The following is a 65,852-nucleotide window of genomic DNA, read 5'->3' on the forward strand; positions in this document are numbered from 1 at the left end:
CAGTGTTGCCAGTTGAGATGTATTTCTGCTAGTTAGTGATTGCATTCGTGCACCTGCCTTCCTGGGCCTGGTTCCCCACCTGGGAAGTCTGGTAAGCTGACAGATAATAAGCTTGGGTGACAATAACTGTACCATTGGCTCCAGTACATTCTTATGAAGGGAAATCCTAAGGTGAAAAGAATCTGTTAGCTAACATGGGGACTAGAAAGCCTCCTGCTACAAATGTGGGCTGTGGTTCCCACTACGCAGATGGTTTTCAGCTCCAAGAATCCAGAATGGATTCTCCTCAGGTTTCCAGTTTCTAGAGAAGGCAGATTTTTTTTTTTTCTGCCAACAACTAAATGTGTTTATTTTCTGATAGGTATTTTGTGACTCTTGAAACTAATAATGATTATCTCTTTGATTTGATCACTAGGGAATCACATTTGTGACTTATCTCAACAAATATTATAATATCCCTAAAGACATGAGCTTTTATGCAGTTATTTTTCTGGAGAACAGAGATGCATCTCTATCTCTTCATTTTCCCTTCATTGTGATTTCCTCATCTATCATTTATTCCCTAGTATATATACTTTTCTGTGAGGCATTTCAAGGCCTTTTTAAATCAAGTTAAATCAGTTCCACACCTAATAGTTTCCAAGTCAGTCCAAGAAGAAATACAGAGGGAGCCTAACTTTCCCTTTCATTGTTTTGGTCAGTAATTAATTAAATCTTTGCTTAGTAGACAGGATGAAGTTGCTGGGAGTGTATATGGTCTGTTCCACTTATTGTCTTTTGAGAAAAACTTTCTTGGTCACTTAATTGTTATAATCAGTAATTACATCTTTATTAAATAATTTGTAAAATCCTATTCCTGCAACCTCTGCCTCCCAGGTTCAAGCAATCCTCCTGCCTCAGCCTCCCAAGTAGCTGGGACTACAGGCACGCGCCACCATGCCCAGCTAAGTGTTTTTGTATTTTTAGTAGAGATGGGGTTTCACCATGTTGGTCAGGCTGGTCTCAATTTCTTGACCTCGTGAGCTGCCCGCCTCAGCCTCCCAAAGTGCTGGAATTACAGGCATGAGCCTCCGTGCCCAGCTCATGTTGGTATTTTCTATTTCTGTTATTTTCAAATAATTTAAGAGATTAAAAATACAATGTAATCTATACAAAGTACAAAATTGTAATATATGTTTATCGAAAATGTAAATTAAAGTGGGTATAAAAAGATTAAAGATTCTTTTTATCTATGCTTGCAACAAGTTATTTTCTTTCCAGTCAAGAGAATCTATTACAATTAAAAGGTAAAATACAAATTATAGTAAATGAATATAGTAAATGAATTTTAAGTGTTATAGAAATCACATTTATATAACTGACATTTTAATTTTAAAAATATCGAGTTAAATGTTATGAAATATTTTTACAAAAAGAACTGTTCGAAATTCTAGAGTTCAATATGCATCAGGTTGCCAGCATAAAGAAACGATAACATGCTTCATGTATGTTATGTCTAGCCCAGTGGTTTTGAACCAGTGGGGGCAGTGGCAGTTTTGCCCCTTAGGAGAGATTTGGCAATACCTAGAAATATTTTTGGTTGTCACAAACATTGGGAAAGAATGGTGAGTGGGGAGACATTACTGGCATCTAGTGGATAGAGCCAGGGATACTGGTAAATATCTTACAAAGCACAGAATAGCCCCCACAACAAATAAAATAAATAACTTACAAATGTAAATAGGTTAGAGGTTGAGGAACACACACACGCACAAAGGTAAGAGCAACATGAAGATCGTAAGATGCTCCTCAGTCACCATGTGTGATAGTTTCTTATATTGTACTAATTTGTGAGTAGCTCTGGAACCATGAATTGGAACGCAAAGAAAATCAAGAAAAACATTTAGCATTCCGGGGAAACAATACTTCATTATGCAATAATCTATTGTGTTCATGCTACCTCAGAGGAAAGATCTGACAAGTTAATTAATTTGTCTTGTCTCTTAAGTACCTCTGCCACTGAAATCTTCCTCATACTCTAAAGCAGTGCTCATTCATTAGGAGTGCCACAACCCACAAACTTTTACAGCAACTGAATGAAGTTATGCTTTTTGTGGGAGATATGGGGCAAGAGATGAAGAACATTTCTGGGAATATAAGTGTTGTGCCAACATTAGTTCCTGAGGGACAGAGGCATGAATGCGGTGTGCAATGCCTGTGTGTGTTTGCCTGTGTATGTGTACACGTGCGCATGTGTTATGCAGACCCCCTAAAGCACCGGCCCAGCACAGTGTTCAGATTTAAGGACAGTTCTGTCATAAATATTTTTTAAATGTGTGAAATTTGAGACCTTGGATTTTCAGCTTGAAACCAGAAGGTGTTTAGCTGGGAATCAAGTCAGGAAATCAGTGGAGCCTACTGTAATACTAGATTTCTCTTTACATTTATACTTGAATATTGTAATAAAGGACAAGCGTTTCTGTATGTCTGAAGGACTCTTGATGAAAGGACAGTGGGTGCATAGACGAGTCCCAGGTAGTTGTTTGTGCCTAGAGCAAGATTAGAAGTGAAAGAGTGGTTGTGGGTGAGTCCTGGGGGCACAGGAGCCCTTGATCCTGAAGCTGCCTTTGCTTGATTCTACCCAGGGGATTGTAAGGGAAAGAAAACTTCGGTTTAAACACTTTCACTCTGCAGGATCTTATTTCCCTCCCCCACTCCAATTTCCCTGGTTCATTTTCTCTTAATTGGTCCTGATTGGAAGTCATCATAAATCAGAATAATTTCTCTTTCATGCTCTTCAAATTTTAACTTACGAAAAAAAGTCTTTAGCTGGAAATGTCCATAAAAAATGAATGTCAGTGGTTTCATCTCTAACAGGGAGAAAATGAAACTCAGACATTTTGGAGTCACAGTCAAACTACCTCAGTATGATTGTGAATTGATTTATACAGGGCCTTAAGAAACTTCATGTCCTTTTTGGAACGTACTAAGCAGGAATCACTCTTTCACAAATCCAGAAATTATAGCCACCCGTGAAGTTAAATGCTATATCTGTCTTAGCCTGGGTCTGTAGTAGGCTGATAATTTACTTCAAGACTCAAAAAGGCAATTTGACTCTGCTATCTAGTTCTCAAAATGACTTATTCAATACTGAGTATTTAGATAAAGGCTTTATTTAGTATTTAGATAAATATTTCTTTCCTCCCTCCCTTTCTGTTTTCCTCCGTTTCCCTTCTTTCCTCCTTTCCTCTGTTTCTTCTTCTCTTCCTTCCTTTCCTTTCCCCTCCCTTCTCTCCTTCCTTCTTTCCATTTTTTAACCCACATGCTGTGGGTGACAGTCTGGTGACAGCCTGCTATTATCAGCAGGAGCAGTGTGGGAAATATCAATTTATATATGGATAGAGGTTATACATGTTCCCTTAGCTCCAAGGTTGCAAATGAGAACAATCTGCTTTCTAGTAATTTCTAGTCATTATTTGCATAATTTAAAATCTGACATATTAAAGACATTTATGCATCAGTATTTATGAGTTGGCTAGATATCAACTACCAAATCTAGAATGTAGAGATTGAGAAGGGTATGTGTAAGTTACTTCATTTTGAAAAAGCCACGGAATTTATCTCTCCCATTTGCTTCCTCAACTAGTAGAGTCTGGGCATGAGACTCAGAGAAAGACATTTTAGTGATACAAGTCCAGGAACCCAACTTAAATCATAGGCTAGTCTATTTTTTGGAGCAATTTTTTAATTTTAGAAACTCGCACTGTTGGTGCTGTATAGGTCAGCCAGGAAAACTCAGGTGAAGGGAGTAGAGCATTTATCTTGGAATTACATCTCACTCCCTTATAGTTCAATGGAGACCCTTTCGAATAGAACTCCTAGCATGCCATCATCTCAGTAAGGCCGACAGGAGGGCTGCCTTACATCGTTTTTCACTTTATGGCCGTGTGACCTTGTACAAGTCCTGAGCATCACTTTATCTATTCATTAAATAGAGAGAACTGCTGTTCTTGCTTTGCAGAGTTGGGAAGCCTAAAAGTGGTCAATACCAGCTGTAGTCCCGATGAAATACCCAAAGCTTTATATGTGATGTCAGGCAGTGGCATGATAACAAACATCAGTGATTGTGAAGAACAATGAAGAAAGGATGGTTGTCTTTTTCTGGAGAGCTGAGTATGCAGGACAGACTCCTAAGGATTAGGCAAGTGGAGCGGGGACGGGGCACTATAAAAGGAGGCCTAAAAAGGTGAAATAAAAGTTTCTTGCACTTCAGAGGTTGCTGGGGCTTTGTCTAGCATTTAATCATTCCTCTAACCTGACAAGGCTAGTTACACTTCATTTACTGAAGGAAAAACAGATTTTAGAGTGTTGAGATTTGAGGAGTGGCACCTACATGAGATACAGAAATATTTTCTCTTACAGGGTGAATAAAAGGCTACTCGGCCAGAAAACCAGTTCTTTCATTCATGTCTTTTTTTTTTTTTTTTTTTTTTGACGGAGTCTCCCTCTGTCGCCCAGGCTGGAGTGAGTGCAGTGACGCGATCTCGGCTCACTGCAAGCTCTGCCTCCTGGGTTCATGCCATTCTCTTGCCTCAGCCTCCCGAGTAGCTGGGACTACAGGCGCCCACCACCGTGCCCAGTCTTTTGCATTTTTAGTAGAGATGGGGTTTCACCATGTTAGCCAGGATGGTCTTGATCTCCTGACCTCGTGATCTGCCCACCTCGGCCTCCCAAAGTACTGGGATTACAGGTGTGAGCCACCGTGCCCGGCCCCATTCATGTCTCGAATAGGATTTCCCATTTTACTTACTGAGCTAAAGTAATTGTGCCCATAGGATACTTTTCTGCCTATTTTCTATGCCTTTTGGTCATGTAGGTGAGGTGGTCGTAGACACAGATGGACAGAAGGAAAGAGAGGGGGCAGAGAAAGAAGGGGAGGAAAGGAGTGAAAGGACAGGAGCACATATTGAGCACCTGCTGTGTGTCAAACACTGCACCAGGCATTTTACATTTTAGGAAGTTAAACCATGCAGTGTGGCACATTCTTTGCCTATTCCAATGATTACTGGACATTTGAGATTAACTGATTGTTTTCAGATGAAATGACAATAACTAAAAAATTACTTTCTATCTCTTTGAATGGGGAAAAAGAATTCCTCCTTGCCTTGCTAAATAGACAAGGTATACTCCTGTACTCTTAAGCCAGAGTTTTGTACTCTACAGGTTAGCCCAGCAGCCAAGTATTCTATGGTCCTTCAGAATGCTAAAGTCCTGATGAAGCTACTCACCAAGGTTTGAGAGTTTTTCTGTGTTTCCTGAGGAGCAGTTAAGTTTAGTGATAAGAGATAGATGAATAACGCCTAGAGACCAATTAACAGTTAGATGCACCTTATCTAACCAGACTGTGACATTCACACAAAAGCTTTCCTTGAGTGCCTGCCTAGAAGGTGTTTCTTGGAGAACACAGATGCTTAAAATGGGCACCTGCTTGGTAAGATGAACACACTGGGGTTCCAGATCTGGATTTTTGCTGGGTTGATAAAATATTTGCTTTTTTCTTTTTTTTCCTTTTTTTTGGTTTTGCTTTTGAGAGTCCCATCTTTGGGCTAAAGGGAGTCGAAGTCTTCAGCGAAATCTTACTTTGATTCACATTTTAGATAGGCTTTCACTTGACTCTATTAGCCTGCTGGAATTCATAGACTAAGGAGAAAAATGAAAGAGAAAAAGAGAGATCAAGCCGAATTTGACAGTCCACAGGATATTTCCATAAGCATGGTGGGGTGCTTTTGTGGGGTGATTCCCATGGTCTGTTACTGATAAAACCAACTCTCTGGATAGAAAGTCCTAAATCTTCCCTTCTTGTATGAGGGTGAAGTGCATCTGTCAAAGCAATAGAATTCTGGGACAGTGGTTATTCTGACTTTCCATCTCTCTCTTAATTTAAAGGATTCCCCTGACCCTACCATTAACTAAGATAAAAAAAATACAAGAGATGTAACAGTCTGGGGAGGTACATGAAAAATGAATTTTATTTGGAAATATTGAAATGGAAGTGCTTCACATGGAGATAACTAATAGATGGGTTCAGAAATAGTTCTGAAACTCAGAAAAGCGATATGGGCTGAACATGGCTCATTCAGGCCTAGATGGTGGTTGACATTTAAATGAGATTTCCTAGGGACAATGGTTCATAAGGTGAGTGTGGAGAGAACATCAAGGTCTTGTGGCAATGATGACAGAAGAAAATCAGTACATAAAAATTACCACCAGGACACATGATACCCAACCGAAATGGAAATAGAAACTGTCTGTTGATCTAAACCATGATGATAAAATTGTAGTCATCTTCATAAATTATACTCTGAGATAGATGGTGGTGGTTGGTGGTAAAACAGGGTATCTTTCAGAGTGCAAGATTTTTGTAGAAGTTTGCATGCGAAGGCATCAGGGGACCAGAGCATGGGAGAATGAGAGAGGTAGAGACAAATATGTTTAAAGGGAGGGGAAAATATATGTGTGGGTATGTATATGGGTATGTGTAGGCAAAACTGAGCTGTAGACTATTCAGTGAATATCCCTTTGCATTTAGCAGCCATTTATAAAACTATATTATGTATAGAAATGTACTCCAAAGGTAACTGATGTGTATACTTGAGTCTTTGGCCACAAGCATCATCCACCTAGTAAAAATTTACTATTAAGTTTAAAATTATACTTCCAATATTCATGTCTGTCAACAATGTACACTTACAATTTCAAAAATTCAGAATAAAAGGGTGCTTATCCTTCTTTGGATTAATTTATTTTAAAACCGGTTCATCAAACATTTATCGACTTCATTTCTTGCCATGTCTGAAACATGTACAGGGTCAGGGAAAATTACTTCATCCTCTTGCTGGGCAACAGGGTCACAGAGCAAAGCAGTGCCTGGACATGGAGGTGAGAAGTGCAGTGCTGCCTCTTGTAGGTCCAGCATGTCTCTTATCAGGTAGATCTCAGGAATGCCAGCTCTAGGGGCAAAAGGGCACTGATATGGTTTGGCTATGTCCCTACCCAAATCGCACCTTGAATTGTAGCTCCTATAATTCCCATGTGTCATGGGAGGGACCTGGTGGAAGGTAATTGAATCATGGTGGTAGATCTTTCCTGTGCTGTTCTCATGATAGTCAATAAGTCTCATGAGATCTGATAGTTCTATATATGGGCGTTCCCCTGCACACGCTCTCTTGCCTGCTGCCATGTAAAACATGACTTTGCTCCTCATTCACATTCTGCCATGACTGCGAGGCCTCCTACAGCCATATGGAAATGTGAGTTGATTCAACCTCTTTATAAATTACCCAGTTTGTCTTGGGTATGTCTGTATTAGCAATGGGAAAACTGCAGGCACCTTGATCTTAACTTTATAGTCTGAACAAAAGCAGCCTATACAAGCTTTACTCCCAGCATATCAAAAATAACAAGTCTAAAACTTAATCCTTCATCTATCCTCCTTCCAAGCAACTTCTCCTCCTGCATTTGATTCTCTTGTGACAGCATCATCATCCCCTCAGTAAGTATTTTTCTATGTAGTTTCTAAATTGTGACCCATGAATGGGTTGTAAAATCAATGCAGGGAGTCGTGATGAGCGTTAAAAAACAACAATGGAATAGAAAATATCAGAGTGCACTATACATGGTAAGACTAAATTTATAAGGCCCTGCATGGTGCTGAGGCTTGGGCAGTGGGAAGGGTTTGGAGCAGTTGGGGTTGCTGGGGGGCAACATTTGATCCTTGATGTTGTCTCTCAAAGGCAACATCTGTTAAACATCCATCACACCATGTTCTAGATTGAATTGTGTCCCCCAAAAAGATATGTTTAACGTATGATTAAATCTTAATTCCTGGTACCTGTGAATGTGACCTGATCTGGAGATAGGGTCTTTGCAGTCGTAGTCAAGTTAAGATGAAGTCATACTGGATTAGGATGTGCCCAAAACGAATGACTCGTGTCCTTATGAGAAAGAGATTTGAAGACAAAGGAGAAACAAGGAAGAAGGCCATGTGAAAATGGATGCATCTACAAGTCCAATGGTGCCGAGGTTTGCCAGCAAGCACTGGGAGCTAGAGAGAGAGGCTTGGAGCAGATCCTTTCCTACAGGCTTTCAAGGGTGAATGGCCTGCCCACACCTTGATTTTGGACTTCTGGCATGAGAGAATAAGTTTCTGTTGTTTTAAGCCACCTAGTTCATGGTATTTTCTTATGGCATCCCTCAGAAAGTAGTCTACCCACAATCCATATGGCCGCTTCAGGCCTCTGCTGGTTCCATGCCTTGCTAGGGAGGGTGTCTTTCTGGTTCCCTGTGGCTCCATGTACATTCACTATACAGGGACTCACTGTGTCTCTTCTCCCCTTTGTGTTTTACTTCATTTTGGGGAAGTTATTTAAAAAATAATATTCTGCCACATAATTAACACACTTTTCTATCGTCTATGATTTACCTATTTCCTGAGGAGAGAGATTTTGTCTTTTTGAGTTCTTATCTGTAATGCCCAACCCTCATGTGTATTTAATGCCTGAGTCTGGTTGACAATGTGTCTGAAGGAGGGAATAATGAACAAAGGTTCTCAAACATCTGTGTCAACACCCTGTGCAATACCAGCATTTCTGGCAACACACTTAAAGGAATTAAAACATAAAAAGTTGTTTAAATAAACACATTGGAAAAACTGAGAAAAATAACGTTTATTGTTGTAACACTAATCATTTGCTGCCATTCAGGAATGTAACTAGGGCTGTTTACTGCCCTGGCCATGTTTTTAAAATTTATTTATGAGGTAAATTTCTGACAATTTTAATGATCACATACCATGAGATCACAAACACACTCAAACTACAGCCAGATGTGCAAAGAGAATGTAGATTCTTTATTTTTCAATAGTTATCTGATCTTCTTCACAAGCTTTCCCCCATTAGATACTGGAAGAAAAAAATAGCTATATTTTAATCTTGTGTTTAAATAGTCTCTTTACGTAAATTGGCCTCTGTTTAGAGGACTCAAATAAAATGCTCAGTTTTTTGAAATTTCTTCTCTATGACAATTGTATTAGCTTTCAAGAAGGTTGTGGTAACCACATGCTCCAAACTGGGTAGCTTCAAACAGACATTTATTGTCTCACAGTTCTGAAGGCTAGAAGTCTAAAATTAAGGTGTTGGAAGGTCTTGTTCCCTCTGAAACTTGTAGTGAATGCTTCCTTGCTTCTTCCTAGGATCTCGTGGTTTGCTAGCAATCTTCATTGGTCCTCAGCTTGCAGCTGCATAACTGTCATCTCTGCCTTTGTCATGGCATTGGCATGAATGACATTCTCTCAGTGTGTCTCTGACATCACGTGATCACATGCTTGTTTTTTTTTTTTTTTTTTTTTTTTTGAGATGGAGTCTCACTCTGTCCCCAGGCTAGAGTGCAGTGGCATGATCTCGGCTCACTGCAACCTCCGCCTCCCATGTTCAAGTGATTCTCCTGCCTCAGCCTCCTGAGTAGCTGGGACTATAGGCATGCACCACCACACCCAGCTAATTTTTGTATTTTTGGTAGAGACGGGGTTTCACCATGTTGGCCAGGATGGTCTTGATCTCTTGACCTCGTGATTCGCCTGCCTTGGCTTCCCAAAGTGCTGGATTATAGGCATAAGCCACTGCGCCTGGCCAACCACATGCTTTTAAAGACACCAGTCACATTAGAAATAGGTGCCCAGTGTACTCCAGTATGACCTCATCTTAATTAATCATGTCTACAACAAACTTGTTTCCAAATAACATCATATTCCAAGGTTCTAGGGGCTAGGACTACAACATTAAGTTTTTTGGGAGACAAAATTCAAACTAGGACCACCTATCTTTTCTTTAAGATGGCTTTGAGGTACGTGAAGGAGAGTAATGACTTACCTGACCATGGGTCTCTGTTTTTTGCTGGTCTCTGCTGAGGGATGGGTATTCTGAGTTGCTTTTAGGAGTGATAGCTGAAGTATACAATTCATTCTATTCTTGTTCTAGTCATGTCCACTGCCAAAATGTGATACTGGCATATGCGTAATCCATTCTCTCTCTGCTTGGTCAATTCTCAACTGACTACTTAGTTTTCCTTTCGAAGCATGTGGGAAATTTGCAGTCCAATTTCTCAATCCCATCCCCACCATCAGAGACTGAGGTCTCTCAGGAGAGCTGAATTCTGGCTTTCCCTCTGTCTAAACATGACGAGCCATGAAGATTTCTTTACTGTAGCCACTCCTACATAAGGGGTGGCATTCTCTCACTGTATCTCTGTTTTCACATGACCAGGTACTTATAAGGATACTAGTCACATTGGATTAATGTAATCCCATAAGCAGCCTCTTCCCAGAGGCATAAATAGGAAGCAGAGTAAAAACCTTTCTGCTTTTGAGCTCTTCCATACCTAACTGTGGGTTTCTGCTTCCCACACCATCTACTTCCACAAGATTGGCCTGAGATGAGGTAAGAGGAAGAAAGTAGTAATAAAGGACTGTGACATCTGCCTTCCTTTTCTATCTCTGTCTTCCATCTTCTTTCCACAATCTCTTGCGCTAAAAGGAGTAGGCTTTTTTTTTTTTTTTCCCTCTCTCTGTGTCAAACTGACCTTATATATCAGGGCAATAAACCTTCTTGCCAGATCATGGTGGAAGAAAAGGTATGCCCTTTTCAATTTGAAATATACTATGATGTGAGTCTTCTAGAAATGGGTTTTCATATGAGAACCTGAAGATGTCTTTGAATTAGGAATAACCAAAGACAACCAAATATACTGGTTTAATATCACAGAAAATATTGTCTTACTCACATGCTAAAAGCTTGGATTATCATGTATTAAGAGAATAGGCTTTGGAGTGAGACTACCTGGGTTTAAGTCCCAGTTCATCACTCACTGTTTGAAACTGGCAAAGTTACTTAGTCTTTATGAGTCACTGTTTCCTGGTCTTGAAAATAGGAATAATAACAATCACTCATTTGAGACTTATTGTGAAGATTCAAAGAAGTAACAAAATTTTCCAAGAGCACCTGACACATAATGACTGCTCAGTAAATGTTGGCCAGTGTTTCTAGTAGTATTTATTTTGTATTACCTACTTTGATATTATGCTATGCCTTTTTCTTTTTTACTCCCAGAAAATTGTAGCCCTCTTTCTGTGGCATTTTTTTTTTTGACAAGCCATTGCCTGTCACACAACAGCATGTATCCTCATTTTTTTTTTTTTTTTTTGCGACGGAGTCTCTCTCTGTCGCCCAGGCTGGAGTGCAGTGGTGCAATCTCAACTCACTGCAAGCTCCGCCTCCCGGGTTCACGCCATTCTCCTGCGTCAGCCTCCCAAGTACCTGGGACTACAGGTGCTTGCCACCATGCCTGGCTGATTGTATCCTCAGTTTTAATACCAATACATTTCATACTTCAACCGCAAATTGCTAATATATCCCTGGGAAGGTTTGCCGCCCATCAGCATGTGGTGGAGATCTGATTCAAATCCACTGATCCAGGGCTGAATGACTCCATGTCCAAAGATAGTCATCAACTTTGTAAACTAAAGGGGACAAGTGAGTCACCTCTTAGATGCTAGTACAGGCATCATTTACTTATTTTTGTTGTTGCTTTATTAAGTAGTGCTTTTCTTTGTATTCTGAGTATATAGAAAAGATGACATTGTAGGGCAGTTTTCATCCGTCTATGTGATATATGTATCAATTTAAAATAAATATGATAGAAAACCTTATGAAATAAATCTTATCCTTCCTGGTGGAAAGAGGATACTTTGCTGTCTGATTTTTAATTCACACTGCTATATGGAAACCACCCTGATGATTTATTGATTTGGAGAGTAAGAGCTCAACGGAAAGGGAAATCTACAAAGACAAAAGACTGCCATACCAACTTTGTATTAGCTTATTACTTTTGACAAACGACTCCTACTTTATGAGTAATATTCCATGGGACTCTACCTAGCAAACATCCTTGTAGAATGATTTGAAGAACGGTAGATGCTAATTCACGAGATCTCTCCATCTACCTTTGTGCTATTAAATGCTTATTGAAATATGGCTTTGACTACCAATTTTCTTTCTGGAAATTATAGGGTTTGGCAATTATTGAAGTGAGAATTAGTGAGGTGCTGCTCTGTTTAACCCAAGTTTTCCCTACTACAGCTTAAAAGCCATTAGTTCTTATTCTGTCTTCTTGACTAATGAGAATAATTCATTCCTGTCTTCTTTTTACATTATACATTTATGTATTTTTGTCCATTAAGCTTTCCCTTTTAAAGTGATGTTTTCAAGAAATGCCATATTGATCATCTGTGAGTAGAAGTTCATGATTATACTAATATGAAGAGGTGAGTAACCTTATTTCTGGGTCATTAAACCAATCAGTAGAATTGGAATTAGACAAACAGATCTTTCCCATCTCTAACTTTAGTGTGTCTATCAAATTGAGACAAAATGCTTTGCTTAATCCATTTCATCTACCTCCTTATCACTAAATATAGAATTTTCTTTATAGAATTTTTGAGCAAGAAGTATCATTTGAAACTGTGCAGCCCAGTTTCATGATTTTACAGATGGCCTAAGATTGGTAAGTTCTCTTTAGCCCTGAGTTTTCTGACATGCCAGAAATATTTTCCTCCTCCTTCTTTATATGGCCGCCATATCTTACCTTTAAGGTCTCAGCTGAAAGCTGAAATGTTAAATGTCATGACTTTAAAAAGACCTTCTCTGACTCTCTTGAGAAAAATATTTGTCCTTTTTCTATCACTGCATTTTCTTGATTTTTCTTCCTGGAACTTCACATATGAATCACAATATGCTGCATTCTTACTTATTTTCTGCCTTTTCTGCTACACTGTAAGGTACATGAAAGCAAGGTTGGTGATGTGACGCTTACCACTATGTACCCAGTGCCCCAGCAAGATGCTTGGTACTGTGTAGGCACTGGGTTTGAGAGCTGAGACCAGAACATACCTTCTTTCCTTGCACACGCGCACACGCACCCCTACCCCTGAGATAAATCAGCACCATTGTTTACTTAAAATTCTTGATCATGTGATTGCCATTACGTTTTTGCTGATGGTGTTGCAGCTTTAGTCTGCATGGGAGTTCTTATGTTTGTGTTATGTGGAAGAAACTAGTACAGGCATGCAGAAATCATTAGCTAGAGGGCCTGGAAGCAGAGTGATCACTTTTTACTTCTTCCAAAAAGGAAATTTAGGTTCTGAAAGTGGAAAATGCATGGTAAGCTAAAGAATTGGCTTGCAGAACAATAGGTAGGCATACTTACGGAATAAGCTGAAACCAGTTACTGTAAGAACCTGGTTGCAATAAGAAATTATGCTGAGTCATAGTTTGCAACTATGGTGGAAAGTAGGATCGCCTATAGGGCTTCTGAAACATACTGATGCCCTGGCCCTTCCCTAGGATCCATTGGATCAGAAACTCCAGTGATGGGCCCTGGGCATGTATATATTTTAAGCTTGCCACTTGTCATTCTGTTGATTCTGTCGTATACCAGAATTTAGAACAAACTAGAGAATGAACTTTGGTCGTGGATAACCAAATTTGTGTTTGGTGTGTTGAGTATTTTCTTTTGAAAATCAGTAAGCTAGTCACTACAGTGGCTGAGAGATTATGCATGATATTTAATTTTATTGATTGCTATGATTTAACCATGTCCCCAAAATGCGTAGGTTGAAAACTGAATCCCTAATGCAACAGGATAGGGAGGTGGGGCCTAATGGGAGGTGTTTAGGTCATGAGGAATCCACCATCATGAATGGATTAATGCTGATTATAAACAGGCTTGAGGCTGCAAGTTCTATTATATTGTGTGCTCTCTCTCCCTCTCTTGCCCTTCTGCCTTCTGCCATGAGACGATGCAGCAAGAAGGCCAGATGCCAGCACCTTGACATTGGACTTCCCATCCTCCAGAACTGTGAGAGTTTTACTTTCTTTATAAATTACCCAGTCTGCGATATTTTGTTATCGCAGCATCAAACGGACAAAGACGTTAATTAAAGATATTTTGTAGATAACCATTGATAGTATTACATTAGTCTACTGTCTGTGTATTTGGTTATAGAACAATAAGGAAAATGATTCTGACTTATTTTAAATGTGGTCCATCTACATAGTAATTCTGTGGCCGCAATTACTTTTCTTGAAATGTGCCAATTGTGCCTTCATGTAGTTTTGTCACCTCCCTCCACCCACTCACCATATGCATTCCTTCTACTGTTTTAAGTCAGGTTTTAGGCCTGTCTCCTTTAGCAAGTTTCCATAAACAGTTCTATCTATTCTTCTTAAGCACACTGTTAGTCAAACTGGTGCCTATTTACCTTTGTAAATTGCAGTGTCTTATTATGCACATACTTCTATGCAGCTACTTCTATGAGCTGCATTATTAGTCACCACGTCTACTTCAATAGGAGTTTAGTGACTTTTTAATATGAATTGCAAGGATCCAAGGTTATATGGACTCAGCTGATGAATGTCCAGTAAATACTTGTTGACTAAGTGAGTGGCCAAGCCATGCTCATTCCAGGCAAGCTTTTTCACAAGGGTAAGTTAAAAAAAAGGGGTGAGGGGAAGATTTGTTGGCAGTTTGTTTCTGTGAAATAAAAATGAAATAGAGTTTTCTTTTTTCTTGTGGCCGATTTCCTTTCACAGGTTTCTTTACGAACTGGCCAGTGGCCAACTTTGTCAGAGCTGAAACAACAGACAGCTAGAAGAGAGGTTCTCTGTTGATAAATATTTGATTTCCAAGGTATTGAGAGGTTTGAAGAAATGGAGGGGAGTTTGCCTAATGGGAGTTGTGTTTAATATAGTGAGGAAGATCACCAATAACCAGGGCTGTTTTTCTTTGCGATGGCCAGTGGGTACTAAGTTTACCAGCCTCGTTGCACTACAGATTGTGCTGGACTGAGCTGACAGCTAAGCAAAACTGAGGAGGACTGGGATGCTCTTGGTTCCATAACAGAAATACAGCTGAAGGGAATATTCTTAGATTTTCTTTTCTTCTTTTCTATAACCTGTGATAAATATTGTATGTCTCAGCAGCATAGGGGAAAAATGATTGATCCTTTCTCAGTGATATAGCTATGTGGCCGTATATGTTATATGCAGAATGAATGATTGAGAGCGAAAGCGGGGAGGGGGGCATGAGAGAAATGCAAGCCACTATGTATAGAATTGCCAATAGCAGTCTATCAAAGGAATGTCAGGAGTGCTAGAATAGTTGGTGGATTTTATCTCTAATTTAATCATTTTTGTTTTTCTGTTATCAAAGTTTTGTTTCTTTTTAAATTTTACTTCTCATTCCCTCCCCAAAAGTTCCAAAGAAGTACTCATGATTAGGAAAAGAGTAATAAACTGATGGAACCAAATGCTTAAGAAAAAAATGTACTGCCTTTTATATACACCATGAATCTTATGTATAAAGATAATCCTTCTGATCCAGCACCACACATTAAGAACATTGCACTTTAAATTATTTTTCCCCACCATGAGAATAGTGCACACCACCCATTCTCAATGGGGACAATATTGCCATGAAGGAAGAAGTAAAAATTGATTTGGAGGGAGGGGAGGTGAAATAATTAGATCTCATTATAGTTTATGGCTCTCAAATGAGCCATAGTACATATACAGATCCACAGTATCTATCTTTTACTTCAGTCTCTCCTTATAACAACAGCTTTAACTATGGAAATTTTTCTTTCTGGTTGTATTATTTTGGAGGATATTTAACCAGGTGATTTTAGGAGGACTTTGCTTTGTAGGAAACTTAGTTTCAAGACTAACAGCTAAATGAAAAAAGAGTCTGTGTAGGCTAGTGGGCATAAGTCTGACTTCTTCATAGATTATCTACCTGTTAGTCTCCCTGAACTGTTAGAGAGTGTGGGAATGTGGGCGGAAGACGTTTACTACAATTTTCGAAAAGTGTGCTACTCTCTGATCATGAATACTATATAAACATTGAAAGGTAGTTAGTAATGTACTTGGGTCTGTTAATCCAAGCCATGAAAAGAGTTTATGAGTTCTCACCAGAACATTTATTTCTTTCCCTCCACATCTCCATAGTATGAACATTATTCAGTATCTGTTTATGAAGAGTCTTGTTTGCTTTGCTGGTATTATCTGTGTCTATTGTGTCTTTCCATCTAAATTGTATACTCTGAAAGAGAAGAACCCATGTAGAATCACAAAGCATTAGAGGAAAAGGAAGGGAACTCATTTCTCAAAAAGCCAAAATTCACTTGTTAGTTTGTTCATTCAGTCATCATTCAACAAATATTTATTGCACACTTAGCACATGACAGGCTGTCTTGGTTTGTTTTCTGCTGCTATAACAGAACACCTGAGACTGGGTAATTTATAAAGAAAATAAATTTATTTGGTTAATGTTTCTGGAGGCTGGCAAGTCCAAGATTGAGGTGTTATATCTGATAAGGGCCTCCTTGCTGCATCATCCCATGAGGGAGGGCAGAAGGGCAAGACAGCAAGCTTGAGAGAGAAAGAAGAAAGGGCCAAACTCATCCTTTAATCAGGAACCCGCTCCTGAGATAACTAACTCACTTCCTTGATAACGGCATTAATCCATTCATGAGGGCCGAGCCTCATGACCTAATTGTCTCTTAAAAATCCCATCTCTCGTCAGTGGCTCATGCCTGTAATCCCAGCACTTTGGGAGGCCAAGACAGGTGAATTGCTTGAGCCCAGGAGTTTGAGATCAGCCTGGGCAACATGGCAAAACCCTGTTTAAAAAAAAAAAAAAGCTAGGTGTGGTGGCACATGCCTGTAGTCCAATCTACTCAGAAGGGTAGGGTGGGATATCACCTGAGCCTAGGAGGCAGAGGTTACAGTGACCCAAAACTGTGCCACTGCACTCCAGCCTAGGTGGCAGAGCGAGACCCTGACATACACACACACACACACACACACACACACACACACACACACACAGAAGAAATACCACCTCTCAACAATATTGCAATGAAGATTAAGTTTTCAACACATCAGCTCTGAGGATACATTTAAACCATAGCACAGACACTGTGCTGGAACTTTTAGGGATACAAATATAAATTAGTCATCAATTTATCATGCTTTTAGAGAGCTTAAAGTTCAGTAGTAAGAATAACACACTTTTGTGTGCCTTCCACTTGCCTAAAATTTTTTTTCCTAATGACTGCCTATTGAATAGATCATGATTTGTTTAATTATTGTCTTATTATTGGTCTTTTAATTCTTCGTTATAAACAATACTACAAGGAACAAACTTACACGTAAAACTTAATTAGTAAATTTGAGACAAAGTCTTGCACTGTCACCCAGGCTGGAGTGCACTGGCACGATCTCGGCTCACTACAACCTTTGCCTCCCAGGTTCAAGCGATTCTCCTGCCTCAACCTCCTGAGTAGCTGGTATTACAGGCACCCACTACCATGCCCAGCTAATTTTTGTATTTTTAGTAGAGATGGAGTTTCACCATGTTGACTAGGCTTATCTCGAGCTCCTGACCTCAAGTAACCTGCCCGCCTTGGCCTCTCAAAGTGCTGGGATTACAGGCGTGAGCCATCATGCCTGGCCAGTAAATTGTTATTTCTATTATAATTTTCTAGAATTTGAATTACCAGTCTTAAAAGTATAGTCTTTAAAATGTCTTGATTTTAATGCTATTTTTGTATTGTTCTCCAGCGAATTTTTACCAATTTGCACTGCTGGTAGCAAAGTGTGAATGTGACTATCTCACTGTACTCTCTCACTGGCATTGAGTATTGTGAAATCTTAGTTAATTTAATACAAAGGAGAAAAAATGTTATTTGAAGCAAAAGATGATTACAGCAATTTATACTTTTTTAAAGGAGGTAGCATAATTCAAAATAATGAGAAAACAAATATCTAAACTACTCCATTCCTTTCAGAGAAACTTGTGGAATTGATAGAAGAGCAAGGCAGGAAATTTCAAAGTTTCTGTCAGTTCAATTTTTCTGTGCTGACGGTGGGACACGGAATAGAGATTTATTATTTAGGGGAAAATACCAGTGACTCAGGATGCCTTGAGCCAACTGGGGGGTAGAAAACTGCAGGATAAAAGGAGAGAACTTGAGTTTTTGATGTGAGTAGGAGATGGGAGGGTGGTGGTGCAGGCAAGTCTGAGGAGAGGAATTCCAAAAGAGCGGCTAGCAGTTTCTAAAGGAAGTAGGGAAAAACAGTCAACCTCTCTGTCACCATAAACCTTTGGAAAGTCTGTTCTTGATATGGAAATTAAGGAAGAGATATGTTCCATGTCTGTGACATCGTTTCCAAAGGACATTTCACCTTGTGAAATGGCGAGATGCTCCATTTATGCTCTGAACTCATGGACCCAAAGTGGAATAAGATTTAGAAAGAGTTAAAGTGATTCTGAAGAGCTCTACAGGCATTAGGAAGGAGTCAGGCTTTCCTCTCTGAAAACTAAATTGGGTTATATTTTACAGGTATTTAAAGTTGGATATTTTTTATTAGTCATGAGGCTGAACATTTTTTTCAGATGATTTAAATTTATTTTTTGGTTGTTCATTTTTTCTTCTGTGAATTGTCTACTCAGATCCTTTGCCCCTGGCATTTGCACCTTACATGAAAATATTGTACCTGGGCTGTATGGGAATAGGATGAAACATATTTCTCTTATGTCAAGACCACAATAGTCTTTATAGTGTAAATAATATTCGGTCAATAACACAACTCTGGATGGTCTTCCCAGAGGACAAGGGCTAAGGAACACCTGTGCCATTGTGGATCTCCAACAACTATTTGTTGAATGTGTAAGATAACTACCTTGAGTCTGCTGCTTGCCTCTTGGTAAGAAAAGGCTAGGAATAGCCCACTTAGAATCCAGTAGAAATCTTGTCTCTACCAACTTCCTCCAGAAGCATGATCTCTTAGTTCCAAATTGGCCATGAGGTTCAGAGATACAATAAGCATTTTCTCAGCCGTCTGGCCCATAATATACATTTTTCTAGAAAGCAGGAGTGGAGGAAGAAACACTGGAAGTACCTTAAGACCATATCTGGGACCATGTCCAATGACGTACTAAAGTTTAGACAGCCTGCATTATGGAGATCATCGAACTATGCCCAGGAATACAGATTTTAGGGCTAAATGCCAGCCTGCTTTGTTGGTCTCCTCTTTCCATGCTAATAAGATGTTCAGTTTTCAGCGAAGTACACTTCACATGAAAAAAAAAAAAAAATCCAAAGGTGACTTTGTTTTGGTTTCGATTTGAACATTATCAGAATATCCATGAAAAAAGTCAATCTCAAAAGGGCTTATCATCATAATAGCAATATTTTAAAAGTGATAAACTTCAAAAGTGGAATGGGCCTTTGTTTATTTTCCTGCTAGGACAGATAGTGTCTCACAGGATCTTCCTTCGGGAATCCTTGTCAGAGGTTGAAAAGAACAAGGTTTATGTAGGCAGTGCCAGCTCCTGTTCCCTTCAAAAAACAAGCAAACAACAAAAAAAGTTACCTCTTCCAGTAGTTTGCCATGTGGATAGAGTAAAATTTCAGTTGACCTGCTATTCATTGATTGGCATAAAAAGGTAATAGAATTATTTCAGGAGCTTATTTAATCAATGTGTTTCATTAAGATTCTGCCTGAAAGGGAGGAGGCTGAAGGTGGAAAATCTTGAGATGAAAGTCTTTTTGTATCCAGACCATTGATAAATTGATTATGACACTAATCAAACCCACAAGCTGGAGAATAGGAAACATGGGGACAAGTTTATTAGGTTTACTTAAACAAGCCTAGGTCCTAGAATTGCACTGACATCGCTCATAGCTATAACCTGTTCTAAGGAGCAGGTGAGAGCTAGATGACCTGATTTAAATTGTCTTGCAGTCTCCAGGGAAGTCCTGATTTTGTACTCCCTGGAATTGTGAGACCCAGACAGATCTCACCTTTACTAGATGAGGGCAGATTTGCAAGTGCCAATTGCACCTGAAAATAATAAAGTGTGTGCCTCCTCTATCAACTTGACACTAATGAAACTGAGGGCCAGATTCAGAGTTTGTGGGTGGCACTGACACAGATGGGGCTATGTGAATGATGCAGGATTTTTGTCTTCCCACAGGTCAACTACAGATTGTGATCTGGAATTTTCTTCATGAGGATATATTTTAAGTCTTATCTATGTTAGTTAGACTTTTAGATCTGTGAATGACAGAAAACCCAACTCAAGTTGACTTAGGCAGGAAAAAGGTGTTCATTGGCTTGGGAAAGTGCGAAAAGTCAAGCTAGAACTAACTTCATACATCCCTTGATCTAGGGGCTAAAATGATGCAAACAAGACCAATTCTCTTTTCATCTCCTCATTCTGCCTCCCTTATTGATTTCATTCACAGCTCTTTTTGGAGGCAGGTGGGCAGCTTTTAGCTCCAGTGCAGCATCTTTCAATATTTATGTCTTTTTTAAAAAATTTTTTTATTATACTTTAAGTTCTAGGGTACATGTGCATAATGTGTGGGTTTGTTACATATGCATACATGTGTCATGTTGGTGTGCTGCACCCATTAACTCGTCATTTACATTAGATGTATCTCCTAATGCTATCCTTCCCCCCTTCCCCCACCCCATGACAGGTCCCAGTGTGTGATGTTCCCCTTCCTGTGTCCAAGTGATCTCATTGTTCAATTCCCACCTGTGAGTGAGAACATGCAGTGTTTCTTTTTTTGGCTTTGCGATAGTTTGCTCAGAATGATGGTTTCCAGCTTCATCCATGTCCCTACAAAGGACATGAACTCATCATTTCTTGTGGCTGCATAGTATTCCATGGTATATATTTGCCACATTTTCTTAATCCAGTCTATCATTGATGGACATTTGGGTTGGTTCTAAGTCTTTGCTATTGTGAATAGTGCCGCAATAAACATGTGTGCATGTGTCTTTATAACAGCACGATTTATAATCCTTTGGGTATATACCCAGTAATGGGAGGCTGGGTCAAATGGTATTTCTAGTTCTAGATCCCTGAGGAATCGCCACACTGTCTTCCACAATGGTTGAGCTAGTTTACAGTCCCACCAACAGTGTAAAAGTGTTCCTATTTCTCCACATCCTCTCCAGCACCTGTTGTTTCCTAACTTTTTAATGATCACCATTCTAACTGGTGTGAGATGGTATCTCATTGTGGTTTTGATTTGCATTTCTCTGATGGTGAGTGATGATGAGCATTTTTTCATGTGTCTGTTGGCTGCATAAATGTCTTCTTTTGAGAAGTGTCTGTTCATATCCTTTGCCCACTTGTTGATGGGGTTGTTTGTTTTTTTCCTTGTAAATTTGTTTGAGTTCTTTGTGAAGGACCTCTTCAAGGAGAACTACAAATCACTGCTCAATGAAATAAAAGAGGATACAAACAAATGGAAGAACATTCCATGCTCATGGATAGGAAGAATCAATATCGTGAAAATGGCCATACTGCTCAAGGTAATTCATAGATTCAATGCCTTCCCCATCAAGCTACCAATGACTTTCTTCACAGAATTGGAAAAAACTGCTTTAAAGTTCGTATGTAACCAAAAAAGAGCCCACGTTGCCAAGTCAATTCTAAGTCAAAAGAACAAAGCTGGAGGCATCACGCTACCTGACTTGAAAGTATACTACAAGTCTACAGTAACCAAAACAGCATGATACTGGTACCAAAACAGAGATATAGACCAATGGAATTGAACAAAGTGCTCAGAAATAATATCACACATCTACAACTATCTGATCTTTGACAAACCTGACATAAACAAGAAATGAGGAATGGATTCCCTATTTAACAAATGATGCTGGGAAAACTGGCTAGCCATGTGTAGAAAGCTGTAACTGGATCTCTTCCTTACACCTTATACAAAAATTAATTCAAGATGGATTAAAGACTTAAATGTTACATCTAAAACCATAAAAACCCTAGAAGAAAACCTAGGCAATACCATTCAGGACATAGGCATGGGCAAGGACTTCATGTCTAAAGCACCAAAAGCAATGGCAACAAAAGCCAAAATAGACAAATGGGATCTAATTAAACCAAAGAGCTTCTGCACAGCAAAAGAAACTACCATCCGAGTGAACAGGCAACCTACAGAATGGGAGAAAATTTTTGCAATCTACTCATCTGACAAAGGGCTAATATCCAGAATCTACAAAGAACTCAAGATTCATGTCTTATGGGAAAATAGAACTTCACACATTAACTAGTTTAGATACAAGTACAGTATTGGGACTAATTCTCATTAGCCCAACCCCAGATGAATCCCTGTAGCCAAGAGGCTGGAATTTTATTCTTGTGCAGCTCTGAGTGACATGTTCATTCCTGAAGCTGGTATGGTGTCAACTACATCAGAAATCCATACTGGGAGAGTGAAGGAGGGCAGGAGAACAAAGGGAACAGGAGAGGCACTGATATCACAAGGGGCAGCAGAACAAAAGACCACAAAAGTTCAGTACAAAATTCTGCAGGCTTACTAAAGAGATTGTAAACCCAGCTGCTTCTAAAGACCAAAGATGTAGGTCCGATTGGAGTAAGACTTGGCAAACTGAGCAGTCACTAGAAGATCTAGTGCCCCGTGCCGCATGAAAGCAGTTGGAGGACAATCACCTTTTCTTGCCAGCCCCTTGGAAAATAAAAGGTTCACCTCTGGGAAATGGGCTCTTGACCTACAAAGAAATACCTGTGCGAAACTCTGTTATTTCTTCTAATACAACTTTTGTTTTTCTTTGTAGTCAGCATAAAAGTTGACAGACTAGTATCAGCTTACCGGGATGCTGTTCACTGAAGGGAACTATCTAAGTTTCAGCATTAGAGTTGGATATAAAATAAATATAATAGTCCCATGAAGATATTCTCAGACACAAGGAATACCAATAACTTGGCACCATTATCAGTAAACAGCTGGAGTTTCTGAAGACATATTATTGATCTTCTTGTGACACTTTTTCTCATGGGGAGATCATCCACTTTCAGGACTTCAAATACAGTCATATGTAGATAGAAGTTACATCTTTCTCCAGATGATATTCATTGTCTAGGTCCAAATACAATTCAACTCCTACTGGCATCTCAAATCCGTAATATTTAATACTGAACTGAATGTCTTGAGTCCTGTTCCACTTCCTGTGTTCTCTATCTTGGCTTGCCATTTCACCAACCCAATCTAAGCCATAAACTTGGGGGTCATTTTAGAGAACCCCTCCCCCAGATGATACCTGTTGACACTTTTTGCATCTTTCAATCCATCTTCTACATGACTTCCACTCACATGTTCATTCAAGCCACATTTTACATGTCTCAATTTCATACCTACCATGTAAAAGGTCTATTTTATATATTGTTATACAACAGTGAGCAACACAAATGTCCTGCTCTCATAAAGCCTGTATTTTTTTGGGAAGAGAGAGTGAATATGTGAATAAACGTAACTAAAACAGGTAAGAGGTAGAGAGAGAATTTGGAGTGGGGAGTTGCTGTTTTCTGCAGTGTGGTCATGGAAAGTTTCTCTGATAAAATAACTTTTGACAGAAGACTTTAAAGAAACAAAGGAATGAGCAATGTGGATATGGGAGTGAAATGAGATTCAGCGTACAGAAAAGCAGAATGTATAGGGGTAAGTGTACATGCATAGGATACCAAGGAGTCCCATGTAGCTGAAGTGGAAGGAGCAAAGGCATGATGGTAGCAAATACTGACAGAGAGGGTAATCGGGATGGGGGGATCAGATCGGGGAGGGCATTGTAAGGTTTTGGCTTTTATGGAGTAAAAGGAGAAGTCAGCCCTGACATGGTAGCTCACACCTGTAATCCCAGCACTTTGGGAGGCTGAGGTGGGCAAGTCACGAGGTCAGGATATCGAGACCATCTGGATAACACGGTGAAACCCTGTCTCTACTAAAAATACGAAAAATTAGCCGGGCATGGTGGCGGGCGTCTGTAATCCCAGCTACTCAGGAGGCTGAAGCAGAAGATTTGCTTGAACCTGGGAGGCAGAGGTTGCAGTAAGTCGAGATGGCACCACTGAACTCCAGCCTGGGTGACAGAATGAAATTCTGTCTCAAAAATAAATAAATAAATAAAAGGAGAAGTCATTGGAGAGTTCCCAGCCAAAGAATGAGTTAATCTAACATTGTAAAAAGAACAGTCTGAAAACTGTGGAAGTGGAAAACAGACTATAGTTTTAGGATTGTTATGGACTGAGTTTTATCTCCCCAAAATTTATGTGCTGAAGTCTTACCCCATAACATCACTATATTTGGAGACAGGGTCTTTAAGAAGGTAATTAAAGTTAAATGATGTCATTAGGTTGCGGCCTTAATCTGATATGATTGATGTTCTTATAAGAAGAGAACGAGACACTAGATCTCGATCTCCCTTCCCACTCTTTCTTTCTCTCTACATGTGAAACCGCCTTTGCAAAGATTATTACAGTGAGAAAAATCTGGCATAGGAAAATCATGGCAGTGAAAGAAATCTGATTCAACCCCATCTTTCTTCTCACCTTCAAGCTGCGTTGTTCATTCCTGGGCGTAGACCAAGCTAACTATGGGAGGAATTTACAGTTTACCTTTTTTTTTTTTTTTTGAGTTGGAATCTTGCTCTGTCACCCAGGCTGGAGTGCACTGGTGCAATCTTGGCTCACTGCAACCTCCATCTCCTGGGTTCAAGCAGTTCCCTTGCCTCAGCCTCCTGAGTAGCTGAGATTACAGGCGCCTGCCACCACGCCCAGCTAATTTTTGTATTTTTAATAGAGATGGGGTTTCACCATTTTGGCTAGGCTGGTCTCAAACTCCTGACCTCAAGTGATCTGCCTGCCTTGGTCTCCCAAAGTACTGGGACTACAGGCGTGAGCCACTGTGCCCAGCCAACATAGTTTAACTGTGAAACAAAGATGATGATAGCCTTTTCCCAGAAACAAACCCCCTCCTTGCTTGAGGATCAGACCGCTTTTTAAAAAACTAATGAATTAGCCATAGATCAGAAATTATGGCTCAGGAGTCATGCAGCCAGAGGCCACAAAATTCCCAGTTTTCCCAAATGTTTCAATAGATAACATCGCTATTGTAAAATCTAAGATTGGTGTTCAAGGTATTTTTCAGACCCAGAATTCTGATGGACCAGCTGGCACCAACCAGATTGGTAAACTGGCTCATCTAGCCTTGTTGCTCCCACCCAGGAACAGACTCAGTGCAAGAGAACAAGCTCTGACTCCCTGTGATTTTATCCCTGACCCAGCCAATCAGCACTCCCCACTCTCTAGCCCCTGCCTGCCAAACTATCCTTAAAAAACCCTAGTGTCTGAATTTTCAGGGAGGCTGATTTGAGTGATAACTCCAGTCCTTCTGCTTAGGTAGTTCTGTGTATATTAAACTCTTTCTCTGTTGCAAAAACTGGCTGTTCTCAGTTCATCGGCTTTTCTGAGCAGCAGGCAAGATGAACATGTAGAGCGATTACACAAGGGTACAGAGAAAAGGCCATGTGAGGACAAAGCAAGGGTGTAGCCATCTGCAAGCCAGAAAGAGAGGCTTACCAGGAACCAAACCTGGCAGCACCCTGATCTTGGACTTCTGACCTCCATAACTGTGAGAAAATAAATTTCTGCTGTTTAAGCCACCCACTGTGTAGTATGTTGTTATGTCAGATCTAGCAGACTAAACTACTATAACAAAGGTACCCCTATATATAAGATAAAGGTTGATTTCTCTCCCATAGAATAATCTAAGTTCTAGGCTAGTGGACAGTTCTGCTCCATTCGATTATTTAGGGGCTTAGGTTTTTCCATCTTGTTTCTCTATCAGGTTTACTGTATTGTCATCATCTGCATTGCCAAAGCCATATTCTTGTGTTGCACCAGACTGATGAGAAGAAGAAAAGGCATATAAAGGAGCAATCCCAGTCTCTTAAAAGATCTGTCTCAGTAGTGGTTCATACTCCGTTGTCATGAACCTTGTTACATGAGTGGGGCAGGGAGACTGGGGAATGCAGTAAAGATGGCTAGTCATGTATCAGGCTCCAATTGTATTACTATGACAGAAGGGGAGAACAGATTATATTGGACAACTAATTATTTTTTACTACAGCCTGATCCTTTGGCCACCAAGTATCTATGGACCTTTCTTTTAATGTAAAAATACACACAATTCCTCTTCAAAAAAGACAACCCTAAGCCCCACCAATTTTTGAATTTAGATCAGAGCCCAGAATCTCTGGGTGATGAACAATTTTCTCCACCAAATCTGGGTGTATTCCTAGGACACAAAAACTAAAAGACATGTTGTTTGCAAACTGACAATGCAACAAACACACCCTATACACAATTATGGACTAGGGACAGGATAACCGTATTAAAAACTATCAATTGGAAACAAACAAATGAACAAACAGCAGTCAATGTTTTACGTAGTGATGGGTCCTGCTGTGTAGGAATTGCTTAAATGCCCTAATCTGGCAGTTGAATTTACTTGATTTAACCCTGGTTCTGCTTTCTCAAAGGAATTTCTTGTCTTTTCTCCTCCTGGAAAATATCCAAAGTGTCTTCTTTAGGGACTGTGCCACTTTTGGAGCCTGCTTCTTGCTTGTGCAAATTTGGTGATACCACATTTGTTTTAAACCTCAGTCACAGGTGTTTTGCAGACTAGGCTTTGGTTCCTTTGGAAATACATTTCTCAGTTCTTTCAAAAACATAATATGTTTCTGCTGTATTCATTCTCAGTCACGTTTGGCTATAGCCAAATCCAAGGGCTTTTTTTCCTTTAGGCATAGTGTTTTCATTTGTTTTATGTAATTGTGCCTTGCTACCCATCACCGCCCCCGCCGCCAACCCATACGCTACCTTAGCAACTCTCTGAAACAATAGACTTGGATAAGAAGGCAAGATAAGAACCTTAAAGTTTGGGTTCTGTGATCAGAAAACTTTTTCAACCTTCAGACCCTGATCTTTTCTATTCTTTTCCATTTCTGCCTGCCAACAGGCTGATTCTCAACTGAGCTCATCACTTCTTTGTTGTAACTTGCAAGCAATAAGGATCTGTTCTTTCTAGACATTTCTTAGACCTGCTACTTCAGGAGGCATGTGATCTCCCTTCCCAATTGTTTGAGGCGATAGTTTACACAATGTTTTGCCAGGATATACCAAGTATTTGTGGGTTTCTCATCTCCACTTGCCCTTCTGATGAACAATGCCACATTTTAGGTATTATAATGGTAGCGCTCCATATATGGTAGTTCTTTCTGTATTAGGTTAAGGATAGCAGCTAAATAAAGAGACTATAAAATACAATGCTTAAAACAAGGTGGAAGATTTTTCCTAGCTCACATAATCATCTGAATTTCAGGTTGATAGGTAGCTGTCTTCCATATAAATAATCAGGGACACAGATTCTTTGTATGTTATTTTCTTACTACCTCATGGGGTATTGTCTTCATTTGCAAGATTAAAACTATATCTCAGATATGTCCATTGTGTAAAGAGGAGATTGTGAAGGAGGTGGGTCTAGAAGTAGGCACACTTATGTTCTGCTCATATTTTAGTGGTGAGAACAAAGCCACATCTAACTGAAAGGGAATCTGGGAGCTGTAGTGTGTGTAAGCAGCCTTGTGCAAAGCTTCAGTTGTATTATTATGAAAAAAGTGAGAATGCTAGTCAGCAGCTTCTGTTATGGGAGACCGTCTAAAAGTAGGGATCCTAGTTAAGAGGCTGATGCAATCATTAAGGTTTGCAATGATCATGTCTTTGTAGAGGAGCAGTAGTAAAGGTGTTGAGAAGGAGTTGGATTTTAGATATATTTTGAAAGCTAGTAGAATTTGCTAATTGATTGGATATGGGTATGAGAGAAGAAGGTGACTCTAAGATTTTTGGCTTGTGTACCTGAGCAGTGACATGTACTGAGAGAGGGAAAATTAGAGGAAGGGCAGGATTGAGATGGGGAAAATAAAGAATTAGATTTTGAACTAATTAGACATCCAAGTAAGCAGGTCATGTGGGGATATATAAGTTTGGAGTTCCAGAATGTTATTGAAGATATAAATTTCTGGGGCCATCAGTGTGTAGATGGTATTTAAAGCCATGCATCTGTAATACCATCTAGAAAGTGAGTGAAGCGAAAAAAGCAAAGAGCTCTAAGAACTGAGCTTTAGTGCACTCCAGTGTTTAGAAGCCAAAGAGATTGGGAGAAACCAGTAAAGACTATTGACAGGGTGGCCAGGGAGGTAGGGGGAGAATTAAGAGATAAAGTTTCCCTAAATACAAGAGAAGAAGGTATTTCAGGAAAGAGATAGTTGCAGACTAGGTCAAATATTGGTATTTCGATGAAGTTGAAACTGACAATCAAACGGCAATGTGTAGCCTAACTGGTGACCTTGACCGAGTGTTACATTGGATGGAGTTGAAGAGAGAATGGGACTAGAAAAAGTAAAGACCAAACATGACCAAATTTTGGAGAAGTTTAAAGATAAAGGGAAGTAGTGAAGTGGAGTAGTAACTTGAAGGAAACTATGGGAACATGAAAGGTTCTTTTAATATGAGATATATTAAAACAGGTTACATATTCATAGGGATAATCCAATAGAGAAAGAAAAATATCACAATGTGTAAGAAGGAGTGATAATCATTGGAATGACCCTAAGCAATGGAATCTAGTGTTTGAGCATTGATCTTGATCTTAAATAGGAACACGCTTCATCCACTTTCATGAAGGAAGGTAGGGAAAATGAGTATAGATGCAAGTAAGTTGATAGACACAGCAGTGGAAATGTGTGGACATTCTTTTCTGATGGCTTCTATTTTATTAACCACATAGGAAGCAGGGTCCTCAGCTAAGAGAGGGTCAGGAGAGAGGAATTGGAGGTTTGAGAAGAGATGAGAAGTTGTGAAATTGGGGTCTAGAAGAAGAGGAGTGAATGAATTCAGTATATGTGGAAGAGCTGCTTGATATTCCTGATTATGAATTTAAAGTGAGACAGTCAGAAGAAATGAATATTTTTTTCCAACCTTGTTTAGCTTTGTGATTGTAGGTACAGAATAGACAAGAGTTGGTTTAACCAGCACAGGGATTTATCTAGGTGTACCTGTCAAGATCCAGCGAGAAAACAGAAACCATACCACCAACTAGAACAGAGGAAATCTAATATAAACAAGACCTAGCTGAGAGATGGTTAACTACTAAACAGGGGTGAAAGAGAACTCTAAGGTGCACAGAGGCGGTGCCTGCGAGGGTGACTAGATGCCTACATGCCAATCACAGCACTAGAAATGTCTCTTCTTTCACTTGTAGCCTTGCAGTTTCCCTCTAGCATTCTCTATGGGCAAAGCTTATTCTGAAGAAATGTCTGCAGAATCCAGCTCTTGTATCACAAAGCAGGGCAAAGAAGAGTGGGGTTACGAACTGAAAGACAATGACTTAATAATTAGCACAACAACTTAATAATTAGCGCAACCAGATGAGCACAAGGTGGAAAGAGCGGGCAAGAAAAGTGAGGTCGTATACCAGAGAGTTATTATAATCATCATGGAATCGTATCTGGATAAGGAGGGAGAGACGGAAAAGGAGGTGAAAGGCAGTGAAAAGAAGAAGGATTCTGGGCTGCTACATCCTGTAGCCTGCTGGAATGGCACTTTCTGGAAGGGTGCAGGGTATGACCTGCACAACTGTTCCTCAATGCTCTGGAATGCATTGCAAGACCCAGTGGAACACAAGAAAGACCGGAGGAGGGTTCTACATGTGAACAAATCTGATTTTGCTATGTCAACTTTCAAAATGATCATAAAGATATACTAGAAGAACCCTGTTGGAGAAAGTAAGTGGAGAAACGAATTCGTGCTCAGGCACTTTCATTTTCTGTAAGGACCATGGAGAAGGCAAATTTTCACCTAAGCTATTCTTATTAAACATTGCAAAACTTGGGGATCTTTCAGTGCTTTTCCACTTTATTTCCTAAGCTATGAAGAAGAATACTGGAATATTCAGTTCTATTAATTTGTATAATGAAACAATGAATGTATTAAGTATGTTTTCCAAATTACACGAAGATTCTCTTATTCCCCTTCTCCTTCCTTGCCTGCATCTCTTCCTCCTCCCACCCTCTTGAGAATCGTTGACCTAGACATATAAATGTCTAACAAGGTAATCTCAGGGATCTGAGGGAGTGCAAGAGGCCACTCAGGAAGAAATCTTAAGCGTGAAGCATTTTACCCCACTAAAATCATGCTAGTTACTGACAGCCAACTCTGCCTGCCAGTAATTATAGCCTGTCAGGGTTCACAGGCACTTGCATTTCACAAGGATGTGTGAATTGCACATGTCTTACATTTCTTAGTAGGGCCCTGCCCTACAGCAATATTTTTACCAAATGACAGTTTTCAGGGAGGTATTGGATCTTATTTAAGTGAAAATAAATAAATAAATAATAATAATAATAGTTATTCTTCACTGTAAGACCACAAAGGAAGCTGCAATTAATGAATTTGCAGAGTCAGGAACATTGCTCAAGGCATTAGCTCAGTTTGGTGTAGAGCTGTTTGTTTACAAGTCATTAGGAGACCCCAGACCCATTTGTGTTGACAGGTAGTCTTCAGTCCTTTATCTGCTTTTTTCCCTCCTTAAACTAATTTTTTATAGTGGTAAGATATACATAACATAAAAATTACTATTTTAACCTACTCATTTAGATGTCTCAAGGGTAAGCTGCCTCTTTTTAATCTACCTGTGCAATATAAAATTAAGAGCCAATTACACCATCATCAAATAGAGGAGGGCTTTTAAAAGATAACTGGAGAGTGATATAGAAGGTTTCCTAATCACTACACCTAATTGCAAAGAGGAGCAAAGAATTTTTCATGAGTATCTGAACTATAATTAAATACAAATAATCAACTATGAACTTTCCATTATTTTAGCAGTGTGTTCTCTGAGGCAACGAAACTTTTCCCAAGGGAAAATAGATTACTGTTTGCTGTAAATCAAATGTGTGTGGAAAAAAGGGCATACAACAAAGTGGGAAATAAGAGAGAGAAGACTCCAGGAAAGTAGAGAAAGAATTCCCGAGTCGAGAAGATATAGGAGAACTTTTACAGGCTAAATGAAGAGGAATTTAATAAGAGAAAAATCTAAATAAACATGAAGTTGGAGGAGTATGTGGAGAAGTGGGCTTGCGCTAAAAAGGTGATACAAGGATCATATATGTAACCTGCTAGGGGGAGTCCAACCAAAAGCAATCAACTTCCATCCTGGATTTCATTAGAAAATTCTTCATTCAACAGGGACAAATTCAGCTTCTATTTTTTTTTCTTACACATAACAGTTGATCACTGGATGAGCAAGATATACCCGTAGTAGGCACCCTCACTGTTGTGGAGTAATGATTTTAGAAGGAAGGTTGTGCATTGGGGTGAATGTGGAGAGTAGAAAGTGTTCTTGCCCTTCTAAGCTCAGGGAATTAATTCATTAATTCATTCATTCTTTACTGAAACTTCTTTCTTTTTTTTGGCATTACCTAGGTTCCAGACAAAAACACTTTTTCACAATTGTAAGCAAGACCAACAAATTTGTTCTTTTATGGCCCTTACTATTTTCCTAAAGAGAAAGACAATAAACACACAAGTAAACAAGAAAATATCAGATATTAACATCTATGGTGAAGAAATTACAGCAGAATGGTGAGACAGTGTACACATCTTCTTGCATAAAGTGAATTATTAGACATTTTTATCTTTCCTCCCTCTCTCCTCCATCTTTTTCTTTCTCCTTTGCTTCCTTCACACATTTTCTGGAGCCCATATTATGTATCAGGCTTATCTGGTTTATATTTTTATACTCCCTAAACCCTACTTGAGAGAAAAAGTAGTGTTTTGCGCATAATAGGACTTCAGTAAATTGTTGGAAAGATTCAGTTGTTCACAAACGTAGACTACATGAAATGAAGAGCGTAAAATATCAAAAGAGAGGAAAGAAAAAATGAGCATAATTAACACAGAAACAGGTTAAAATTAGATGACAGTGAGCCTTATTGGCACAAATAATGACTACATCAATATGGCATTTGAAATAGCAGGACGCCATCATTTATCTCACTTTTGTGCCTCATCTGTCTTATGAATTTGGAGAAAGCAGGGCATTTTGCCAAATTTAGAAGCAATTCAAATTTTATGTATTAAGACTTTCGACTGAAAGTTGTAGATGTCTGTATTTGAGCTCTGATTGCTGGCAAGATAAAATTTCCCAGTTAAAAGAAAATCAGTTTTTAAGGTTATGAAAGAGAGAGAGAGAGACCTAATGTGCCGAGTTAATTGTAAAGAATCAGAAACAGATGGACTGATGTCTTCTTAAGAGATAGAAGGGAAAATAGAGGGAAAACAGTGAGTGGCAGAATGCAATTTGGGGGTCGTTGCTTTTGATCACATAGCCTTAGCATGTTGGGTAACTAACAAGCTTAGGCCGATTTTCCCTGGTAAAGGAGCTTTGGATGACATAAGCCAAACATTTTTCCTCTTAATTCTCCTGGTAATAGCAATTTATCTTTTTCAAGCAGTGGTGGAAATGGAGGAATGCACACGAATGCAGATGCTGGACCTCTCTGCCCACCTCATATGTAAATGTTATAATAGGATTTACCTGACTTAGCAGTACAGTGGAGGCTCCCAGAATTCATTTTGATTCTTACCCCTGCTCACAAAGGCTATATAGGTTTGTAGAAAAGATCAGCATTAAGCAGAAAAAGTCACAGCCATCCTAACACTTTTGGAAAGTATGAGTTTACCATAAAATAAAAATCTAAAATCCTGGTCAGAAACTTACGGGTGTCTTAGGGTGGTGGTGGCTTATCCACAATTGATTTAGGCAGATGTTGTATCTTGCATTTTAACATTCATGAATAAATTCCCTCAACCTAAGGCATATAAACACACATTCATGAAAGAATCCACACGACTTGCTTTATTTTTAGGAGATTACATAAAATATTTATATCCCTCTGTCTTCCTAACCAATTACTTTCCCTAAGAAAAAAAATAATACATATGAAATGTGATTAAAAATTTACCTTGTACCAAATAACTTGCAATTAACTCATTCATTTCCACATTTCTTCATTCTCAGTTACAGTTGGGATGCATTGTAAAACAACTATCACTTTTGAACCTTTCAAACTGGAAATACACCATATCAATGGTGGCAGGCAAGTCAAAACACAATGTAGATTTTGTATCAATCAGAATGTAAAATGATCTCATTAGAGTTTCAGGTCTATATGTGGGTGCATTTTCAACTACTCCGCTTTCCTGCATGAAAGTTTAGCAAAGATTAAGTCATTTACCAGCGACAGTTGGCTAAGGCAGCTGAGCGGAGGCTTTGATGAAATGTGTCAGTCATTTTCCAGCAACTCTGCCTTAGACAGTAGGCTATCAGGAGTAACCGCTGTCAAAGAACTATTGTCAATGTGGTTGGAATTCTTTAGACAGAACATTCCTCTCCTAAATATTTTCTTTAACCTGTTTGTGAGTCTTTTTTTTTATGACTGTATTTACTATTAAAATTAACATTCTGAACATGAAAGCCTGGATTTATTTTTTGAAAGAAATTCTGGGGGAGTACTGAGTGGAAAGGATGGACTTTAGAATTCATATAAAGAAATAGCAGTACATATATTCATTACGTGAGTGATGGGATCAGTTGTACCCCAAACCTCAGCATCATGCAATATACTCATGTAACAAACCTGCACATGTACCCCTTGAATCTAAAATAAAAGCTGAAATTATAAAAAAGAGCAGTACATAAGTACTACATAATTAATCAATAAATGTCACATAGCATCCTATTTATATAATATTTTGTTCTAAATTTTACTTAAAATTAACTAGCTATTCTTATTTAGCTAAATTTGAAGAATTAAATATTGTTTCTGTTCTCGTACATCTCATAGCCTGAACCAAACCCAAATATCTCATGGTGCTGGTACATAGCACAGACTCGAAACACTTCGTGGCATATTTATTTAAAGCAGAAAAATCTCCGCCTTCCAAGGGTCTCAGTAACAGATCACACCAGGAACTATTCCAACCATTTCAGATACTGAACTTTCAAAATACTTCTACTTCTCTTTCTCTGAAAAAATCATAGTGATCAGATCCTAACAAAATTTGAAATCTCTGAGCAGATATACAGAAATATCCACATATAAAGATAAGCAAATTTATCACACAAGAAAATGAATTGGAAGCAATGACCATTTGATATTTAAACAGTGATTTTCTTACATCAAAAGAAGCTACTTTAAATTTATCTTATGTAAAAGATCAGCTCAAGGTCCATGACTTCTGTTTGAAAGTGTTTCATGGGATTCTTAGCAACACAACACTTTTTAGCTTACAATTTAGTAATGAATGAGTAGACTGACCTTTTTAAATGAAACGTATTAGCCTGGGCATCATCACCATCAACTAGAAGCAAAGGACCTTCTAGTTCAAAAGTGTCCTCTCAAATTATCTTGTGTGTGTTTTCCAAAATTGAATATTCATCTTAGGATTTTAAATGTTGATTTAAGACTTTAGTGAAAGACGTGCATTTGGGAAGCTGGACCAAACAGTGGGAGTATTGTTAAATATTTTGTTAAATATACAGAACTTTTATTTGGGGTTAATTTTTTAGGGAGAAAATCTTACTTTAAAAATATTGTGAGTTATGTTTTGAGATCTTGAAAACTTTTTGTAGGTGAATTATCAAGTGGCATTGGTGCTAGGAGGAAAAAGACATGTCAACAGATAATTACAATAAAATGTGATAAGTGCTATTATAAGGATTTGTGCCAAGTCTTCTGAGAGGGCTCCTCCCCTTCCATATGGGGATTTTTGGCAATGACAGAATCAGGGTGTGGGTGAATTTGCTGAAGTGATTGCAATCAGGTCAGGGGATTAAAAAACTCTTGAAGTGGGGACTTAAGACAGTCTTCCTACTTATGATATGTTCAATATGAAGGAAATAATGCTAAATAAAGAAAAAAAGGACATTACTAAGATTATCTGAAAACTCACTCTGGCATTCTAACTGAAATGAAAGTTTCACCTATAATTGAGTACAGTTATAATGCTTAAAATTTATATAGCACTTTGTACTTTTCAAAGAAATTTCTCATTGTATTAGGATTTGGCTTAAAAGGTAATTTAATTTTTAACATATCCATCCATTCATTCATTCATTCATTCAAGTATGTTGTGTTCCAGATGCTGTGTCAGGAGTTGGTAATTCAAAGATGAATAAGACATTGCTCCTTTGTTTATATATTGTATTCTCACTCAACTGTGAACATCTTTGAGGAGAAATGTATTTGTAGCACATAGGTACTCGCTATCTATCTGTTGAATGAATATTTGAATTTATGAATAAATGAATAAATGTTCTGATCAAGTTGCAAATAAAGAACTCATTTACCAAACTGAAGTTTGGGCATATTAAGATAATAGGTACTGGAGTCAGAAGCCCTGGTTTTACGTCTTAGCTTGGATATACTAGGATGATACTGGAAAATTTACTTAACCTTTTCTAGTCACATTTTCCTAAACTTGGGGATAAAATTATCTCTCTCTTAAAAGGTTGCTATGAGGGTGAATGTGCAAGTGCTCTCCAATTGAATGTGCTATTTAGATGTTAGTAATTACTGCAATAACATTCTTATATTCTACACTAGACAATATTATATTACACTAACATTCATATATTCTACACTATAGTGCAACATTTAAAGGGAAGTTGCCCTATTAGTCATAAAGTAGCATATTCTTTCCACAATGGAGAAATGAAGAGTGCTAAGCCTGGCAGTATGCCAGTTATTCTGGGGTAAATTACATCAGTGATGAGAATCAGAGGCCAAGAGAGAAGGCTCTATATTGATGGGCCGACTAAAGGGGACAGGAAGTCTTGTGACTTGGCAATAGCGTAGATTCCATGTAGTTGCAACTAAAGTACAGGGTTCTAAGTCTGACTGGCAACAAGGCAAGTTTGCTCCATGGTCAGTTTATGGTCCCAGCAATCACCACTCAGGCATCTGAATCTTGGGTAAGGTATTCTGATGATATTTGGAATGTCATTGAATGGGAGCTAAGGAACTAGATGATTTTTATAGATAAAGGAGTATCATGGACGTTGCTAAATATACATGAAGATGGAAATAATTGAAATGAGATGAGGCTTATAGGCAGTGGCCTAGATGACATAGATGGTAATTACACTGTTGTTATTACTACCTCCACCACCACCAATAACAATACGTTGCCGGTCTACCTAACATTCTTCATTATCTCTATTAATACCCATGAAAAACTACTAAAGTACCCATTTCATTTTACAGATAAAAGGATACATCTAGATGCATCAAATGACTTGTCTGCGGCTATATTGCAAGTAAATTGACTCAGTTCCTATGAATCCAAGTCCACTGCTATTTCATGTAATAGGCCTGCTTCTTTCAGGATGTCAAGGTATTGTGCAGGGTGGACTGGAGGAACAGAAATTTTCCCTGCGTAGTCGACGATATTTGCTACAGGATGCCTTGGGTTGTTTTTTACATGTGTGCATTTTCTCCCTGATGAAATGAAAACTCCCTGAGAGCAGTAAGCACCATCTTATTCTCCTTATTTAGCTCTGAGGACAGTAGACGTACTTAATAGACTGTGTAAATATATTTTAGCAGTTATTAATGTTATCATAAATATCCATTGAAAGTTTGCTTTCCAGTTAAATAGCTTATTTGTGAACTGCTAGCCACTCCTGCTTTTTTTTTTTTTTTTTTTTTGAGATGGAGTCTCACTCTGTTGCCCAGGCTGGAGTGCAGTGGTGTGATCTTGGCTACCTGCAACCTCCACCTCCTGAGTTCAAGTGATTCTCCTGCCTCAGCCTCCTGAGTAGCTGGGACTGCAGGCACATGCCACCACACCTGGCTAATTTTTTGTATTTTTAGTAGAGATGAGGTTTCACCAGATTGGCCAGGCTGGTCTCGAACTCCTGGCCTCAAGTGATCCACCCACCTCAGCCTTCCAAAGTGCTGGTATTACAGACTTGAGCCACCATGCCCAGCCCCATTCCTGCCCTCTCTAACACACATACACAGATGTCACTACTAAGCCCATTTCTTTCTCACATCCATGCTGCTATTAGATCCCTTGATGTATCCCATAACCAATATGTCATGGCAGGCCTTATCAGGCAGGGCAGCTGCTGAGCACACCTCCTTGTTGCCATGTTGCCTGTAACCATGATCCCCTTTTCTATAAACATAGCACCAGGCACATCTAATCTGCAATATGATATCCCATGTTTTATTTTATTGTTTGCTTCTTAATGAAGTTTGCTTCAAACTTCATTATTTGATTTAGCTTATTTAAGGAAGGAGAGACAGAAGATAGAGCAAAATGGGTCGAAGTAGAATGAATGAAGAAGAAAATATCTTAAATAAATGTTGGACTTTAAGACATTATTTGTATTCAAAATTAATTTGTGTCAGTCTCATCTCTGACACCTAGACTATAAGCGTATTCATCAAATGGAAGCTTAGGTGAGACCTGAATGTAGAACAGATACCCATTTTTCTTGTGTATGAAGTTGCTGCTGCTGTATAAGACCTGTCTGGCTCTTATTATCCTGCCAGGCTCTTTCTCTACTGGCTTGATCTTTTTAGAAAACTGTTGGCAAGGGCTTCAAAGGGTGACCAGCTGAAACTAACCATGCTGTAGGTTTCTGACTGCAAAAAAATTCTCTACCCAGTTCACAATCAGTAAGGTTATAACAGAAACACCTTGGAAATTTCTCTAACTATCTGGTCCCGCTCATCCTCCCTCCAGTGAGATATCAGACATTCTGATGGGGCAACAAGCATATGAGATTTGGAAAAGCTTCCCAGTTGGTTCAATCCCTCTGCCTATCTTTGCTCTGAGAATTGCTGGCCTAGTACTTAAGAACATGTTCTTTGGATTCCGTTACTTCTGTATTTAAATCCTGGCTAAGGCACTTGTTGGCTCTGTGACATTGGGAGAATTACATAATCTCTGATGATCTTCTTTCATTTGAAAAATGTAGTTAATAATTACTCAAATAGTTAGGCATAAATTGCTAACATATGTTCAAGACTTATACACTGAAAACACAGAAACATTGAAAGAAAAATTAAGGAAGATGTGAATATGTGAAAAGATATACTCATAGATTGGAGGATTTAATATAGTTGAGTAATTCTTCATAAATTGATGTATAGAGTCAAACTAATGCCAATAAAAACCTTAATGTGAGTGTGATTTTTATAGAAAATGATACACTGATTCTAAAATTTATAAGGAGACACAAAAGATCTGGAAGAGGCAGAAAAAATTTGAAGAAGATCAAGGAAGATACAGAACTTATACCTTCAGATTTCAAGACTTACCTTAGTAATCAATACCATGTGATAGTGGCATAATTATAGACATATAGATAGATGGAATAGAATAGAGTTCAGATATGTACTGTCAGGTGATTTTTGACAAAGTTACTTCGATAATTCAGTGGGGAAAGAATAATTTTTTAAATAAATGGTGCTGAAAAACTGGTTATTTGTATGGAAAAAATTAATCTAAATCTCTACTTTACAGCATCCTCTAAAGTAAACTGGAGATGAATCATAGCCCTAAAGACAAGTCACAGAACTGTAAAACACATAGAAGATAAGATAACAAAAATATTTTAAACAATTGGGTACACAAGATTTCTTAGGACACAGGAAGCACTAACTATACAAGAAAATAGTTAATGAACCAGACAGCATCAAAACTGTCAGCAGTTACTCTTCAAAAGACACCATTGAGTAAATAAAAAGGCAAATACCAAACTGAGGAAAAGAATATTTGCAATAGCTAATAAAGAATTTGAATCTAGAATAATAACTCTTAAAACTTAGTAAGAAGACAAACAATGATCCAAAATAAACAAAATATTTGAATACATATTTAAAGAAAAGAAGACCATGATGGCCATGAAAGGATGTTCAACATCATTAGTCATTAGGGAAATTCAAATGGAAACCGGAATGAAATACTATTTCATACCTACTAGAACAGTCAAAATTTAAAAAGACCGATAATATCTGTTTTGCTGTTGGGAATGGAAAATAGCACAATCACTTTGGAAAACAGTTTGGCAGTTTCCTATAAAGTTAAATAAACACTTATCATATACCCCCAAATTCTATACCGAGGCATATATCCAAAAGAAATGAAAACATATGTCCACTAAAAGGCTTGTACACAAATGTTCATAGCAGTTAAAAAAAAAAAAAAGCCGCAAATTGGGTAAAGCTCAAACATCTATCAACAAGTGAATGAATAAATTGTGTTATAGACATATAATGGGATATTAACACTCCGCAGTGTTACAACCCTGAGGAATCTGAAATATAATGCCGAGAAAAAGAAACCAAACACAAAACAGTATTTACTGTACATTTCCATTTAAGTGAGATTCTAGAACAGGCAAAAGTAATCCATTGTAACAGAAATAAGATCAGTGGTTGCCTGGATGCAGAAAGAGAGCAGCTGGGTTACACTGAAAAGGCATCCAAGGGAATATCTTGGACATGTTCTTTATTTTGATTTAGGTGGTGGTTTCATGACGTATTCATTTTTCAAAATTCATCAAACTCTACACTCAAGGTTGAATGCATTTTATTGTTTAAATGCCAACTTTTTAGATTACAAACTTAAAAATATATTGGGTCCGTTTGAGAGCTCACTGGTAGTCTACAATTGTGTATGTAAAATATAAAAATGAAATTCAAAATCTGAAATGAAATACAAATGAATGAAATACATGAATGTAAACTGTGGTTATTGTAAAGTGCCAGTAGCTTATAGACAAAGACTTTGTTAAAAAATTAAAAAAAAAGGAAACAACAAATAAAGCAGATACTTTGTTGGCATAACAATCCTTTAATTTCTTCGGTGAGAATTGATCCGTATTAGCAAAACAAAGATTTATTGGTCCTTTAGATGCTTCATTTTGAAGAATCTGGAAGAAACCTTTACTATTGGTGCCATGTCCATACTAAGAACATGGACATCATGACTTTAGAACATAGATGTACCACCCAAATGGATGTGGAACGTTGGGAATGGGCCCTCAGTGAGAAGTCATGTAGGTTACCTGTCAGATTCTGGATGAACTGAGAGGCAAAATAAATAGATTTTGCATTGCATCCTTCACAGCAGGTACTCCTGGAGAAATAAATTGATTTGTACCATTTTCTGAGTTCTGTATGTTTATGATAGGCTAACAATAAAATTGTTTTGAATCTGGTAATGTACCCATCTCATGTGTCCTTTTGAGCTTTAACTGGAGCCTTACACTCTGGTAAAGAACGAAAATATATAACTCCATGTATACAGGATAGCTTAAAATATTTCTAATTTTAGTAATTCAGTGTTTGATATAAGTTTTCAGACTTGATTTTTTTCCTACTTAAAATCATCTAATCAATCAACCACCTACCAACCACCCACCAACCACATATAAAAACCAGACGCTATTTTAGGCTGCAAAGATGGCTAGTCTCCTGAACTAAAATGGTGAGCTAGGTAGTGAAAGGCTATAGAAATTTCATTAGGAGGCTAATCAAGTTAGCGAATAACATGAAAACTATGTTGGATAAAGAATGAATGAGAGGGAAAAGGTCACCTCGTTGAAGGTCTGTCATGTGTAAGAGAAAACAGAATTTTCCTTTGCTGCTCTAAAGGCTGGAAATAAATCCAATGTGTGGAAATGACAGTGTGGGAGATTTGAGCTTGAGCCATTATATTACATGGGTTCTCAGAGGTTTTGCCTCTGCTGAAGTATTTATAAGGAAGGGGAGAACTTACCTCACCAAAAGCTGGCTAATTTCTTCAATAAATGGCTCTAGTTGTTGACAGTGAGAAACCCTATCACAGTTAAGATAGTAGACTCTTAAGAGTTTGAATTCCATCTCTGCCATGTACAAGCTGTGTGACTTTGGACATGTTGCTGAAACTTTCTGAGTCCATTTTCCCCAACTTAAAATGGTACTTACTGCATGAGATTTTTATGAATAATCAGTACATAGATGATACTTAGAATAGGACCTAGAAATTAGTAGGTGCACATTATATGTTGGTTACCATTTACAATTATTACTTTCCGGGGGAATTTTCTGTGGAGATTTCTGTGTGAAGTGAGAGTTTGGTCAAGATGATCTCTAAAATTTTATTCGCTTCTATCTTTCAGTAGGTTCAACATTTTGGGAAGTATACTTTTCAGAGATTTGCACATCACTCTGTGCAAGGCTGGTGATACCCAGCCTTGATTGTGGGATTATCTTCCACATGAATTTTGAAATGATAAGCTTCATCTAGGTATGATTTTGTGTAAATTTTTCAGGCTAGTTAAAATGTTGGAAGATGAGGCTGACTTTTCTTCCCAACAAGTTCTTTATCTGTGTTCCTGGGTCACCTTTCATGTGATATTCTCAGTGAGGAAAAAAGAGGGGGGATACAATGTTCTTTTCTATTTTCTCCTAAGCATTCTTCCAAAGCATGGAGGGCACAGTTACATGCCGTGAGAGTTTATTAGAACATATTAATAGCCTAAAATAGATAAATAAATCTCTACCCACCTATACATCAATAAATATTTATTGAACACGTTATAGGCATTGTGCTCAGCATTGAAAATGATATTCATCATTAAAGTCCAAATCGAATACTACTTAAAATAATCTGACCTGGCCGGGCGCGGTGGCTCAAGCCTGTAATCCCAGCACTTTGGGAGGCCGAGACGGGCGGATCACGAGGTCAGGAGATCAAGACCATCCTGGCTAACCCGGTGAAACCCCGTCTCTACTAAAAAAATACAAAAAACTAGCCGGGCGAGGTGACAGGCGCCTGTAGTCCCAGCTACTCGGGAGGCTGAGGCAGGAGAATGGCATGAACCCGGGAGGCAGAGCTTGCAGTGAGCTGAGATCCGGCCACTGCACTCCAGCCTGGGCGACAGAGCGAGATTCCGTCTCAAAAAAAAAAAAACTGACCTGTGTAAGTATCATTACCCATTGCTTTATGATAAAGCACTACTCAAATTAATGATTTTTGTGTGTGTGTTGGACTCAGCCAGGCAGTTCTTCTGGTCTTGGTTGTGGTCAGCTGCACCTTGGTTGGGCAGCTCTGCTTCTAGGGGCTAGGTTGGATACTGGCAGGAGTTCTGGGGTGAATGGGCCGCATAGCTCTCAGTTTTCATCAAGCTAGCCTGGGCTTGTTTACAGAAGCAGGAGTTCAAGAGAAAGAACTGAATGTACAAGGCCTCTGGAACCTAGGTTTAGAACTAGCACCCCATCCTTTTCACCAAGCTCTGTTGACCATAGTAAGTCACAAACCTACCCAAGAGGTGGGGAAATATATGACACCACTTCATGAGAGGATTGACAGATTCACAGTGCAAAGAGCCTGGATATAGGGAGGTCAATAATTGGGGCCATCAGTACAATCAATCTACGAGATTCATCATCAAAAAGATGAAAAATGCTAATAAAACCCTGTTAGAGAGTCAGGCACTCTGCAAGAGAGTAACCAGATTGACCATATAAAGCTTCTTGGAGGCAATGGAAAGGTGAATTACACTGGGGATTGATCGGTTCTGACTTTTTTCTAAGAAAACTGGTCAGCATTCCCAACATATATCCAAGAAGCTGACAATTGTATTATACTTTTAAAACAGCAGATGATATCAATTCTAAAATTGTAGCATTCAGAATAATTTAACCAAAGGTGCCAGAGTAAATAGTCAGCAATGTGAATATTCTAGAGGCATGAAGATTAATGATAGTGTGAGAATCAGGGACTACTGTTTACAGATAAGGAGTTAAACTCTCACAGCAGCTCTGGAGAAGACTTTTGAATTAATGGCTAATTTCAAACAAAGCATTTAATGTCACCACTTGAAATGTTTCAGTAATAATTCAAATGGTTTAATTCTAAGCCACTTATGATTAAATTTCAAATATGCTAAGGTATTATTAGACATTTATGGGAAAAATCATTTTTCCCCCTGCAAATTAAATGTTCTTCTTTGACAATGATTCAAGTTATGATGGGGATTCTTGTTTCCTTTTAATTATAGCCCAAACACTTATATGGGTAATGCAGCAATATGATCACTATTTCATTTTGGAGCCATTATTACTGAAATGCAAAATGTCTCAATCTCTAACACACTCCCCCTCCTCTAGGTTTTCCTTTTAATCCCATAAAAGCATCTGTCTTTGATTTCAAGTGGAGTACCTGCTGTGCAGGATGCAATGCAAATCCAATTTGTGTGTAACAAAACCAAATGGGCTGAAATGAACTCTGCATTTTAAAGATGTTTTTGTTTAATCATCACCATCACTCGTCTTTAATGAATGCATAATCAAGTTAAACTTCAGGCAAGAAATGGAATGGCTCTGCTTACGACAGAGAAAGCAAATTCTTGTGATAGCCCTTATTGCTGATTTGCCTCCCGTTCCCGTATTGGCAGGAGAGAAATAGGAACAATCTTCAAATGCATGCTATGGCAAACTGTGGAGAACCATGACATGAGCAATATCACTGCTCTTTTTTTTTTTTTTCTTTCATAGTGTTTACAGTAGAAAATGAGGATGCAAGATTCCTGGGTTCTCATTTTGACCTTTTTTTTCACATCTCACATAAAATAGGAGGCAGAATATAGTACTTTGGAAGTTTAGAGGAGGGTGTACCATGAGGCATTTCTGTGCTAAATATATTTAGCCTAAATGTTGACGTATGATTTCCTAATTACAGAGGATCTTTTTGATAGTGAAACTTCTGTAGTTCTTTCTTTTAGAAAGAGACTCTTACAAAGACCTCAAGGCGTCAGATAACTTTTGTACAATCTTAATGCTGTTCAGATATAGATCAGTTACAAACAAGGGAATGTGATGAGAAAATGTTTTATAATGGTACACTCTTATAGATCTTCCAATTTACTCACTTTCCAGATGAGAAAGCCAAGCACAAAATGTGCATTGACTAACATGGGGTCAGATGGTCAATGAGTGGGAGAGTCAGAGCTGGAACACTGGTTTCTGGATCCTTAGTCTTTCCAAAGCAATATTAAAATCTAACATTGTGTTACCACAGAGATGTGTTGCAATAGAAACGGCAGAACTTAAAGTAAATATATTCTAGAAGAATTATTAAGTGGTAGACTGTCATCATGAACTTTGTATTCAAGGTGAGTTGACAATAGGGTTAGGTACTATGTCTGAATCTCAAAATACTGTTTTCAAGAAAAAATCTAGGGATTTAAGGAATGCCATGATGCAGATTTCTACTGATTACTTTTAATGTGATAAGAATTGGGATTGGTTTTATTTATAGCTGAGAGCCTACATGGTGGGATTTGCAAAACTCTGAGACAGACTGCTTGAACACCTGCCATTATACCTGAAATTCCAACACTGCAGTTATTTTCAGGTGATAAGGCATTGTCTTCTCTTAGGGAGAAATTCCTCCGGAGCAATAACTCTGTGGAACCAGCATCTGTTCTTTACCCTTTAATTTCAAAAGATTCACTAATTTCCTTTTTGATTAGGAACACCTCACTGCAAGCAAGGTGTTGCTACAATTCTGTGATTATATATGATGCTAAATTTTGATAATTAATGGGAAAGATAAGGAAAGTTAGAGAATGGCATCCAGGGCAAGCCCATCAGGCTCTGCAGTGAGGTGTTGCAGAGAGCAAGGGGAAGGACCAAAACTGAGAAAGCCCATTGAGCTAGATACCTCTATTCACAACTTGTTTGAGGAGGCTGCCCCTGAGTTAAGCCAGTTGGAGAGCAGATAGATCAATTTATATTCCCTTGTTCTTTTTTTTCTTTTTCTTTTTCTTTTTTTTTGAGACGGAGTCTCGCTTTGTCGCCCAGGCTGGAGTGCAGTGGCCCGATCTCGGCTCACTGCAAGCTCCGCCTCCCGGGTTCACACCATTCTGCTGCCTCAGCCTCCCGAGCAGCTGGCATTACAGGCGCCCACCACACGCCGGGCTAATTTTTTTGTTTTTGGTAGAGACGGGGTTTCACCGTGTTAGCCAGGATGGTCTCGATCTCCAGACCTCATGATCCGCCCGCCTCGGCCTCCCAAAGTGCTGGGATTACAGGTGTGAGCCCCCGTGCCCGGCCTGTGTTCCCTTGTTCTTAACCTGTTCTGCTTGTCCTTTACCCGACCTATTCACATAAGAGTCTGAATATTGGGTTTAGAATAGTTTTAAAATTTCCCGTGTAATGGGGGAAAATCACAAGCATAACAATCAAATTACATTCCAGGGGAATAGCGTTTATGTACTGTTTTATATTGACTAAGTATTTCATCTCATATCAGAGGACCACCAAATAGCTTTCAATAACATTATTCTAGGGAGACTAAAAGACATGTGTATTCTTTCCTCCCTGATTTCAGTTCCCAAATTGTGCTAGCCAGTCAATGTGACCTCTTGACCCTTTGAAACTTTTTCATTTTTCTTTTTATTGACAAAAATAAGACTCCTTTCAATACTAATGTATTCTTTGCGCCCAAGGCCAGAAGGTCATCCATGTAAATGAACCATGTAAGCAGCCTGTTATGATCAGATATTTTGTGGGGGAAGGTGGGGGAAGAAATTAACATTATCTGGTACTTGGTTTGATGTGGTAGATAATTTTGAGCAGTAGACTGTGACCCAGGTGTCCACAAATTAGATTATTTGGGGAGCTACACCTGCCAACTGAACTCTAGGTGAAGGTACACTGGTAACCAAAGAGTCCCATGTATAATAATTAAAAAAATTATCAAAACCAGAAATCTTTTAAGGTCTTTTGCAATATAGGAGTCTCTATCAAAATCACAACATATCTTTGTATGGAGAGTTCAGTTGTTATCAACCCACATGGCCACTGGATGTCCCCACTCTTCCTCAAATGCAGCTAAGGCATCACTTAACTGGCAGTTATAAAAACAATGCATTTTTCCAGGGAACCTTCAGAAACATCCTGCAAGAGTTCTGGGTGTGTTTGGCGGGATTGTTTGTCCCTGGCAATAGCAGGGCTGATTAGAAATGGGTGACTTAAGAGACTGAGTTCAGCGAGAGGAATTATTGGGCTTATGTCATTCTATGTCATTGCATATTTACTTCTGTAATCTTCTCCAATTGCTTTTTTTGTTTTTCCCTAAAAAGCTCTAAAAGGGGAGGAGATCTGAGGATACTTCTACTGTAATCATCAGAGGTGAAACAAGTATGAGTTGGAAACGGTGAGAACATGGGAGAATGAGCATGACAACTTTGCAACATACATGAGAAACTACTTCCTGGGAATGAAGGATAAAATGTATATGGTATTCTTTAGCATGGTGAAAGGTCTGAATTTTGATCACTGTTTTATTCTCAGCAATTGTAACTGGTCAGTAATAGCAGTGGGGCAATTGACTGAACACTGGACTTAAAGAGTTAAGACCAGGATTTGCATCTCATTTCTATTACTTGTTTCATGATATGTGACAAGTATGCTTTGTGTCTCTGAATCTTGGGCCCTTGTCTGTAAAATGGGGTGATATAGTGCTTTCCTCAGATTTCTTGGAAAACTTAAATTATGTTTTTTATATGAAATAGCCTAGGACACAGTGGTTACAGAATAACTGTCAAATTTCTTAAGAATTTGGGAGGCAATTAAAAGTTAAATAAGGATTTTATAACTTCAAAAGATCTTTCGTCTAGTTAAAATGGAAATAGAAGGATTTAGTGTTATTTACAATATATTTTATTATCTGTTCAGAGTTAATAAAAATTATTTAACTACATCAGCTCCCTCTTTGCAATTGTCCCAAAGGGAGAATTATACATAGCTAGTGAATGCCTCACCTAAAAAGGAAAAAAATCCCAAAGCCTTGGAAAGTGGAACCTTCTTAAAAGAAAAGTACTACAGATACTTAGCTAATTCTTAGGATTTAGAGAAAAGGAAGGAGAGTGTGAATGAAGTGAATTTCTTTATTGACAACTAGCTGAAGTACAGAACTCCGTGCAAAGTTGAGACAAAGTGACTTTGCACCATCAATCTCTTGGTAGTGTAGAAGACAAAGTGGGAGGAAAAAGTGCAGTAGAATTAGGGTCATTTCTTCTTCACCTAGGGTCTGAAACATTCAGAGAATATGGAAAACAGAGGATTTTCTTCTCCTAAAAGACTCCATCTGGCTCTCAAATGAAGTTTTGTTTCTCTAATTCCATTCTACCACTAGACTATTTTATTTTCGTTTGGGGAAAACAATAAAACTTGCTGGTAACTAAGGAGCATTCCCGGCACTCAGTTCCTGCTGGGAAGACAGTACTGGGGCTCATCTATGGGGAGAGAACTCATGCTCCCTTCTGAGCACTGACTGCCAGGCTCCTAATTAATATTTCTCAAAAGAGGAGGAAGCTAACTTTGTTTTTTGGCTATGTATTCTCTACAGTAGCACCAATATCTCTATATAGATTAGCAATTTAACAGTAACAACCCCCACCCCCCCAACCAACCTCCCTGCCAAAAAAAATCAGATAGTACTTCTGGCATTGGCAACTTAAATGAAAGTTAACTTAGAGATACGGTCTGATTTGAATGACTGAGAGTAAGATTCTAAATCTTTAGCTTTGGCTCAGTTGAGTCTAAACTGCTGAGAGATTTGGTAGATCAGGAGTTGGGCATATAAAGAGATCATCCAGTTGGGGTCCATGACCAAGGCATAACTCTTGTAAATTGGGGTTAGCTAGCCTATTGAGAGCTTTCAATGATGTTTTGTTTCTCTGATTCTATTCTACCACTAGACTATTTTATTTTCGTTTGGGGAAAACAATAAAACTTGTTTGTAACTAAGGAGCAGTCCAGCACTCAGTTCCTGCTGGGAAAACAGTATACTCGCAATGTAACCATGCAAGATTCTGCATGCAGGAAAGTGCAAGCTCTGCTGCCTTTAAGATCCTTGTGCCTTAGACACAGACATGAGTTTACCAAGAACTGGGATAAAGTCTCATTGATGTTTTCCTTTTTTGGACACTTATCCTATGTCCTGATTATAGTTAGGCCCTTTTACTCATTCAATAACTGCCAATGGGAAAAGAATATTTCCCATTGCAATAAAAATGATGCAGTTGAAATTAGTTTTTCAGTTTGGCTACTAGCTTGACTTTGTCTATCCAAACTGTCTCTCCATGTCCTTATGTGTTCTAGCTGCTTATAATTTGGAAGATGGCTAAATAAATAAATAAATAAGGAAAGGTCCAGAGTAAAACTGCCAAGCAAAGTTGGCTCTTCTGTCTGAGAATTGAACTTCAACGTAATTAGCCCTAATAAGTTGAATTACCCACTACAAAAGTCTCAGTTGAGCTCATTTTTTGTGTGTAGGAAATTCATTCACAGAGCTTGTTTACAGTACAGAGTCTTGGTCCTCATTCCTAGAGATTTTGATTCAGTGGATCTAAGGTAGGATTCAAGAATCTGTACTTTTAATAATCACTATTCGTGGCTCATACTCAGATGGTTCTTGGACCAAACTTTGGTGAATGAAGCCTGAGTCATTTGAATTAACCAGAGGAGACTAGTCAGGGTGCTGTGAGGAAACAAAGCTTTAAATTCCTTCTAAGGGAAGAGAGGTGATGAGACAGGGATACTGGGGGTAGAGAGAGGCAGTGAGGAAACAAAATTGGCTAAGTGTGTGTAGTATTGATTGCTGTATTCACATATCCTGGGAAATATATGAAAATTTCCTTTAACCAACAGATAACCACTACCCAGTGGGCATTTAGGACTGTGGGCCACACATAGTTTGGAGGTTAGAGGGGACAAGAGCATGGACTCTAGGACCAGCCTAAGTTTGACTTTTGGCTCTGCCATTTATTTGCTGTGTGACTCTGGCAAAATGATTTAATCGCCAAGTGGTTTTGTTCCCCTCATCTGTAAAATGGGAATGAAAATGGTATTTGTCTCATAGAGTTGTGAAAATGAAATGAATGAATGTAAGTAAAAGTGCTCAGAACAGTGTCTGCTTAGAAAGTGCTAGATGGGGCGCGCCCAAGATCGCTGAATAGGAACAGCTCCAGCCTCCAGCTCCCAGCATGAGTGACACAGAAGACAGGTGATTTCTGCATTTTCAACTGAGGTACTGGGTTTATCTCACTGGGGCATGTCGGACACATGGCGCTGGTCCACAGGTGCAGCCCAACCAGCAAGAGCTGAAGCAGGGCGAGGCATCGCCTCACCTGTGTAGCGCAAGGGGGAAAGGAATTCCTTTTCCTAGCCAAAGGAAATTGAGACACACAACACCTGGAAAATCAGGTAACTCCCACCCTAATACTGCACTTTACCAAGGATCTTAGCAAACAGCACACCAGGAGATTATATCCCACACCTGGCCCAGAGGATCCCACGCCCATGAAGCCTCCCTCATTGCTAGCACAGCAGTCTGAGATCTAACTGCAAGGAGGCAGCGAGGCTGGGGGAGGGGCGCCTGCCATTGCTGAGGCTTAAGTAGGTAAACAAAGCCTCAAATTGGGTGGAGCCAACCACAGCTCAAGGAGGCCGTCCTGCCTCTGTAGACTCCTCCTCTGGGGACAGGGCATAGCTAAACAAAAAGCAGCAGAAACCTCGGCAGAGGTAAATGCCCCTGTCTGACAGCTTTGAAGAGAGCAGTGGATCTCCCGGCACAGAGGTTGAGATCTGAGAACGGACAGACTGCCTGCTCAAGTGGGTCCCTGACCCCTGAGCAGCCGAACTGGGAGACATCCCCCATGAGGTGCAGACCGACACCTCACACGTCACACGGTGGGGTACACCCCTGAGACGAAGCTTCCAGAGCAAGAATCAGATAGCAACACTTGCTGTTCAGGAATCCTCTATCTTCTGCAGCCTCTGCTGCTGATACCCAGGCAAACAGGGTCTGGAGTGGACCTCAAGCAAGCTCCAACAGACCTACAGCTGAGGGTCCTGACTGTTAGAAGGAAAACTAACAAACAGAAAGGACACCCACACCAAAACCCCATCAGTACATCACCATCAACAAAGACCAAAGGCAGATAAAACCACAAAGATGGGGAAAAAGCAGTGCAGAAAAGCTGGAAATTCAAAAAATCAGAGTGCATCTCCCCCTCCAAAGGAATGCAGCTCATCGCCAGCAACGGAACAAAGCTGGATGGAGAATGACTTTGACAAGTTGAGAGAAGAAGGCTTCAGTTGATCAAACTTCTCAGAGCTAAAGGAGGAACTACGTAACCAGCGCAAAGAAACTAAAAACCTTGAAAAAGAATGGATGAATGGATAACCAGAATAATCAATGCAGAGACGACCTTAAAAGAACTGATAGAGATGAAAACTGTAACAGGAGAACTGTGTGACAAATGCACAAGCTTCAGTACCTGACTCCATCAACTGGAAGAAAGAGTATCAGCGATTGAAGATCAAATGAATGAAATGAAGCAAGAAGAGAAGTGTAGAGAAAAAAGACTAAAAAGAATTGAACAAAGCCTCCAAGAAATATGGGATTATGTGAAAAGACCAAATCTACATCTGATTGGTGTACCTGAAAGTGACGGGGAAAATGGAACCAAGTTGGAAAACACTCTTCAGGATATCATCCAGGAGAACTTCCACAACCTAGTAGGGCAGGCCAACATTCAAATTCAGGAAATACAGAGAACGGCACAAAGATATTCCTCGAGAAGAGCAACTCCAAGACACATAATTGTCAGATTCACCAAAGTTGAAATGAAGGAAAAAATGTTAAGGGCAGCCAGAGAGAAAGGTCGGGTTACACCCAAAGAGAAGCCCATCAGACTAACAGCAGATCTCTTGGCAGAAACTCCACAAGCCAGAAGAGAGTGGGAGCCAATATTCAACATTCTTAAAGAAAAGAATTTTCAACCCAGAATTTCATATCCAGCCAAACTAAGTTTCATAAGTGAAGGAGAAATAAAATCCTTTACAGACAAGCAAATGCTTAGAGATTTTGTCACCACCAGGCCTGCCCTACAAGAGATCCTGAAGGAAGCACTAAACATGGAAAGGAACAGCAGGTACCAGCCATTGCAAAAACATGTCAAAATGTAAAGTCCATCAATGCTAGGAAAAAACTGCATCAACAAGCGAGCAAAATAACCAGCTAATATCATAATGACAGGATCAAGTTCACACATAACAATATTAACCTTAAATGTAAATGGACTAAATGGTCCAATTAAAAGACACAGACTGGCAAATTGGATAAAGAGTCAAGACCCATCAGTTTGCTGTACTCAGGAGACCCATCTCGCATGCAGAGATACACATAGGCTCAAAATAAAGGGATGGAGGAAGATCTACCAAGCAAATGGGAAACAAAAAGAAACAGGGGTTGCAATCCTAGTCTCTGATAAAACAGACTTTAAACCATCAAAGATCAAAAGAGACAAAGAAGGCCATTACATAATAGTAAAGGGATCAATTCATCAGGAAGAGCTAACTATCCTAAATATATATGCACCCAATACAGGAGCACCCAGATTCATAAAGCAAGTCCTTAGAGACTTACAAAGAGACTTCGACTCCCATACAATAATAATGGGAGACTTCAACACTCCACTGTCAACATTAGACAGATCAACGAGACAGAAAGTTAACAAGGATATCCAGGAATTGAACTCAACTCTGCACCAAGCAGACCTAATAGACATCTACAGAACTCTCCACCCCAAATCAACAGAATATACATTTTTCTCAGCACCACATTGCACTTATTCCAAAATTGACCACATAGTTGGAAGTAAAGCACTCCTCGGCAAATGTAAAAGAACAGAAATTATAACAAACTGTCTCTCAGACCACAGTGCAATCAAACTAGAACTCAGGATTAAGAAACTCACTAAAAACTGCTCAACTACATGGAAAATGAACAACCTGCTCCTGAATGACGACTGGGTACATAACGAAATGAAGGCAGAAATAAAGATGTTCTTTGAAACCAATGAGAACAAAGATACAACATGCCAGAATCTCTGGGACATATTTAAAGCAGTGTGTAGAGGGAAATGTATAGCACTAAATGCCCACAAGAGAAAGCAGGAAAGATCTAAAATTGACACTCTAACATCGCAATTAAAAGAACTAGAGAAGCAAGAGCAAACACATTCAAAAGCTAGCAGAAGGCAAGAAATAACTAAGATCAGAGCAGAACTGAAGGAGATAGAGACATAAAAAACCCTCCAAAAAATCAATGAATCCAGGAGCTTGTTTTTTGAAAAGCTCAACAAAATTGACTGACTGCTAGCAAAACTAATAAAGAAGAAAAGAGAGAAGAATCAAATAGACGCAATAAAAAATGATAAAGGGGATATCACCACCAACCCCACAGAAATACAAACTACCATCAAAGAATACTATAAACACCTCTATGCAAATAAACTGGAAAACCCAGAAGAAATGGATGATTTCCTGCACACTTACACTCTCCCAAGACTAAACCAGGAAGAAGTTGAATCCCTGAATAGACCAATAGCAGGCTCTGAAATTGAGGCAACAATTAATAGCCTACCAGCCAAAAAAAGTCCAGGACCAGACGGATTCACAGCCGAATTCTACCAGAGGTACAAGGAAGAGTTGGTACCATTCCTTCTGAAACTATTCCAATCAATAGAAAAAGAGCGAATCCTCCCTCACTCATTTTAGAAGGCCAACATCATCCTGATACCAAACCCTGACAGATATACAACAAAAAAAGAATTTTAGACCAATATCTCTGATGAACATCGATGCAAAAATCCTCAATAAAATACTGCAATGTATTTTGCATGAATCCAGCAGCACATCAAAAAGCTTATCCACCATGATCAAGTGGGCTTCATCCCTGGGATGCAAGGCTGGTTCAATATACGTAAATCAATAAACATAATCCAGCATATAAACAAAACCAAAGACAAAAACCACAATTATCTCAATAGATGCAGAAAAGGCCTTTGACAAAATTCAGCAGCCCTTGATGCTAAAAACTCTCAATAAATTTGATATTGATGGAACGTATCTCAAAATAATAAGAGCTATTTATGACAAACCCACAGTCAATATCATATGGAATGGGCAAAAACTGGAAGCATTCCCTTTGAAAACTGGCACAAGACAGGGATGCCCTCTCTCACCACTCCTATTCAACATAGTGTTGGAAGTCCTGGCTAGGGCAATCAGGCAAGAGAAAGAAATCAAGAGTATTCAGTTAGGAAAAGAAGAAGTCAAATTGTCCCTGTTTGCAGTTTACATGATTGTATATTTAGAAAACCCCATCGTCTCAGCCCAAAATCTCCTTAAGCTGATAAGCAACTTCAGCAAAGTCTCAGGATACAAAATCAATGTGCAAAACTCACAAGCATTCTTATATACCGGTAACAGACAAACAGAGAGCCAAATCATGAATGAACTCCCATTCACAATAGCTTCAAAGAGAATAAAATACCTAGGAATCCAACTTACAAGGGATGTAAAGGACCTCTTCAAGGAGAAGTACAAACCACTGCTCAGTGAAGTAAAAGAGGACACAAACAAATGGAAGAACATATCATGCTCATGGATAGGAAGAATCAATATTGTGAAAATGGCCATACTGCCCAAGGTAATTAATAGATTCAATGCCATCTCCATTAAGCTACCAATGACTTTCTTCACAGAATTGGAAAAAACTGCTTTAAAGTTCATATGGAATCAAAAAAGAGCCCGCATTGCCAAGACAATCCTAAGCCAAAAGATCAAATCTGGAGGCATCACGCTACCTGACTTCAAACTATACTACAAGGCTACAGTAACCAAAACAGCATGGTACTGGTACCAAAACAGAGATATACACCAATGGAACAAAACAGAACCCTCAGAAATACCACACATCTACAGCCATCTGATCTTTGACAAACGTGACAAAAACAAGAAATGGGGAAAAGATTCCCTATTTAATAAATGGTGCTGGGAAAATTGGCTAGCCATAAGTAGAAAGCTGAAACTGGATCCTTTCCTTACTCCTTATACGAAAATTAATTCAAGATGGATTAGAGATTTAAATGTTAGACCTAAAACCATAAAAACCCTAGAAGAAAACCTAGGTAATACCATTCAGGACATAGGCATGGGCAAGGACTACATGTCTAAAACACCAAAAGCAATGGCAACAAAAGCCAAAATTGACAAATGGGATCTAATTAAACTAAAGAGCTTCTGCACAGCAAAAGAAACTACCATCCGAGTGAACAGGCAACCTACAGAATGGGAGAAAATTTTTGCAATCTACTCATCTGACAAAGGGCTAATATCCAGAACCTATAAAGAATTCAATCAAATTTATAAGAAGAAAACAACCCCATCAAAAAGTGGGCAAAGGATATGAACAGACAGTTCTCAAAAGAAGACATTCATACAGCCAACAGACACATGAAAAAATGTTCATCATCACTGGCCATCAGAGAAATGCAAATCAAAACCACAATGAGATACCATCTCACACCAGTTAGAATGGCAATCATTAAAGAATCAGGAAACAACAGGTGCTGGAGAAGATGTAGAGAAATCGGAATACTTTTACACTGTTGGTGGGACTGTAAACTAGTTCAACCATTGTGGAAGACAGTGTGGCAATTCCTCAAGGATCTAGAACTAGAAATACCATTTGACCCATCCATCCCATTACTGGGGATATACCCAAAGGATTATAAGTCATGCTGCTATAAAGACACATGCACACGTATGTTTATTGCTGCACTATTCACAATAGCAAAGACTTGGAATCAACCCCAATGTCCATCAGTGACAGACTGGATTAAGAAAATGTGACACAGATACACCATGGAATACTATGCAGCCACAAAAAACGATGAGTTCATGTCCTTTGTAGGGACATGGATGCAGCTGGAAACCATCATTCTCAGCAAACTATCGCAAGAAAAGAAAACCAAATACCGCATGTTCTCACTCATAGGTGGGAATTGAATATTGAGACCACTTGGACACAGGAAGGGGATCATCACACACTGGGTCCTATTGTGGGGCAGGGGGGAGGGATAGCATTAGGAGATATACCTAATGTAAATGACGAGTTAATGGGTGCAGCACACCAACATGGCACATGTATACCTATGTAACAAACCTGCACGTTGTGCACATGTACCCTAGAACTTAAAGTATAACAAAAATATAAAAGAAAGTTTTGAGAAACATTGAGTTCATATCCTAACATGAACATTAGGTTTTCTTTCACTTAAACTTACCATCAAGAGCACCATTTTAGCAGATTCTTTTAAGGTTTACTTAGAAGGCATGTCTAGGAAATCAAAAATCTACATTAAAAAAAAAAAAGTGCTAGATGAAGGTGAGCCATTACCACTCTTTCAATCATTGCTTGTCTGGGAAGGATGAGGATGCAGGTAAAAATGGAAAATGAGGCAAAGGGATGAGGTCACTCTGAAAAGAAGGAAAAATGTAGAGCTCGTGAGGCCTTAAATTTTGCCAAGCCATTTTGTGATTAGACTTCAGTTATTTAAAAATATCTCCATCTTACAAACTTCTCTGTATTTGAACCTCTGCATTTTCAGACTTTGTTTTCGATTTTGACTTTACTTTGCTTCTTGGGGAAGCCTGTATGAAAAATATCAGCATTGATATAAAGGAATTAATGCCCCAGATCATTAATTCTTGGGCTTCAGAGGGTTTCTGAAATAAAAATTTACTGATACTAGATATTTAAATGCATTTATGGATCTTAGGTAAAAATATTTTCCCCACCAAATTCTGTAAGAATACGGGGACACCAAAAGGTTAAAAATCGTCCTCTAGGAACCAGCTTCTTTGTGGCTTCTTTCTGACCCCACTGTCTATGACTCCAGATGAGCTGGTACTCAAACAAGGGTAGTCTTGACCCCCTCTCCTCTGGAATCATTTGGCCATGTCTTGAGATATGTTTGTTATCACAACTAGGTAGTGCTAGGGGCATCCAGTGAGTAGAAGTCAGAGATACTACAAAAAATCTTAAAACGCACAGGACAACCACCCCCAACAACAAATCATCCAGTCTAAAATGTCGGTATTGTTGAGGTTGAGAAGCCCTACCTTACAGGTGACATCAGCAGAAGTTCATCTGAAGACTGGGGGCAGCTCTGGTGAAGCTGAGCACTTAGTGGGGAGGAGTAGCAGAGCTGGGGACAAGAGAGATCATTATTTGATGAGCAATGGCATAGGCTTCCTGTCAGTGCTATGCCAGATGCCAATGGCAAATTACCTTGGTGAATGTAGGAGATACTCCTACCAGGACCCTCTTTGGGTCTTCATGACTTGGTACTACAGGGGTACACTCCTACCATGTGAGTCTCACCGCTTACTCCATTCATAGATGAGATGTCAGGCTCGCTGAAAATGTGGATGTTTGATTCAGAAGCAGACACACTTAAATTCTTTTTCTGTAGCATAGACTTATCAGGGGAGACATTTCCTCACGTGGGTAATGAAGTCCCTATAATAATTAGCACTAATTGAGATCCAGGTAGGCAGCTTAAGTAGAAAGGCTGACAACTAAATCACTGATAGTGGTGACCTAGGGGACTAGTCTCACAGGTCCTCATTTAGTCAGAAAGAGGGAAGCAGAATTGAATAACATTAGTACGTTTTCAGGAAGCATTACATTTGTTACAAACAATTAGCAAAATATTTATTTGAGCTAAATGCTGTGAACAAAACACACACATACACATACACACACATATACACACTTCTCTCAAGAAGAGTCTGATCTTTATCTCATCATATAGAGAGATCAAGAGCCAGCAGGATTATTCTTTGAATAATATATAGATTCTGTCTAGTAGCCTGGGGACAAGATCACATGGGTCCCAGTTGTGTCCCTAGAGTGTCTTCCTGTGACTCTCACTTAACTTTTCTACAGTCTCTTCATCATTAAAATGGCCTAAACCTTTATTATTTTCTGTTCTGTGGAAGTGCTTCCTTACCTCTGGAGAACTACATTTGAAGGTGAGGCTACATCACAGAGGGCTGTGCAATTTAAAGAGATGTGAGTTCATTAACTTTCTAGAGTTATATCCTAGTTTGTGGGATAAATAGAGTGAGTATGAGAAAGAAAATCATGAAAAACATTTCTTTTAGATGGATCACAGATCAGAAAAAATTCAACAAAAAAACTGGAAGAGACCTGCTTTGGAAAATAAGGTGTACACTGTTTAGACCTTAGCTTTGTCGTACAGACTTAGGGAATAGAAGCCAATTAAAGTTTGCAGGATTTTGACATTTCTCTCTAATCTTTCTGCTGAGAGTACAGAATAAAGAGTGATCTAGACTACACAGGGGCGAATTTTCCATAATCCAGGACTAAATGTGGCAGATGCCAACTTTATGAGTGTTAGTAATATTCACTCTGTTGTTCTTGGGATTTTTCCATGAGGAGAGAAAAGAAAGAATTATCTGGAATCTAGTTCCAGCCTTTCCACTACCTAAAAAAAAAAAAAAAAAAGTTTCTTTATATGCCAAGAAGAAGGAATTGAACCAGATGACATTTAACTTCCTGTTCAGAATTACATTTCTATAAACTCAGCTCCATGATGTTTCAAGAACACTAAATTCAATCCAAAACAACTTTCTATAATAGAAGTGTCTTTTTTTTTTTTTTTTTTTTTTTTAAGTCTTGCTCTGTCACCCAGGCTGGAATGCAGTGGTGTGATCTAGACTGATTGCAACCTCTCCCTCCTGGGCTCAAGTGATCCTCCTACCTCAGCCTCCTGAGTAGCTGGGACTACAGATGCATGCCACCATGCCAGGCTAATTTTTGTATTTTTTGTAGAGATGGGGTTTCACCATATTGGCCAGGTTGGTCTCAAACACCTGAACTCAAGTGATCTGCCTGCCTTGGCCTCCCAAAGTGTTGGGATTACAGGCATAAGCCACCACACCTGGCCTATGACAGAAGTTTCTGTGAAAAACAGAGTAGTGTCTCTGTGATCTATAATCCTGGAACTCCTCAATTCTGAACAAGATTTCAAACTCAGATCTTACCCTGGCCAAATATATCATCAGAATTAACTTACTGCTAGTGGTCCAAGCTTGAGCCTACGCTGCTGTCACCTCAGGCCATTGGTCACATCTGCTCCTGTTGGCAAAGCCAAGCCAGTGAGGTCACTCACCAGGAAACTATTTGTACAAGAGACCTATGAACTCTGTGCATTCTCTGTCCAGGCAAGAAATTCTTGGAGAAGAGGGTGCTAGGCACCCAAGCTTGCTCTAACTACTAGCCTTGGTAGTTGAAATAGCTTTGAGTACATATATAGTAGTGTCCACTATTTCTATTTTCCTGTTTCCACTAATATCTCACAAGACCTGAGAGTGGCTGGCTGCTCTGCTTTGGTATTTGTGTGGCAGAGTGGAGCACAAAATGGGGAAACCCTTCAGCAGGGAGCAAAATTATGGCTTTGGGAAATTGAGGGCTTCAGAATATAGCATCAAAAAGACTTCAGCAGAGTGACATGTTTGCAGTCAAGATATCTAGGGGCTCTGACAAGGGTCTCTGGGGTGGCCTTTGGAGCATTGGGAAGCAGGACCCTTGTGGTTGTGGTCTCACTGTGGGTGCATGCTGCAGCTGTACTAACAGGACTCTCTTGAATGACTTTTTAGGGAGTGTATGTGTTGGGGAGGAGATGTGACAATATGACACAACAATGAGGTACTCCACATGGAGTGGAGAAAGCTCTTCCTTGAGAACTTGTAAAGCACCCTTGGGTGGGATGTCGGATTGGGACCGGAGCTCCCATTAAAATAGGTCCAGGGAGGAATCCAACAAACACTGCATAACTGTAAATGTGGCCTCCTGTTTTCACTCTTTCTCCTCTGCTCTAATTCCACCCTCAACCTCCTTCTGCTAACCATCTCCATCACCAGGCTGGTACCCTAAAAATCATTCCATCAGAGGTCACATCTCTTGTTAAGTCTGAATAGAACAGAGCTAAAACCATTGCTTTGCTAGGTACTGCAATGTTTGAAAGCAATTCTTGTATAAAAGTTGGAAATAGAAATGATTTTGAGGGGTTTCAGGATAATTTGATGCCAAATTTGGAGTGATAATGTCTAGAATACAGGGAAAATGCTAAAAAGAGCACCCAAATGGAATATCTTGGAGCAGAATTTGTACACATACCACAACTTCTTGGAAAAGAGCCACAGCATATGCTGTGCTACCAACCTTACCTGGTGGTCCTAGCTTGGAATGGACAAATAATCAGCATAATTTCTATCACTTTTCCAGTTCCAAAATCAAGTACAATTGCTTAATTGCACTAAGCTTCCTACCCTGACATCCCAGATCTGGACCTCTGTAATGGTCTCCAATATTGATTTTATTTTGCTTTCTGGCATCCATTTACCCTATTTTTGGCAACTGTACTCCAGTTTTCCTCTGGTAGACTACTGTATTCAACTTTCTATTCACAGTCTTCATTCCTCTGTAGTTGTCTCCATCTCCGGCTTCAGAGACAGGCAGCAGGATAGAACCCTGGGTAATTAGAGAATTATACTGCTCTGGTCACAGTGATTGGCTCAGAAATATTCCCACGACCGACTGGGATCAATGAGAGGTACTGAGACAGTTGCTGGAACTTGTGAGAAAGAAGCTCTCTTTAGCTTGTTTTCTGCAGCCATCTGGTGACCATGAAATAAGAGCCTGGCTGAACATGAAGCCAACATAGAGGAGAGTAGAGGCAGATAATGGAAAAAGAGGCATTGAGTCCTGGCTTTATCACGAGTTTTCCATAACTCAAGGGACTGGGACTGGCTTCACCATCATGCATCCTGTGCAGTTTGCACAGGGCTCCATGATCAGAAGGGCCTTGTGCTTTGTTTAATGCTCTGCTGTTGCTATGTTGAACATCTTAATACATTTTATCTTTGAACTTGTATTGTGTAAATAAAATCCAGTGAGATAATGGAGCATGTGTGTGAACAGAGGAGCACATGAAATCAGCATGCCTGCCATTCCTTGCCATGCCATTTGCATATAGTGACCCATGAGTACAGAACTCCAGCTAGCCCCCTATAGCCCCCAGTGTGCAGAGGTTCAGTGACTCAAAGTAAGTAGGAGGTATGTTGATGGCTGAGTAAGTGGTGTGCTGACAACCTGGAAAGCCATGCTTTCCCTTGGAATCAGAACTTGCTTCAAATGCAGAAAGAAGGCCATGACATTTTAAGAAAACACAAATGGCCAAAGAGCCCTGTTAGAACCTTTCTTTTATATCACTTCTCTATATTACTCAATCATTTTCAGGGGAATTAATGACACAGATGGAAAGAGAAAGAAAGAAAAACCCAGAGTTGCTTATCCTTTTAAGTCTTTCTTCACTCACAGATGAATGTAGAATAGAGGATGTTGGCAGAATGTGTATCAAGAAGTGAAATAACATCACAGTTGAGTTAGTTTTTGAAGCTTTTCCACTATTCTGTTAAAATTGGTATATATATGTACATATGCATGTATGAGCTATGAAATATAAATTCTGCAATTTTGGTGTTCTGCACATGACTTAAGAGCTCTTGTATTTACATTTAAAACTGATTTTGCATGTACAGATAAATGGTAAAATTCATGCTGATAACTAAAAATTTTAGTTTTTCTTTGCTTAGAAACACTTACGTAGCAAAACCAAGTCATCCCTAAACTCCAGAAAACTCGCACAACAAAACCACCATTACAAGTAAGAGTGAGACCACAGAAGGAAAAAAAAGCCTTATATTTCAGTATCATGAGTCACACTTTTCTCCTACTTTTCATTTTTCACTGGATTCTGCCAATTTTACAACTAGCCCTACAAGAGACTTGTATTGATTTGCTCTGGCTGCCATAAAAAATACCATAGAATAGGTGACTTAAACAACGGAAATTTACTTTTTCACACTTCTGGAGGCTTCGAAGTCCAAGGTTAAAGTTCTGGCAGGGTTGGTTTCCTCTGAGGCCTCTGTCGTTGGTTTGCAGGTGGTTACCCCCTTTCTACCTCTTACCGTGGTCGTTTCTCTGCGCCTGCGTGCCTCTGATGTCTCTCTTTGTGTCCAAGTTTCCTCTTCTTTAAGCACCCCAGTCAGATGGCATTGGGGCCCCTCCATATAACCTCATTTAACTTTAATTATCTCCTTAAAGACCTGATCTCCAAATATAATCACATATTTGTGAATGAGGGAGGATTAGGGCTTCAACCTATACATTTGAGAGTAGGGCACAATTCAGCCTGAATGGTACTTTTCAATGGCATGAACCAATAAATTCCATTTTTCTTTATGCCAGGTTAGATTGTATTTTTTTTAATCCCTTAGAACTTAAAGGAGCCCAATTGCCACAGCTTCATAGTGTAACCCCTCAGCATCTACTCCTCAGTATTCTGCTACCCATGGACAGGATATTTTCAACACTCTTAAGCAACTCAGAAATGAGGAAAAGAGACAGCTAAAGTTGTCAGGAAGTGAAACAAGATGCTTGTGAAAATGTATATTCACTCTATTCATGAAGCCTAGAAAATATTAGTGCCAGTGAAGATCAGCCCCTTTATTTTCACAGTTTCTAGAATTAGGACGTGGAGGAGTAAAATAAAATCTGCATAGGTAAGGAAACTAGTATCAGAACCCACAGCCCCTGATGGCTACGTCAGGATTCTCTTCAGTCTACTTCATGGTACTTACCTGAATTTTTCATAGTACGGAGATGAGGGGTATAATTTTAATCTCTGAGGTGGTTCACCTGTTTGATAAAAACTCCTTTGAAGTTGTTTTTGTGTATTTTTTAAACAAAAGGCCATTTAAATAAAATATGCACCAATCTACCAAGATCCCCTGTTAAGTCTAAACTAGCAAAATAAGTGGTGTAGAAGAGAGTTTTTTCATTTAAACAACTTTTAAAAAATAGAAGTGATGCAAATAAATGCATGTCTCATTCTGGAAAAATCACATATGCTGCAATCTAAACTGAGATCTTTGTAGATGTGACTTCAATTATAGTATGTATGAGGTAATCAATAATTATAGAAGGCAACTTCTCAAAGGCAACAACGGGCCTCAGAACCAGGATTGGGATTTGAAATTTAGAACACCTTTTACCCATCCCCTAATGTTAATTCCACATTCAGGGCATAAACTTTTAGTCTGAAGAACTAACAGGGAGCAGAAATAACACTATTTTACTTGCACAAATTTTTAAAGAGGAATCACGTACAGGGGGATGGATATTTTTTATTTATTGAATGTTCTCAGCATTTCTCATTGGTGTCTCTAAGCAGCAGAACTAAGATCAATAGGAAGGCATAAAGTTGCAAGATGGGAATGAAAAATGAGATTAAGAGTAATGCTTGTAAAAATGCAAAGATACCTGCTTGAGAGACAGCAGGGGCTGCGTGACCCAGGCCCTCTTAAGCCGTCTTCTCTTCTTACATGGCAGTCCCAATGTTGCAGGCCCTTGGAAAACGCTCCTTTCAAAGTGTGGAGAAATAGAAGGCAAAGTGGAGATAGTGACAGCAACAGAGAGCAGGAGACTTCAAGGGAAATAACCATTCGGTCGGAGATGAGATGTTTGCTGCTGCCCTAAATACACATGACAGTGATGTGGCTGTTTTTGAGTTGTTCCTTATTTTCCCACAACTGTACTAACAAATCCAAATGAGTGTTTTCATTCAGAATAGTCATCTTAACAGTACATGTATTGCAACACAGTAGCCATTGCTTAAATACCTTTGGGATTGCTTTTTTCCTTTTAATATATTCAGAGCTAATAAACATTTATCAGTTGAGTTTTGGAAACTGCCAGAAGCCTACAAGTGCCAAGTTGAATAAAGCCATTATTTGAGTCCGTACCTCCCTCCCTCCCTCTCTCCCTCTGTTCCTTCCTTCCTTCCTTCCACAATTGGTAATCAAAAATGGAGACTCGATATAAACTACGAGAATTACCTTTCTTGTATGGTTTATAAAATGATGCGGAAGGCTTAAGAAAGAGCGCAAAATGACAACGTCATAAATAGAGGCTCCCAAGGTAACTCTTCTGAAGGTTCCAATATTCAGGAACATTTGGTTGTGCTTGTAAAATACACACACACACACGCGTGCGCGCGCACGCACATACCAGCTTGTGAGTCGGTGTTTTCAAGTATCTTTGTTGTGTAAAAAGATACTTGTGTAGCTTTATTTTATGTAGCTCTACTAAATACACATTCAGAGACACTATTATTCCATGGTTATAAATAATACCAGTCAAGTGAATTCTGAGTCTGCTCTGTTTCTGATCTAAGCTCCATCAAGTCATTAATTTCTCCTTTTTCCTGGTGCTAATCTAAGCTGTGAGGTTTTCAGTCTCAAGCAAGTGAAGAGGAGAGTTAGTATCTAGTCCTTGGTCATTCCCTGTCCTGCACTGGTCTCTCCTGAGATACACAATTCTTCCATTTGGTCCTCCACGCTGCTCCCTGCTGCTTTGCCCTTGCGTCATGACTACAAGCCCATTTGGGGTCACTTGTTCTCTCTCTCTCTTGTTCTCACTCCCACTCTCCTCTCTCTTTTAGAGTTAACTTCTGTTTCACAAAAATGTGGGAAAGGGGGAAGGATCAGTGTGTCTCCCACAGCTTTTAGAGGTGCTGGAGACTTAGGGAACTCTTGGATCCTCTGCCCCAGACATCTCTTGAAGCCATTTGGCTCTATTGCCGCCTTGCTTTAGTGATGTAGAAAAAGCAATAACAACCCTGTAAAGGTTCGCCTGGCACACAACAGGATCTCTCTGAATATTTATTGATTGATTGGCTGGCTGACTGAATGAATGCAAATGCTATTTCCTAGAGTTCCATAGGGCATATGTTTTCTCTTCTATTACATTCTCCAAATAATGTAAGGATTCTATTATCTTCTCTACTCTCATTGAAACTCATCCTGGATGCGGTGGAGAGAAGAGGATAAGGCCCCTTCACAGGGACCCTGCAAGAATAATTCTAGATCTCTGAGGAGCTTCTGTAGTCATGTAAGGAGGCTGCCAAGTGTCTCACCTCATTTGGTTAAATTATGCTCATCTTTTAGGTATCAGATGAGACCACCTTGACTTTTCTTTAGACTGTGTGCTCTTTTCTGTTCTGTCCTCATCACCATTTTATTACTAGGTATTGTGCTTGGCATATCAGGTTGTCAATATTTTTTTTGTTTGTGTTTCTGAGATGACCTCACCTGTTGCCCAGGCTGGAGTGCAGTGGTGTGATCATAGCTCACTGCAGCCTTGAACTCCTGGGCTCAGGCAACCCTCTTGCTTCAGCCTCCGGAGTAGCTAGCAATATAGGCACACCACTATGCCTGACTAATTTTTTCTTTTTCTTTTTGTAGAGATAGGATCTTATTGTGTTGTCCAGGCTGGTCTCAACCTTCTGGCCCTAAGCAGTTCTCCTGCTGTAGCCTCCCATAGTTCTGGGATTATAGGTGTGAGCCACCACACTCAATCGGTATCTTGGAAATAATTAATGTGAATATGAATAATCGAACTATTTGAGCTAGGCTTGGTATTTCTGAGTGTTAACTGGAGTTTTCTAGATTTTGCTAGTTTAACTATCTCAGAAGACTGGAAATATTGTTTTTTTACTGTCTGCATTTTTGCAAACATGGAGATAATGGGTTAAGAGGGAAAAGTCACATTTCCCAAGTAAACATCCTTTATGCTATCAAAAACTAAGGGAGGTAATCTGGTTTTAAGATGCCATTTATTTAACTTTTCAGATAGTTTCTTAAACATTTTTTTGCACATATTAAATGTCCTGTTAGAGTGCTTTGGGACAAGTTGAGATCTAACAAAGTCAGTAATCATATGTAAATTTTTGGTTGTATAACCAACAGCCCATTTCTTACAATTCAGATTCCTCAGTGACCATAAATGACTTTGAAAGGAAGAGTACTTGTCACCAACTAGTACAGGGAAATCTCCAATGGACATTTTGCACAGTGAAGATTAGAAATGGCTGGTAAATCTTTAATGGACAATTGGCTTTATTCTTCATGGGTTTATGAGAACAGCTGCACCAAACTTACTAAATTAAAATGTTCTATATTCTGCTGAGAAGGGTCAATTTTTCTTTCCTTTCACCGTCCCTTTTTCTGTCACTCCTTTCCTTCCTTCCTTTTCCTTCTTTCATGTTACCTGTAATATTTCCTTTTTTTTTTTTTTTTTTTTTTTGGAGACGGAGTCTTGCTCTGTCACCCAGGCTGCAGTTCAGTGGGTCTATCTCAGCTCACCGCAACTTCCACCTTCCGAGTTCAAGTGGTTCTCATACCTCAGCCTCCCAAGTAGCTGAGATTATAGGCATGTGCCACCACACTCGGCTGATTTTTGTGTTTTTAGTAGAGACAGGGTTTTGCCATGTTGGCCAGGCTGGTCTTGAACTCCCAACCTCAAGTGATCCTCCCACTTTGGCCTTCTAAAGTGTTGGGATTACAGGCATGAGCCACCACCCCTGGCCCATTCCCTGTAATATTTCTAAGCCATCATTCTTTAACCTTCAACTAGATTTGCACAGAAGTAATTGTTTTTATGATTGGCATATGTGGGGGTGAGAAGAATACTTATTTCTGGTTGTTTAAACCTCATCCATATCCAATTCAGCTATACATAGGAGCAAAATTCTTTTCAGGATAAAGAATAAAATCCAAGAAATATACTTAATAATATGGGACTTCCTCTGGATACATGCCTTCCTTCATCAGATACCAAAGAGTTATTATATGTCCTCAGGGTAAAAACCAAAATTCATTTGGTGCATGCAA

General features: G+C 39.2%; 1 long non-coding RNA gene across 1 annotated transcript; it reads left to right on the forward strand.

Moving 5' to 3' along the window:
• Nucleotides 1–2,317: 2,317 nt before the first annotated feature.
• Nucleotides 2,318–39,750, forward strand: LOC135966179 (uncharacterized). Its single transcript, XR_010579305.2, has 2 exons — nucleotides 2,318–13,947; nucleotides 36,369–39,750. It is a non-coding gene; the product is annotated as an uncharacterized lncRNA (long non-coding RNA).
• The last annotated feature ends 26,102 nt before the right edge of the window (nucleotides 39,751–65,852 follow it).

This window comes from Macaca fascicularis, chromosome 11 (genome assembly GCF_037993035.2).
Source record: "Macaca fascicularis isolate 582-1 chromosome 11, T2T-MFA8v1.1".
In the NCBI taxonomy this organism is placed as follows: domain Eukaryota; kingdom Metazoa; phylum Chordata; class Mammalia; order Primates; family Cercopithecidae; genus Macaca; species Macaca fascicularis.